The sequence below is a fragment of the Lindgomyces ingoldianus genome (assembly GCF_010093535.1).
Source record: "Lindgomyces ingoldianus strain ATCC 200398 unplaced genomic scaffold BDR25scaffold_69, whole genome shotgun sequence".
NCBI classification, from domain to species: domain Eukaryota; kingdom Fungi; phylum Ascomycota; class Dothideomycetes; order Pleosporales; family Lindgomycetaceae; genus Lindgomyces; species Lindgomyces ingoldianus.
This window is the reverse complement of record NW_022985230.1, coordinates 1-66,198: the sequence shown is the minus strand read 5'-3', so window position 1 is coordinate 66,198 and position 66,198 is coordinate 1. Positions and strand designations below refer to the sequence as shown.

The 66,198-nt window shown below is 39.3% G+C and overlaps 11 protein-coding genes across 11 annotated transcripts; 3 read left to right on the top strand and 8 right to left on the bottom strand.

Moving 5' to 3' along the window:
• Positions 1-30,962: 30,962 nt before the first annotated feature.
• BDR25DRAFT_298891 (MFS general substrate transporter) lies at positions 30,963-32,877 on the bottom strand (the record flags this gene model as incomplete). Its single annotated transcript, XM_033689106.1, has 3 exons — positions 32,361-32,877; positions 31,708-32,302; positions 30,963-31,653 (listed from the first exon to the last, which is right to left on the bottom strand). The coding sequence occupies exons 1-3, from the start codon at positions 32,839-32,841 to the stop codon at positions 30,963-30,965; spliced, it is 1,767 nt and encodes a 588-aa protein (XP_033539716.1). The 5' UTR covers positions 32,842-32,877.
• A 488-nt stretch (positions 32,878-33,365) lies between these two features.
• BDR25DRAFT_298890 (cytochrome P450 monooxygenase) lies at positions 33,366-35,058 on the top strand (the record flags this gene model as incomplete). The annotated part of the gene is made up of 3 exons (XM_033689105.1): positions 33,366-33,666; positions 33,730-34,372; positions 34,440-35,058. The coding sequence occupies 3 exons, from the start codon at positions 33,366-33,368 to the stop codon at positions 35,056-35,058; spliced, it is 1,563 nt and encodes a 520-aa protein (XP_033539715.1).
• A 49-nt stretch (positions 35,059-35,107) lies between these two features.
• BDR25DRAFT_385417 (uncharacterized protein) lies at positions 35,108-35,977 on the bottom strand (the record flags this gene model as incomplete). The annotated part of the gene is made up of 1 exon (XM_033697931.1): positions 35,108-35,977. Exon 1 carries the CDS (start codon positions 35,828-35,830, stop codon positions 35,108-35,110), a length of 723 nt encoding a protein of 240 aa, XP_033539714.1. The 5' UTR covers positions 35,831-35,977.
• Positions 35,978-36,402: 425 nt separating this feature from the next.
• BDR25DRAFT_118150 (uncharacterized protein) lies at positions 36,403-38,613 on the bottom strand. The gene is made up of 3 exons (XM_033683667.1): positions 38,522-38,613; positions 37,918-38,457; positions 36,403-37,867 (listed from the first exon to the last, which is right to left on the bottom strand). The coding sequence occupies exons 1-3, from the start codon at positions 38,579-38,581 to the stop codon at positions 36,647-36,649; spliced, it is 1,821 nt and encodes a 606-aa protein (XP_033539713.1). The 5' UTR covers positions 38,582-38,613; the 3' UTR covers positions 36,403-36,646.
• Positions 38,614-39,149: 536 nt separating this feature from the next.
• Positions 39,150-41,392, bottom strand: BDR25DRAFT_118148 (uncharacterized protein). The gene has a single exon (XM_033683666.1). The coding sequence runs from the start codon at positions 41,354-41,356 to the stop codon at positions 39,419-39,421; it is 1,938 nt and encodes a 645-aa protein (XP_033539712.1). The 5' UTR covers positions 41,357-41,392; the 3' UTR covers positions 39,150-39,418.
• A 366-nt stretch (positions 41,393-41,758) lies between these two features.
• BDR25DRAFT_320419 (uncharacterized protein) lies at positions 41,759-45,330 on the top strand (the record flags this gene model as incomplete). Its single annotated transcript, XM_033691902.1, has 4 exons — positions 41,759-42,915; positions 42,975-43,035; positions 43,088-44,906; positions 44,966-45,330. The coding sequence occupies 4 exons, from the start codon at positions 41,759-41,761 to the stop codon at positions 45,328-45,330; spliced, it is 3,402 nt and encodes a 1,133-aa protein (XP_033539711.1).
• Positions 45,331-46,230: 900 nt separating this feature from the next.
• BDR25DRAFT_320418 (MFS general substrate transporter) lies at positions 46,231-47,916 on the bottom strand (the record flags this gene model as incomplete). Its single annotated transcript, XM_033691901.1, has 4 exons — positions 46,231-47,084; positions 47,133-47,278; positions 47,329-47,705; positions 47,758-47,916. The coding sequence occupies 4 exons, from the start codon at positions 47,914-47,916 to the stop codon at positions 46,231-46,233; spliced, it is 1,536 nt and encodes a 511-aa protein (XP_033539710.1).
• A 1,102-nt stretch (positions 47,917-49,018) lies between these two features.
• BDR25DRAFT_385407 (DNase I-like protein) lies at positions 49,019-51,427 on the bottom strand (the record flags this gene model as incomplete). The annotated part of the gene is made up of 3 exons (XM_033697930.1): positions 49,019-50,299; positions 50,347-50,718; positions 50,764-51,427. The coding sequence occupies 3 exons, from the start codon at positions 51,425-51,427 to the stop codon at positions 49,518-49,520; spliced, it is 1,818 nt and encodes a 605-aa protein (XP_033539709.1). The 3' UTR covers positions 49,019-49,517.
• Positions 51,428-51,524: 97 nt separating this feature from the next.
• BDR25DRAFT_363443 (uncharacterized protein) lies at positions 51,525-52,421 on the top strand (the record flags this gene model as incomplete). Its single annotated transcript, XM_033696738.1, has 6 exons — positions 51,525-51,662; positions 51,695-51,868; positions 51,909-52,028; positions 52,068-52,159; positions 52,207-52,306; positions 52,383-52,421. The coding sequence occupies 6 exons, from the start codon at positions 51,525-51,527 to the stop codon at positions 52,419-52,421; spliced, it is 663 nt and encodes a 220-aa protein (XP_033539708.1).
• Positions 52,422-53,663: 1,242 nt separating this feature from the next.
• On the bottom strand, positions 53,664-54,634 carry BDR25DRAFT_363442 (uncharacterized protein; the record flags this gene model as incomplete). The annotated part of the gene is made up of 7 exons (XM_033696737.1): positions 53,664-53,711; positions 53,832-53,938; positions 53,984-54,110; positions 54,160-54,191; positions 54,262-54,494; positions 54,518-54,571; positions 54,618-54,634. The coding sequence occupies 7 exons, from the start codon at positions 54,632-54,634 to the stop codon at positions 53,664-53,666; spliced, it is 618 nt and encodes a 205-aa protein (XP_033539707.1).
• A 242-nt stretch (positions 54,635-54,876) lies between these two features.
• BDR25DRAFT_363441 (uncharacterized protein) lies at positions 54,877-57,911 on the bottom strand (the record flags this gene model as incomplete). Its single annotated transcript, XM_033696736.1, has 16 exons — positions 54,877-54,937; positions 55,000-55,008; positions 55,052-55,267; positions 55,319-55,431; positions 55,495-56,474; positions 56,518-56,581; positions 56,621-56,642; positions 56,716-56,925; positions 57,025-57,099; positions 57,141-57,170; positions 57,231-57,316; positions 57,355-57,421; positions 57,452-57,603; positions 57,642-57,724; positions 57,775-57,840; positions 57,875-57,911. 16 exons carry the CDS (start codon positions 57,909-57,911, stop codon positions 54,877-54,879), a joined length of 2,271 nt encoding a protein of 756 aa, XP_033539706.1.
• Between the last annotated feature and the right edge of the window lie 8,287 nt (positions 57,912-66,198).

The window sequence follows — 66,198 nt, the reverse complement described above, 5'->3', positions numbered from 1 at the left end:
ATTGATTGTATTGATTTATCGATCCTTTTTCTGCTCTGCTCGTGTTGCTCGGCTTTTGTTTTTCCGGTCCGAGTCCCTCGCGCACTAGCCCTATGCGCGACCAGCTTGCAACATGCTGCAATTTGTTGCAGAATATTGCAAAATGCTGCAACATGCTGCAATTTGCTGCAATTTGCTGCAATTTGTTGCAAAATGTTGCAACATGCTGCAATTTGCAGCAACATACTGTTCGAGCTTATTGCTCGTACTATGTAGCAGCTTTCGTCCAGCGTTCCTCCTGTCTTGACAGTAGGTGCGCATATCTGACAAGCTTACACCTGCTTCTTTGCCTTTTTCCTATCACTACGTGCCCTAAACTTATTTTAAGCTGTTAAGCGCAGGCCTTTCTAAATGTAGCTGCTTTATAAGCTGCTTAAAGCTTAGTAATTTCTTATTACGCTAACACTAGCTTATGTGCAATTATTGCTACCCTTTGTAAGGCTTTTTTTCTAGAGGCATTACCCCCCTAGAACCCTCTCTATACGTAGAGCTACTTGCAACACAACTAATATCTACTAGAGATTGTTGCCTGCTGCTGTAATCTACTGTAGTTTGCTGCAATTTGCTGTAGTTTGCTGTAGTTTGCTGCAATTTGCTGTAGTTTGCTGTAGTTTGCTGCAATTTGCTGCAATTTGCTGTAGTTTACTGTAGTTTGCTGCAATTTGCTGTAGTTTGCTGCAATTTGCTGTAGTTTGCTGCAATTTGCTGTAGTTTGCTGCAATTTGCTATAGTTTGCCGCAATTTGCTATAGTTTGCCGCAATTTGCTGTCGTTTGCTACAATTTGCTATAGTTTGCCGCAATTTGCTGTAGTTTGCTACAATTTGCTGCAATTTACTTTATGTATTTCCTAACACTGCTAGGTAATCTCTTACTAACACCTCTAGGCATTAGCCTATTATATTTAAACAGCAGTTAAAGAAGCTAAACTAGCAGTTGTGTAAGCAAAACAGCTTGTTAAGGTATTACATATACTACATTAATGTTTGCCTTAATAGAGAGGCAGAGGCAGAGGCAGAAGCAGCGCTAGAGCTCCCTAGCACTCTAAGAAATTCCTGTAGAGGCAACAAACTATACAAGCTGCAGCTCTACAACTAGGGCTTTAATGCTAAAACAATTAAATTAAAGATATTAGGTAAAAGTATAAGGCGTAGCGTGGCAGTATTAGGCAGTAAAAGGAACAGGTGCAACGCTAGAGAACGCAAGGTGTAAAGAAGAGGAAGACTATTATTGTAATAAGGTTAGCACTCTGCCTGCTAAGCTAATACTATATAACTTTCCCTACTGTACTAAAAGGTACGCATAAGAATACTTAAGCTAAGTATTCTTGCATAGTATAATATATATATAGGTAATGCTAGGGTAAGCACTAGCACTAGCAGTTGTCTCTAGCCTAGCCTAAACCTCTATAAGTAAGAGAAGGCTATGTAGTTAACTATGCTAACTTTATTACAATTGTAAGAGCAGAAACGCGTTAAAAGCTAGAGCTAGAACATGTTCTCTTAATTACAGCTAATACTTAACTAATTTCTAGATAACTAATCTTAAATTTATATAAACCTTTAGTTTAAAAAAATAAATTTTACTAACTTAATTAAAGCTAAAAATTAGCTAGCTATTATAATAAGTAATTTAGTTATGTATAAGGTTTTTAGCTTAGCGCCTATATACTTTTTTAAAAATATAAAATAACCTATATTATATAGCTATAAAAAGTGTAATAAGTAAAAAAGTATATAAAAAGTAATAATTTTACTAAAAATAAAGTAAATTATTAGTAACACTTACTATACTTAATATATTTAAGTTTATAAAATATAAAGTTAAGTAAACTCTTTCTTTTAAAACACACTAATTAGTTATAATATTTTTAAATAAACTTTAGTAACACTATTTTTTATTACTTTATGTATTTCTTATATTCTTTTTTAAAATAATGTATACTTAATATACATACATTTTTATATTAATTTACATGTAGTTTACTTTAGTATATGTTATATAAAACATATTTAAATTATAGTTAGTTATGTTTATTTTACTTTTTAAGCTATATTAGTGTGTTAGGGATTAGCATTAGCTATATTAGTGTGTTAAGGATTAGCATTAGCTGTAACAATTCTACAAATTGTTCCATCTTAGGTTGCTTAGATCCTATCCGAAGGGTCCCTGTATTGGCCCTGACCATGACTCGACCCAGTCCCCTGCAGTTACCCCTATTCCCTCATGTATTTAGTCGCACCTCGCCCCTGTAGCGAGCTTAGTAGTTTTCTAATATCCTTTTGTACAAGGCCTATAGGTGTTAATGGCATTCCTAGGTTTAGAGTCCCCACGCACTCCCATATGCCTCTGAGTGGATTCCCACCGCATTTGGACCCATTGTCTTGCCTGCGCTGTTACATTAGCTATATTAGTGTGTTAGAGATTAGTATTAGCTACGCTTAGTTACAGGCTGTAATTAGTTACATGCTATAGTTAAATATTGTTATTATATGTCTATTACCTGTCTAATACTAATTTGCTAAGCATTATGCTACAACTATTCTTTAACCTAAATAACCTACCTTAATGTACTAACTATTGCTCTAAGCAAGCTTTGCTTTTACAGATTATTTATAAACTGTTGTAGTATTTTATATACTTTACATAACTAAGGTCTATTAGTTTTTTGTTATACTAAGGGGACTTTTTTTTTCTAGGAATAAACTTTAGTTTTTAAAAAGTTCCTTTTTACTTTTTTTCTCTTTTACGCTTTTTATAGTAATTATTATAAGTTATTACTTATGTAATAAAGCTTTTAAAAGTAGTTAGTTTATTATTATACATAAATTTATTTTTTATTATGTTGCTTAGCCTATTATAGAACATACAGCAGAGAGCTTTTTAGTCTGTCTATCTGCAAATAGCTAATTATTCTTTAAAGTGTGCTGCATAGTTCTAGGTTGTGCTGTTGCCTTGCTTAAGAGTGTCTAGTTTATTAGCTACAATTTTTTATTTACCTATAGTTTTATAAATAGCTGTTAGGGCATTTTTAAAGGCTTTAACACTACTAAATACTTCTTTAGTTTTAGAGGTAAGTGTTATGCTATTAGCTCTAAAGTCTATCTAATTATCTGTGTGTAGCTAGAACTAAATTATAAGAAGGCCTTTTAGGTGTAGTTCTATCTAAGATATTATTTCTGTATTAGTTTAAAATGCCCCTTTATTATATTACATGTAAAGGTAGCATCTAGTAAAGAAAGAGTAGAGGTTCTTTAGCAATTCTCTAAAAGGCTTTAAAGGGGCTAGTCTTAAAGTCTTCTTAGCTGTAATGCTTATTCTCTTAGTTAAGATATTCTAAAGTTTAGCTAGCTCTACCTGTAGTGCGTGTATCTAGTGCGCAGAGCTAGTAGCTTGCTAGAGATTTGTAAGTAATAGATAGTTGTTAAATTCTGCTACTTTCTAGTAAAGGTTTTTAACTTCTTTTTAAAAGTTTACTAGTTTATTTATTTTATTACTAATTTACTAAAGTTTCTTTATGTTGTCTTAGATTATGTTAATCTGTTCTGCTAAGATAGCTTTACTTTAAGTAGGAACTTCTGTAAATCCTAATAAAGCTGCGTAGGCTTTATTAGAATCTAAATTATGTTGTGTAGTTATACTTTTTAGAGAGGGTAGTGTTTAATGTTATAATCCTTGCTTTATAGAAGCACTTAGGTTAATAATATTCATAGGTAGAGGGTAGAACAGATAGCAGGGGCCAACAGCAGGGTGTACAGTCCCACGTAAAGGCTATTAGGCTAGTAGAGGGAGGTAGAGTGACTAGATTGTAGTTTGCCCTGTGTGCAGCAGTATAGTGGCTAGGGTTAAACAGTCCTGTTAGACAGGGTTAGGGGTATATATAGTGTAAGATATATAATTAGTATTACAGCTCTTTAGAAAGCTAAATGCTACTTAGTCTATGTAAAGAAATAAACTAAATGTTAAACACACCTTCTAAAGGTTGTTTAAAGTAGGAACTATATACATGTATAGAGGATGCTAAGACAAGTAGGGCAAGTTTGTACAAGCCTGCTAAGGAGAGCTCTGTGGGCTCTCTTAGACTTGTTAGATTTGTGGCCTGTTCTTCTACTAGACAACACACTCCTCCATTACCGCAGGTAGCAGCGCTGCCTCTGTGTCCTCCAACTGGTTCATAAGCGAGCCCTGTTCCAACCCGACTAGACTATGGAGTACTGCGGGTGGAGTTACACTAGTCCAACCATAGACCGTAACAGAAACCCCTAAAGGCCTAGTCTACAGAGGACTAAACTAAGAGGAACTACTATGTTCCCTTATAATAGTTAAACAAGGATAGAAAAACCTAATAAAAGAATATTATAAGGCCTCTATGTTTAGACACCTAGGGATTAGATTATTATAAAAAAAGATTAAAAAAGCTATACCCTAAGAGGTGCCCTAATTAAAACACCTATGTACTAAAGTTCTGTAAGAATGTAACATCTGCAACAAAAACAACCTACAGTGACACAAACCTTACAGACTACTTTAACTAATCACAGCACTAAGTTAACTATAGACTATAATAACTATAGACTTTATTACTAGGTTACTACTATTATAAGAACCTAGTATAGAAAGACTCTATAACATAATCGCGCAAGTTATTAACAAAACTATAAAATTTATTTACTTATAGCTATTAGAAAAAAGCATTACAGCTAAAAAAATTTATGTTTAAATTAGAAAAGAACGTCTTAGCTACTTATAGTTGCCCTAAGATTATTATCTCTAACTGTAACAAACTATTTACAAGCAAATTCTAGGCAGCTGCAGTTAGGCACCTAGGAATTAACTATAAGCTCTCTACAGTATACCACCTGTAAACAGACAGACAGACAGAAAGAGCAAACGCAGAAGTAGAAAAGAACCTGTGTAAATATATGTTATATAAGCAAAACAATTAGGCAGAATAGCTGCTAATAGCACAACTTACTATTAACACCACAGAATTAGCTATAACTAAAGAAACCCTGTATAAACCTAATTTTAGATACTTCTTACAGTACTAACTTTAAGGCTTGCAGCTAACAGACCCTCTAGAAGCTGTGAATTAAATAACTAAACTTCTAGAACTACATTAGAAATTAACTAGAAAAGCGCAGTTAGCTTAGAAAGCTATAGAAAAAATAGTAAACTAGAAAAGGTAACTAGCACTAGAAATACACCCTAACAACTATGTGTACCTAGAAACAAAGAACCTTAAAACACTAAGACCTTCTAAAAAGCTAGCTAAAAGACGCATAGGACTCTACAGAGTTATATAAACGCGCCCTAGCATCTGCAAACTTAAGCTACTAAAGGAAATGTAAATACACCCTTAGTTCTACGTCTTTAAGCTTAAACTTGCGCCTAAGACTATTCTATTAGCAACTACAAGATAGAAGGAGGAAGAAAAAGAATATAAAGTTAAACAAATCCTAGACTATTAAGGAAATAAGTACCTAGTTAAATAGAAAAGATAGCCTACTAGCAAAAACACTTAGAAACTTATTAAGAGCCTGTTAAACGCCTCTTAGGCCCTTTACAAATATTTAGAGTCCCTTCTAAGTAAAACCACCCTAGAGAAAGCTCCCTAGTCTAGAAAGCATTGCTATTAGTTAAAACTGCAGCAGCATCAGCTAGCTGCGATGTGGAAAGTCTATGTGAAGCTATGTGAGGCACCAAAGACATGAGGAACTGCATTGTATTTTCTTCCTAGAGGAGTCCTTTGTAGGAGTCTATATACATGCGAAATGAGTGGGTGAGTCGTGGCAAGAGACTGTGCTGAGATGCATACGACTATGGTGCCGACGCATGATCATCGTGTGACGACACATCCGACTATCGTGCGACTATGGTGACGACGCATCCGAGTGTCACCAATGCAAACAGTCTACGACCCTTTAACATGGGTTAAGGAGGAGGAAGACCCGCTGCTTTTGCCCTAAGTGCTTTAAGCTTATCTAGGGATAAGAGGTCTCCTTCTAGATACTTCACCCTTTAATCCTCTAACACCTTTAACTGCTTACAAGCCCTCTTTTAGCAAGAAATAATTAACTAAAAACGCCTTAGCAACTCTTCCTTTTTGCGCATCTTATCCTCCTAGACTGCCTCTAATTCAGCTACTAGCTTTTCACGCTCCTGCTCTTAACAGTCCTAGGCCGCGTTAGACACAAAAGCGTTGCAGCGACCACCCTTCTGCACACACTCTACACACTTGTCTAATAATAAGGACATCACGCAAGAGGATCTGCTTAAATAATAAGCACTATAAGGACGCATCTTTGTACAGCAAAGAGGATTAAGACAGGCAACAGTGCGAAGGCGACAAAGAATGGCAGAGGAGCAAGAGGCCTAACAAGGCATAGTTAAGAAAGTTAGACATTAAGCTAGGCTTTAAGGAAGGGCACGCACTAGCTAAAAAGAAAACCTAACGCTCGCAACAGGAAGAACGTAACAGCAAGAACGCCGACTAGGAGGGAAGCCTGCGTGTTACAGCCAACAGACAGACTGTAATGACCCAATTAGCTGTCCCACACAGCCTGAACGACGTCGGATGGAAGACGCTTAGCCCCGCGTTAAACGAATCACGTGACAGGACAGATAAGGAATAGCTCTGGCTTTTAGACAAAAGCCTAGCAGAATGCATCATCTAATAAGCTAGCAAGCTATGCAGGCTTGCAGGCTATGCAGGCTATGCAGGAACAAGCGCGCAAGCATGCAGAGCATGCAAACCCCATGTATATAGTCTTGATCACAACCATAGTTAGAAGGTCGTGATTACCATTTAGTCTTTACCCACTTAATAGACTAAGAGGCATTAAAACTTTTACAAAGAGGACATTGCTACCTTGTATATCTTGCACTATATATACCTCCTTTCCTATCCTTTCAGATCAGGTTTGCCAGCTCCCCATACAGCCGCTGGGCCAAACCACAACCTGCCTTTCTCTACCTCCGCCTCGCCCACATTCTGCTCGACGGACTGTACACCCGATCCAGCTGAGTTCTTCCCCTTCTTTCCCTGACAACAACATAGGCCGTAGTGCTCCTGAAAATACCATTTCACCGGAGCAAGGTGTCAGATATGCGCACCTACTGTCAAGACAGGAGGAACGCTTGACGAAAGCTGCTACATAGTACGAGCAATAAGCTCGAACAGTATGTTGCTGCAAATTGCTGCTTGTTGCAGCAAATTGCAGCATTTTGCAGCATGTTGCAGCATTTTACAGCATTTTGCAGCATTTTGCAGCATTTTGCAGCAATTTGCAGCAAACTGCAGCATGTTGCAAGCTGGTCGCGCATAGGGCAAGTGCGCGAGGGACTCGGATCTATTGTGTGCGTTAATCCGTGCAATGTCTTGGCAACACCTTAAACTTTGCTTTCCGCCACTAAATTTGTATAAGAACTTGAAATTTTGCCTATAAAACCCTACAACTACCTAACATCTCTTAATTTTAGTGAACATTTAGGCGCTGTACGTACTTCCTATTTAGGAAATAATAAGGCTAGGTTTTAATGTTTAAAATAGCTTTCTAGCTATGTTTTAAGCTTATAGAGTCTCTTGTTGCCCACCACTTACTCAGCAACCCCTAGCGCTTACTGTAAGCGCCTGTAGCCTATCTAATTATATGCGTATTAATATATGTTATTTTTTACTACTTAGATAGAGGCTGTAGGCAATTGCTAATTAAAAGGGGTGCAGTAACTACATAGTATATAATGTAATAGATAATCTAAAGACGCACAGCAGCGTAAGAGCACTTATCTAAGGCAGGCTTAGTTATCTACTAGCAATTAGTAAGAAAGACATAAATGCTCTTTTTAGTAAGCTTATCTACTTTAGGTAGATGTACTAGGACAAGATTACACTCTAGTTATAAGTAAAAAAAGGCATTTAAATTAATTACTTAAACATATCTTAGTTTCTTTTTTAATATAGATAAAGTTACTAAACGCTTTAAGCATTTTTTATTAATTAAAATAAGAAACTTTATAACTTATATTATAACTTAATAAAACGCTTTATAGCAGAGGATCTAGTGTTTTTTAATAAGTTAATCTTTAATAAGAAGACTAGCTAGCAGCACTATGTGTATAGCCTAGTTAGCCACGTCTTTTAGTATACCTAGGATATTACTTAAAGTAGTACTTAGTTAATTCTTTTTATGTATATAATTAACAGCTATCTTTTTTATACAGCTGTAAAGGAAGGCTACTTTAATTAAAAGTAGTTTTTTAAGTAAATTAAAGAAAGTCTAATCTCTATACTTTAGGTTATGTACAGTAAGAAGCACCTAGTAATTATTCTAGATAATGTCTTAATTTATATAAATAATAAAGTAATATAGATTATTAAGGCTAGCAGGTATTTAGTAAGGTATCTACTTCTATACTTGCCTAACTATAATTTAATAAAGCTTACCTTTACAGTGCTTAAGGCATAGATTAAAAAAAACTATCTATACATTTAAAAGCGTTTTAGTAGTAACTTTAGTGCCTTTTTAAAGGCAGCTATTTAAGAAAGTAAATGTAACTATTTTACTTAAAAGCACTTTAAGTACATAGCAGAAGGGCTATATATTAAGCAGGAGGAGCTAGAGCGCGTAAGAAGAGAGCTAAGAGAGCTTAAAAGAGTAAGAGAGTTTAAATTTAAATAGATTATTTAGCTATATTGTTTCTACTACTAGTTCTACCTTACTTACTACTACCTATCTTAAGTAGGCTGCTAGCTATATAATATATTAGCTTAAACTAACAGAGATCTTTATAGAGATAGCAAATAAGCTTATTTTTAAGCCTAAACTAAGTAACAGCAATAGTATACAGGTCACCTTTAACTCTGCTTATCTTACAGAGATCTTTTATAGTCTATAGCTCCTTAGTTACTACCTCTTACATGTAAAAGTAAAGATTCTTTTTATTCTCTAGCTATTACTTAACTAACTACTTAAAGAAGTCTTTTACTATCTTCTAAGTATCCTGTTTACTACTTTTTATTATAGGACTTAAAGAACAACCTAAAAATTAAGGCGCTGTTAAGGTAATAACTAGTAAAGCATATAGCTGCTAGTAGTAAGAGAGTAGAGCAGCTTCTATAGAAGGGATACTAGCCTACGCTTAAAGCTGTTAGAGATAGAGCAATTAAAACTTTTATTACTTTACTTAAGCAGCTTTTTTATTACTTATCTTTACTATTTAGTTAAGTAACTACTACTAGCTTATTTACTTTACTAGCTTTTTAAACAACAGCTTATTTAATAATAATAAGTCTAGCCTTTTTTTCTTATCTTTCTGCGTGTAAGGGTTTACTTAAAGCTTGTTACTTTTTTACTACAGCGCCCTAATAATTTTATAACTAAGTACTATAATAGAAGACTCTTTTATAACTATAAACCTTCTTTACGCTTTAAAGTTAACTAGTTTAATAGCATAGTAAGATTAGTCTAGGTAGATATAGCACTACTTTTTATAGTTATTATAAAGCTCTATCTAGCACTCCTATGTACACGCAATTGCTAAGTAGTAGTCTATTACTTTAGATATCTTCTTTACTTACTCTGCTGCTCTAGCTTTACGCAGCAGCTACTAGGTATAATAGCTACTTAGTATTATTAGTGTAGTATCTAGATCTAATAATAGCTTGTTAGCTAATTACCTACATAAAAATACTCTCTATAAAGCTTTAACTTTAATATAAAGCTTTACTTTAAAATCTACTCTATTAATCCTCTTAGTAAAGCGCTTAACATAGTAATTAACTACTTTAAGTAAGTAAGCGCCCTCTATAAAACTAAAGTTAGCTAAGGTAATGTGCTCCTAGGTAAATTTAGGGTGCTTAGCTTAATAGCTTACTAAGTAACTAAGCTAAGTAACTTTTTACTTATTAATTATAAAAGCTGCATTAGTAAGCACTAAGTCTACTTTATTCTTTATAAATAACATAGAGAAGACTAGCTGCTAGCAGTTATTGCTGTTGTTAACTACCTAGTTCCTATTTATGTGTAGAATATACTTTATATCTATCTTATAGTTAGGCTCTTTAGGAGGTGGGGATAATTGCTGCTAAGGCAATAGTTAACACTCTAGCTCTACTACTAATAGTAGTAATAATAGTATCTTAATAGCAGCTATTAAAGCAGCAGCGCGCTGCTTATCTATAAAGGTAACTTTTCTCCTTATCTACTTATTTAATCTACTAGCTTTTTAACCTCTAGAAGGTGCTTTAGAGGCTGCTGCAGCAAGGGCTCTAGCTAACAGTTAACAGGTAGCACTAGTACTTAAACGCGTGGCTGCTCTAGCTATAGCTTTTTAGCTAGAAATTATTTACTAAGGGCTATTTTAAACCTTTAAAATTTAGCTTTATTATTTTTTAATTCAGAAGTACATACAGCTTTAAGATCTAACTAAAATAACAGATATTTAGGCATAGATAGGGGCAAATTGTCGCTTTGTTAAAGTTCTTATAGATTTAGTGAGGCGGAAAAGACGCGACGCGAATGCCAAGACATTGCACGGATTAACGCACACAATAGATCGGCAAAACAAAAAGCCAAGCAACACAAGTAGAGCAGAAAAAGGATTAATAAATTAACACAATTAATCATCATCCTATACATTATATCTAAACCCATTATTTATCTTAGGAAGCCTAGAAACGGTGCTTTAATCTAACAATTAAGAGTCTTAGTGCCTCTATTGATACAAAATGGCCACCCAGCCTCCTTGAGACGCGACAGTCGTTCTTCGAGACCACACCGACTACAGAGCCTGGATGATGCAGCTGCAATCGAGATGTGTAGCGCACGGCATCTGGCCGCAAGTGGATCCTAAGTTGACCATCCAAATGATCTCCAAACCAAGAGCTCCAGAGATGCCGCTAATAGCTAAGTTTTCACCAGCCTCTAACGTTAAAACGCCTATGCACATAAACAAGCTATTAATAAGCAGTGTTAGAGCCTTTAAAAACGCTATTAAATACTACAAGATTAAGGCTAACAAGTATAAGAGTAATAGACATAATTATAAAAGAGAGCAATTAAGCCTCTAACAGATTATTGTCTTTATCTAGTTAATAGTTAGCCTGCATCTGCAGCGTACATGCTGTTCCCTAGATTAACTACTTAGACAGTAGATTACAAACCTTAAAGCTATAGTAGATGTTAATAACTAATTTAAATAAGAACATGCGTGCAACTAATATAATATATTCTTAAAGCTGCTAAGAAACATAAGCATATTGTCACAGTCGGCATGCTCAAGCTACAAGCAAGAGGTGGTGTAACTCAACTAGATTAAACTAAGGAGCAGAGGAGCTGCTCTGCGAGTTTAAATATACATGTGTGCCCCCTGCCAAGGCGCTACTCGTAGCACTAGCGTGCTACTCGTTGCGCAAGCGAGGGAGCTGATGCCGCAGAGCATGTGAGGCGGTACACGCTGTCACACATATAGAACCTGTAGCTAGCAGAGTATAATTACGCTGCTATAGAAGCAGAGACACAAAATGTTCTAGAAACAACGCAGTTTAATGCTATTACAAAGGACTTTCTAACTACTATAAATAAAGTTGCCCCTTATTAGTCTATAACTTTTTAGAAAAGTAGACAGTTTACACTAGACATAAATTAAAAAAAAATAATAAAGCGCTTTTAAGAACATATAATGTTAAATTATTTAATATGTATAAAAAAGCATAAAGCTACCTTTATAATAAATAACTTATTATATCTTACTAAAAGTAAAAAAACTACCTAGGGCATAAATAGAGACGCCTGTAGTGCAGAAGTTGCAATGTTAAGAAAATAAAGTAGACCTTAACATTAATGTTATTAAGAAGATAATAGAAAGTTATTTTTAAGCTAGAAACCTGCTAAAACAGGAGGCACTAAATGTTCTGCATGCAGACACATTTATGCACTAAAGAACTGCTTTTATGTCTATCTAGACAGAGCACTAGACTAGTAGATGCTAAATAAGAGAGTTAAAAAGCTTGTAGCATTAAAGCGCAAGCACAACTTAGAATTTTAAGGCTTACTTAAAGGGCAGTGTAGACATAATTTAAAGATACTAATTCTAAAGAGTTTATATACACTTACACTAGAGATACAAGAAGACTAACTTAAAAGCTAGAAAGTATTAAGAGTTAAGGCAGCTTCATTACTAGCTATAGTTAATTTAAACTAGAACAGATATCTGCTAAAAGAATTATTTATTCTTAACTTAGGCTTAACATACTATATTATAAATAATTTTAATTAGATCTATAACTATTATCTACTAACACTAAAAGACTTTATCTAGTCTAAAAACTTTCACATATAGATTTAAGGCTACAGATTAATTACACTAAGCTTAAAAAGTAAGTATAGAATACATAGTTAAGCATATAATCTTGTACTACATAACGCTGCACTGTGCCTAGACCTGCTGTGCAACCTAGTCTTGTTCTGCCTACTGCAACAGAGAGGAATCTAGTAGGACACATAAGTAGAGCTAACTGCTTTAAAGGCTCTAGACAGGATAATAATTAGAGATCTTATAAAGATCCATAGCTAATAGGTGTTAGAGTACTATCTACTATAAAAGAGCTTATATTATACACACATAATTAACATAAGAACTAAATGTAGTCTATAAAAGGCATTTATAGAGCAATAGCATAAGTGTCTTAGACACTCTAGACTAGCTACACTTTAACACTTTATATAGTAAGCTAAGGGGGTGCAAATTAAAGAAATTATAATAGTCTAATGTAACTTATGTAGCAGAGCTAAGATATAATAATAAATTAGCTACACACTATAAATTAGCAACAGTAGACCTAGTAAAAGACTATTAATTGATTTCTATGCATATAAAGCATAGAGCATTATAAAAGAGCAAAGTTAAATGCTAATTACTAACAAGTATTCTAGCCTTTAGTAGGACCTCTACTTTAAAGATAATAGGCTTACTAAATTAATTATTAAAGCTTTTATAATCTTTATTCTTTTTTAAAGAACTATTATAATATTACTATAAAAGTTATTAAAGCTAACAACAAGATTATAATAGTAAAACTAGAGATAGAACGCTAGCTAGTATTGCATAAAATAACTGTTAAGCCTTTAGCACTAAATACACAAGCCTAGAACAGCAGAGCTAAACGCTTAGGGGGTGTAAATAAGAAGAAGTTATAGGCTATACAACTAGATGCTAACTTACTATAGAACATATAGCTATACATTACTAGAGCTAGCGTATACTTATATAATTAGACACTAAACTATGCTAATAACTAGAAGACACTATACAAGATCTTCTTTACATAAGCAGCTTTAAATAATAAAGTTATTATGTTAATTTAAAAGCTAAGCTTTACACATTTAAAGGCTTATAGCTGTAAAGTATTTATAATAACTAATAACACACATTAAAATAAATCTAAGCTACAGAGGCTAGACTTAAAGGCGTAGATTAAATATCTAGTTAGGTACTAATTATTAAACATCTACTGCGTATAGATACTACTGCTAGCAAAAGTAATTTATACATATAATGTTATTTTTAATAAACACTTAATTTTTAGCAGTAAGCCTAAAGACCTAGTAGATAACCTTATGTATAACATAGTAAAAGAAAGTACTATATATATTAAAATAATTAAGCTTCTAACACCTAGTTATTAGCTAGAGATAGAGTTGTTTTATAAAGACAACACTATAAATAATACATTAAATGTTAATAAAGTAAACCTACTAGGCTACTATTAAGAAAGAAAGATTAGAGATAACTATCTATCTCCTCTAAATACTCTGCTACCTGCAGCATTGCTTATGCAGTTAATAGCTAAAGCTGCACTAAAGCTAAGCTAAATAAGGTCTTTAAAGACTGTACTATAGGCTGTTGCCTTTATAGCTAGTATAAGATCTAAAAGGGTAGAAAAGCATAGCAGCAAGACGCTAGATAAAGCATCATTAATAAGAATGCTATTTAAAAGAAAAACACCTTATAGAAGCTAGCTGCTACCTCTACTATTAAGCTAAAAGTAACTAGAGAAGCACCTTCTACATAAGATGTTTAAGGCAGTAGAAAGAACGCACCTAGACAGTTATTAGATAATAAAATTCTAGACAGCAGATTCTAGATTGCATGTAGGTGTACACTTATAAGCTTAACAAGCACTATAGATTATAAAGATGTAAGGCGTAACTAGTAGTTTATAGCAATTAATAAAGAAACATTAACGTACTTCATAGGCGAGTTGCTCACACACCCGAGTCGCTTACTTTTGCCAAGACCCCACCCCAACAAACTCTATTATAGCCCATAACAACCCGCTCTGGCACTATATAGTACAGTACAGCCTAGAATATTATTTAGATACTACTTCTGCTTCTTGCTTACACGTTTGCGCGTTATGCCTAGTCTAATTGCACTATCTGCAGCGCCTTTAGGATAGCTTACCTACTTTAGCTTGCACCTGCTTCTTTGCCTTCTTTCTATTACTGCGCGCTTTAAACTCCTTTAGAGCTATTAAGCGTAGGCCTTTCTAAATTATTAAGGTCTTTTCTGCTTTAATTTACTTTCTTTTATGCAATTTATGTTGCGTAGTAGCTATATTAGCTGCTTAAAGCTTAGTAATTTTTTGTTACACTAACACTAGCTTATGCGCAATTATTACTACCCCTTTTAAAACTTTTTTAAACGCCTTAACTATAAAAGTTAGTAAACTATTTATATGCTTCTAAATTTTTATCTTTATAAGCATTAATTATAACTTAAGTTCTAGAGTATTGCTTAGGGTTTGTAACTGCTAGGGCTTGTTATATATAAGTAGTAGTAGTAATAGAGTGCGCAACTTTACATTAAGGCCTATTATAACTTATTATAAGTTAAAAGGAACTAATCTAGCGCCTTAGAACCCTTTTTAGATATTACTAAAAGTAATTATAGCATTATAAGCTGCTTTAAAGCTTAGCAGGAACTTTATTTTTATAATATAGGTAATTTAGTTGCGCATAAAGTTTTTAGCTTAGCGCCTATACACCTTCTTTAAAAGAGCAAAACAACCTACATTAAGTAGCTATAAAAGGTGTAATAAGTAAAAAAGTATGTAGATAGTAATAATCTTATTATTCTTATAGTATTACTAAAAATAAAGTAAGTTATAGCTCTTATAGCTGTTAATAACTAGCAGACAGTAGCTGCTAATAGTACGCTTTTTTATATGCGCATTAAAGTGCTTTAACTAGTCTAGACTAAGCTAATTAGTAGTCTAGCTGCGCTTAGAGATTATAATAACTTAATTCTAAAGTAGATTTTCTTTTTTATACTAGTTTAAAAAGTAGTTGCTACCCTAAAAAATAATAAAAAGCAAAATAGCCTACCTTTTAGCATTAATGCTTTAGATAGCTGTTGTCCACTTCTAGTTACCTAGCTAGACTACTTTTAGCTGTCCTTGTCTCTCTAAACTTATAACAACTACTCTAGTAGATATTTAGCCTATTATAAACTCTGTCTTATTAAAGTTGTATGTGTTATTATTCTAGATGCTATACTTAGCTTTAATATTCTTTATAAGGTTAAACTAGCCTTAAATTACTGCAGGATTCTTATAAAAAGCTTTTTTATAGTTATACTTATGCTTAAACTTTACTTTAAGCTTTAAGTAACGCTTAACAAACATATTAAGCTAGTTTATGCTAATATAGCTTATATTACGCTTAGCGCGTAAAGAATTAGCTATATTAGCTATAGCTGCTAGCTAGGGGGGAAATTCTCACGCATCTAGCTTAAGTATGTGCTAAATAATTACCTACTTCTTGTTATTATCTAGCTTCTATAAGTTAGCTATATAATTAGCTTAGAAAGGTTGTCTAGCGTGTTAGTTACTTATTATTTTTTAAAGGGCCTTATAGATAGCTGCAGCGCGTTGCTTAAAAAGTGTTGCGTCTTATTTAAAAGCCTAGAGTGTAAGCTGCATTTAATGTTTCTTTAACATGTCTAAGTAGTGTTGTTAGGAATGCATTAGTGTAGGAAAAGTAGTGTAGTGGGGTCTTAGCAAAAGTAAGCGACTTAGGTGTGTAAGCAACTCGCCTATGAAGTACGTTACTACATAAGATACCTACGCTGCCACTCTAGCAAGACGCTTATTTTAAATGCTAATAGTAATATCTGCACGCTTTAACCTAGAGCTTAAATAATACAACATAACTAACACATTTATACATACAGCAATTAACTACAATATCTACATGCAGATGCTAAGAGGCTATTAGAAACTAGGTATAATACTAAAGCTTTAAAAGGCACTATATAGCCTATAAATTTCTTCTCTACTCTAGCAACACTATTTTATAATAACTCTTAAAAGCCTTAGGTTCTTAGCTGTCCTACATAAACCCTACTGCATAACTAAAGCTAGAATATTTGTCTTTTTCTACGTAGACAACCTTATTATTGTGTATAAAAAAGGCTCTAAAGTAGATGCACAGCGTGTAGTAGACTAGTTACAAGAGAAGTATACCCTAATAAAAGGTAAGAACCTATAATAGTTTCTAGGAGTTAAGATTATTAGAGATTAATAGTAATAAATAATTTAGCTATTATAAGCCTTATATATTAACAAGATAGCTAGGCTAGCTAACAGAAAGGACCTGCAGCACGCTACACCTATAAGTAGGATTAAACTTATGCTGCAATCTAGTTTTGCAACCCTATTAAAAGTAAATTAATATTAGCAGAAGATTAGATCTCTACTCTTTGCAGCAGTTACTATAAGACTAGACATTGCTTTTGCTACATCACGCCTTGCACAGTTTCTTACAAATCCTGCATCTAACTATTAGGATGCAGCTAATTAAGTTATCCTGTACCTACATGCGACACAGACGTACGCACTCTAATTAGGAGGAGAAGACTACTTTATAGTAGCAAGTAATGCGTTATTTGCAGATAATACACTAAATAGAAAGAGCTTTTAGAGCTACATTATTTAAATATTTAGTAGATAGATTGCATAGTAAGTAAATAAATAAAATATAGTCACAACATTAATAACAGAAGCAGAGTTACTTACACTGTTCTAAGTTGCTAAGAAAGCTATGTTTACAAGAATGCTTCTTAATAAACTGCAGGTTAAGCTGCCTAATTTAACTATTATAATCTAGTGTAACAACAAGCAGACAATCTAACTAGTAAATAAAGAGATATTTTAACTTTAAACTAAGCTCTAACATGTTAACATCTATAACTACTAGCTCTAACAGGAAGTCTCTTAACAAATAATTAAGGTTGTCTATGTCCCCTCTAGCAAGATGCTTGCAGACAGACTTACTAAAGCGCTTCTAGCTAGCAAATGGCCAAGCTTTCTTTAGCAAATTTGGCTAGTTAACGTTAGGGAGAGGATAGTTAGTTAGGAAGCGGATATAGAAGAGATTAAAGCAAGAATGGAAGCCCTAGAAGCATACTAAGGTTGCGTAATTAGGAACCAGCTTAAAGCATGTCTAAGCTGAGGGGGTGTGTCAGATATGCGCACCTACTGTCAAGACAGGAGGAACGCTTGACGAAAGCTGCTACATAGTACAAGCAATAAGCTCAAACAGTATGTTGCTGCAAATTGCTGCATGTTGCAGCAAATTGCAGCAAACTGCAGCATGTTGCAAGCTAGTCGCGCATAGGGCAAGTGCGCGAGGGACTCAGATCAGCAAAACAAAAAGCCGAGCAACACAAGTAGAGCAGAAAAAGGATCGATAAATCAACACAATTAATCATCATCCTATACATCATATCTAAACCCATCATTCATCTCAGGAAGCCTAGAAACAGTGCTTTAATCTAACACAAGGATTGTAACAGATAACATGGAACACAAGCGAGTCGGTAACATAAGCGAGTCAGTAGCCTCACTAACTTTGCGCAACGCGTTAACCATCAACTACTATAGCTTAACCAACTACTTCTTAATTACGTTTAAATAAAGTAGGTATTGTCCTTGCTATCTAAGCCCTTAATTGCGCGTAAATTAAAAGTGTAAATTGTGCTGCAGCCACGTTTAACGTGCCCTAATTAACCCTAAATAACTAACGCGCTGGTTAACCCGCACAACGCAATTGCTAGCCTAACTTAAAGAAGCTTACTAAGCTAGAGAAGGAGTTAATTATTAGACATATACTTAACCTTAATTTATAAGAATTCTTGCCTAGCCTAAACGCTGTGCGAGTTATAGCTAACAATCTGCTTACTGCACGCGGTGCTTAGCTAGTAGGAAAAAACTAGCTGCTAAACTTTATTAAGCGTACAGATAGCCTTACTACGTGTTTTAATTAACTGTACAACTAGCAGCGAGCTCTATGCAAGGATCCTAGGATAATACAGACCTGGTTTGAGCTTGTACAGCGTACGCAGGCTACCTATGGGATCTTAGATAAGGATACCTTTAACTTTAACAAAGCTAGCTTTATAATAGGCTAGATAACGTCTTAAATAGTTGTTACTAGCTTAGAGAGATGTTGTTAGCCTAAGGCAGTACAACTAAGTAATTATAAGTAGGTTACAGTTATTTAAGGAATTAATGCTACAGGGTGGGCTATCCTACTATACATTATCTTTAAGGCCTAGTACCACCTATCTGCCTAGTATAAGGATTAGGATATCCTAGGCAACTAGAAGATTAGTGTGAGTGAGAATAGATAGACTAACAACAATCTTAGAGTTGCCTAGCTAAGGCACTTTATTAAGTATACTAAGAATAGGATAGTAGGCGCGCGCTAACTTCTAGTCCTAGATAGTTATGCAAGCTATTACTTAGCTGTGTTTAAAGACCTCTGCAGAGAGAACAATATCTACACGCTCTATATGCCTCTACATTTATTACATCTTCTCTAGCTGCTTAATGTTAGCTGCTTCTTACTATTAAAGCGTGTGTACAGGGATAAGATTAACAGCTTAGTCTACTGCTACATAAAGCATATTACTAAGCTTAAATTCCTGCCTTCCTTTAGGGCAGCTTTTAAGAAGGCCTTTACACTAAAGAATATTCACGCAAGTTTTAAAGGTGTAGGGCTAGTCCTGCTTGCGCTAAAAGCAGTACTATTAAAGCTTAATGTAGTTGTTTGTACGCCTTTACTACTACTACTACCTTAACTAGAGGCTCTCTAGGTGTTGTAAACACTAAGTAACGCACGTAAACTTAAGGCGCAGTTAACTTTACTTTATATAAGAATTTAACAGCATTAAAACTTATCCCCTACATAGATGCTTTAGTTACTAGATTATCTTACTAAAGGCGCTAAAATAGTAATGCATTTAGCTCTGCTGCTGCGTGATTAGGTCTCTGCCCTTTAAAAAGCTAATAAGGCTGCAACAAAGCAAAGGGCGCGTAAAAAAAGGCAGATCTAAAGGCATAGAGATATAATAATTAAAGAAGGTGCAGATATAGTTGCTTAAAGAGACGCGCAGCAGCTGGCAGAGCAGAGTAGGCAGCAGGATGCATTAGCATTAGGGCAAAGTTAACAGGCTCTTGCGCGCTGTAGTTGCTGCAGGGAGCCTAGTTATAATTCTTACACATGTAAAAAGGATACTGTAGACGCTACTTTATCTTAGATACCTACATTTTTATAGTATTTTAATGCGTTGTTAAGTTGCGTTGTTTTAAAGGTAAAGAAAGTTAGTAAGGCTACTAACTTGCTTATGTTACTGACTCGCTTGTGTTCTATGTTATCTATATGTTTTATGCTTTTAGAAGTTATTCTTATTACATGTGTTATATTCTTTAAGTACCTTTATGCATAGTTGTTTAATTTTAGATATATATTAAAAAATAGCAGCTTTTAGCTTTTTTTAAAAGGTGCTAATTCCTAAGTGTCTAAACATTAGAGATTTATAGTATTTATTAATTAGGTTCTTTTATCCTTGTTTAATTACTATAAGTGCATAGAATTCCTTTATAAGCCTAGGTCTATTATATATTAGTCTTTTTTCTATTTTTTTTAAAAAAAAGTAAACTTCTTAGTTTCTTTTTTTTCTTTATTAAAATAGTTAGGTTTTTAGCTAAGAGTATTAGCTTATTAGTTTTATGCTTCTAGAACATACTTAATAATGTAGTTAAACTAGGCAAGTTTTATTGCCTATTATACATGCATTAGTAATAGCTTCTTTGTAGTTAGAAACATAACTAAATTTACATAGTCTGTTATAATATTAAAGCGTTTTCCTATTCTGTGTAGTTCTATTGCCTATATTTATACTATATTTAGTATTACCTTTAATTTCTTATTAAGTATGCTATAGTCTACTTTAGCTCTTAAAAACTTAGCTAAGTAGTATGCTACTAGGTGCTATTTCTTGTCTTTTTATTTTTAATAAAGTGCTGCACTACTTACTCTTAGTAACACATTTATGTAAATCTTTATGTCTAATCTTAGATTATATATTTATAGTACTAGTTTAATAGTTATAGCTTACTGTAAAGCTTTAAAGGCGTTATTTATTTATAAGGTCTAGATAAATTTTATAACTACTTATTCCTTTATAGTTGCGTTAGTTAATAGTAGGGTAATTTTAAAGTAATCTTTAATTATTTGTCTAACATATCTAAATAGTTTAAGAAGTTTTTTAACTTTCTTAACTATAGCAGGTTCTAGCTATTCTAAGTCCTTTTGTATTTTAGCTAGGTTAATTTTTATTTTGTTGCTGTTAATTATAAATCCTAAATACTTTATCTTAGTAACATAAAATTTGCATTTAAAGAGCTATAGATAAAGTCTATATTTTTATAGCATTTTTAGGACTTTTTATACCTTTTGTACATAGTCCTCTAGGCTATGTTTTGTGTAGATAAGAACATTATCTAAGTATACTAACACAAAGACGTTAAAGTATAGGTTTAGAGCTATATTAATAATTCTTTAGAATGTTACTAGAGTGTTTATTAGGCTAAACAGCATTACTAGTAACTTATATAGTTTTTATAAGGTTCTAAAGGCTGTAAGTTATTTATCTTTCTTTTTTATTTATATTTTATTAAATCTATTCTGTATATTAAACTTTATAAAGTATAAGGTTCCTTTTAATTAGTTTATAATGTCTTATATAATTAGAAAAAAGAAACTAATTTTAAATTATATTATTATTTAGAGTTTAATAGTCCTAATAGACTTAGATCTTCTCTTCTTTCTTTTTTACAAAGACTACTGCTAAGGCAACTAGGCTATAGCTTTCTTAAATATAGCTTTATACTAACATTTAATTAATGTATTTCTGCAAAGCTTTTTTCTGTACTTTTGTTAAAGGGTAAAGCTGATAGGTCTTTAAGTTAGAATCCTTTACTAGGTTTATAGTGTAGTTCTAAGGTTAGTGCAGGGGTAATTCTTTTAGATTCTTAGGTGTCTTAAACATGTCTCTGTAATCCTTATATTTAGTAGGAATAGCGTGTTTTTTTAGATCTTATAGATACTAATTTATTCTACATTTTTATGAGCTTTAATTTTTTTAAAAAAGACTTTTTACTTCTTTTTTTATTACTTTTAGTTATTACTTTAGCTTTTAGCTTTTAGTAAGGGAATTTTTAGAATTTTTATTTCTTAGAGTAGTAACTGCTACCCTGCTTTGCCTATTTATAGATTAGGTATAAGTTATTATAGCATGCTAACTAGGTTATGCGTGTGTAGTTCTTAGGACCTTCAATAGTTATTATTCCCTAGTTAATTATAAAGTTATGTTTTCTAAGCTAGTTATAGCCTAAGATTACATTATATTTATTTTTTAGTAAAAGTATGCTTATAGATCTCTAGTTTTTAGTGTTTAAGGTTATAAAGTTTTCTTTATATATTTTTAGGTTAATTTATTTTTTACTATATTCTAATAAGAAAGCATTAGTAAAGGTTACCTTAAATAAGTCTTTCTTAATTTAGAATAAAATGCTTTGTTTATATACTTAGTCTTTATCTACTATAGTAAAGGTGCATTTACTATTAATAAAAGCTAGTCCTAATTATTCTTTAAACATAAAGGTTATAGTTAGACTGTGTTCTGTCCCTTGCTCTATAGTAACTAGAGCTAATATGTTATAAAAAACCTTTTTATTCTCTAAAAAGTAGAGATCTATATTTTAAAAATCTTTAAACTTATTTTTTTTTATACAAGTAATGTTCTTTATTACAGTAGTTAGCTACTTTACATTTATAGTCTTCTACTAAGTAGTGTAACATTAGGTAATCTTCTTTTTATGCAGCTTTTTATTAAAAGTAGTAGAATGTACAGTTGCTTCTATTATTATAGTCTAGCTATTTTTCTTTTTTATAAGGCAAGGCTGTTTAATAAGTGTAGCAGTTTATAGTTTTACAGGCTAAGGCTGTTCCTTACTATAGGCATCTATTGTAGTTTCTTTTCTATGTAGGCTACTAGCCTACTTAGTGTTTATTGTTCTAGTGTCTTGTACAATACTGTTGCGTACACTAGTACTAAGGGTATAGACAGTTATTAGGTCTATAAAGGGTGTTAAGAGGACTTTTTTAAGTCTACTAAGAGTATTCTTATGTTTGTACTACTTGTACAGAGTGCTTCTTTTATTAGCAATTATTAGTGTTATAGAAGGCGTTTCTGCAGAGTATATATTAACTGTAATTTTGTTGTATAACCAAGGCTTTTCTACTAATTGCTAAGCCTAGAAGCAGTGTTTTAGGTTTTCTAAAGTCTAGTTCTAGAACTTTAAACCTAGCAGGTCTACGTAGTCCTTTTAATTTTTAATTATAGATCCTAGTAAAAAACTGCTATTTTTTTTATAATGTTATGTTTAACTTTAGCTATTTATTATATTATATTAAACATAGCATAATTATTGCTAATACCTATTTAATAAAGCGTAACTATGCATTTATTAGAGTAGTTATGTTATTAACTGCACTTCTAGCATAGGCATTTCTAGAACCTTTTAGAAAGTTCTCTTACTAAGGTGCTAGAGGTCTAGTTATAGAGGGGAAACTGTTTCTTTTCTTTTCTAACATTTATAATATATTCTTAGATTTAAGTGTTTTCTCTATATTCTTTAAAACTTATAAGGTCCTGTAACACTTAATTAAGGCTACTAAAATTTTTAATAACTACTTTCTAATACACTTTAAAGCAGTTTCTTAAAGAATAGTTTTCTTTACATTACTAGTAAAGTCTGTTATTTAATCTTTCTAATATTTTTTATTTATAAGGCTGTATTTAGCAGTAATAGCTTTTATTATTATAGTAGTATTTTTATTCTCCTCTTTCTAGAAGTCTAGGTAATTTGAGCAGAAATGTCTTACTTTTCTATAGTTTAGGTAGGCCTTATTTTTTAGCTATTTTTATTACTTTTTAGTTAAGGGCAGCCTCTTATGTCTAGAGGCTTAGCTTTTTTTTTAAAGGGGGGCTTTATGTATATTTTGCGTAACTAAGGTTTATTAGTTTTTTATTATAATAAAAGGCTTTTTTTTCTTAAGAATAAACTTAGGTTTTTAAAAAGCTTCTCTACGCTATTTCTCTCTTTTACGTTCTTTATACCTGTTATTATAAAGTGTTACTTTTATAATAAAGTCTTTAACAGTAGTTAGTTTTTTATTATGTTTTTTAAACTATTATAAAATATTTAGTAAAGGGCTTTTTAGTCTGTCTATCTACAGATAGCTAGTTGCTCTCTAAATTATGCGGCGTAGTACTAGGCTGTTTTTTTCCTTGTTTTAGAGTGTCTAGCTTATTAGCTGCAATTTTTTATTTATTTATAGTTTTATAAATAGCTGTTAGAGCTTTTTTAAAAGCTTTTACACTACTAAATATTTCCTTAGTCTTAGGACTTAGTGTAGTGCTATTTACTCTAAAATCTATCTAATTATCTGCGTGTAGTTAGAACTAAATTATAAAAAGTTCTTTTAAATGTAGTCCTATCTAGGATATTATTTCTGCATTAGTTTAAAATGCTTCTCTATTATATTGCATATAGAGGTGGCATCTAGTAAAAAAGAGATAGAGGTTCTTAGGTAATTCTCTAAAAGGCTTTAGAAAAGCTAGTTGCAAAGTCTTTCTAGCTGCAATGCTTACTTTCTTAGTTAAGATATTTTAAAGTTTTACTAGCTTTACTTGTAACATGTGTATTTAGTTTATAAAGCTTATAGCTAACTAGAGGTTTATAGGTGTAAGTTAGTTATTAAATTTAGCTACTTTTTAGCATAAATTTTTTACTTCTTTATAAAGACTAACTAGTTTATTAATTTTATTACTAATCTATTAGAGTTTCTTAATGTTATTTTAGATGCTGTTAATTTGTTCTGCTAGAACTTTTTTATTAAACATTAGAACTTCTAATAATTCTAATAAGGCTATGTAAACTATGTTAGAATTAAAGTTATATTAAGTAGTTATACTTTTTAAAAAGTGCAGTGTTTAATGTTACAATCCTTACTTTATAAAAGCACTTAGTTTAATGTTATTGCTAGTAAGGCAGAATAGAAGGTAGAGGCTAACAGTAGGGTGTACAGTCCTATGTAATAGCTATTAGGCTAATAGAGGTAGGGTAGAGTAACTAGATTATAGTTTATCCCTATAGTAGTAGTATAGTAGCTAGGTTAAACAGTCCTGTTAGACAGAATTAGAGGTATATATATTATAAGATATATAAATAGTATTATAGCTCTTTAGAAAGCTAGAATGCTACTTAGTCTATATAAAAAATAAACTAAACATTAAACACACCTTTTTAAAAGTTATTTAAGGTTTAAACTATATACATGTCTAACAGCGCTAAGTGCGAGTTAGGTAAGTTTATGTAAGCTTGCTAAGTGCAACTTTATAAACTTTCTTAGACTTATTCTATTCTTATAGCTTGCTTTCTTATTAGATAACGCATTCTTTTAATATTACAGGGAGCTGTTCTGCCTCTGTATCTTCTAATTAGTTTGTAAGCAAGCCCTGCCCCAACCTAGCTAGATTGTGGAGCATCTCTAGTGGAGTTACGTCGGTCCAACCATAGACTGTAACATTGTCAGATATGCGCACCTACTGTCAAGACAGGAGGAACGTTTGACGAAAGCTGCTACATAGTACGAGCAATAAGCTCGAACAGTATGTTGCTGCAAATTGCTGCATTTTGCAGCATTTTGCAGCATGTTGCAGCAAATTGCAGCACTTTGCAGCATGTTGCAGCAAATTGCAGCATGTTGCAAGCTGGTCGCGCATAGGGCTAGTGCGCGAGGGACTCGGATCGGCAGAACAAAAAGCCGAGCAACACGAGTAGAGCAGAAAAAAGGATCGATAAATAAACACAATCAATACAATCAATCAATCATCCCATACATCATATCCAAACCCATCATTCATCTCAGGAAGCCTAGAAACAGTGCTTCAATCTGACAAACATATACTTACTTTATAATTATTATTTCTATAATTATTATGCTTTTAACTAGAGCCTATAGAGCTTTTAAGCCTAGGTGTTTTACATACATGTGCTAAAGCTTTTTTAAGTCTAAGCATAAAAATATAGTTTATAAGTAATAGTATTTTAAGAGAACACTTTACACTAGTAGGTAGAAGGAGATAGCTTTATATTTAATAGACATAAAGTTATGTTTTTAGTAAAGTGTTATAAGTACTTTATTCTTTTCTAGTGTGCTTATGTGTAGTGTATAGTTAAGTTTTAAATACTATAGTTCTTTTTTTTAAATAGGCTTTTAAAATAATATTAATATAAAATTCTTTTACTATAACAACTTTTTATAGTGTAAGATCTTCTATACGCCTTTTTTATGCTTTTTTCAACACTTTTATAAGCTTTTTAGTATTTATGTTTTACATTATAAATAAATAAGTGCTTACTTTTACTATATATAAACCTTAAGCTATTTTAAATAACCTAAGTAAAAATAGCTTTATACTATTTACTAAGTGCATAACACTCTTGTTGTCTAAAATTATACTTATAAAAAGTAGGTTAGTGTTAAAATTTATAGTTATATACATCTCTAGTTTTATTAAAATTTTTACCTTTTTAAAGTCTATTATTTTTAATTAGAGCTTTTAATTTACTTTAAAGTTTATAAATAAACTTTACTAACTTATAAAAATTAAGTAGAAGCTTTTTACACCCTACTACTTATAAATAAATAGTAATATAAAGGTGCTAAACTAGTATTTTAACTAGCGCTTACGCTCTTTTATAAACTACTACTAAGATAACTAGTTAGACCTACTGCTATGCATAGATTAAGCACAAGCTACACTGCTTTATAAAATAACTAGACTATTACTATTTAAAATTAAATTTAGTTACTAACTAACTTACTAATAAAACTAAAAAGAACAGACTAAGTAATTAATCTTTATATATAAGTAAATGTTATGTAAAGAGGCTTAAATCTATACTAAAACTTAGCGTAACACAGTGCAGCTTACTATAGAGATAGCCTAAAAAGGCATTACATAAGCCTAGTAGTAATAAGTAACTAGGGTAAATAAAAAAAACATAGTCTAAATTTTATAGTAAGTAATAAAGTGTATATAATACTTAAAAAATTTACTTTAGGTTACTTTAGTTAAAAGCTTAACTACTAAATATATAGACTATACTTTATTATACGTATAAATAGCTACTTGTACTGCTTAAAGTTACTACTATACATGCACATGCACAATGTCTTCTATATAGACTGCCTATAAAAGGAATTACTAATAGCGCTGCTAGGCTAGCTTAAACTTAAAAAAAAGCTTATTAATGTTAATAGTTACTTTAAATAGCTTATATAAAAAATTATTAATAGCTATCTCTACTACTACTATCTGCAGTATAAGGTCTTCTAGGTAGCCTATAACTTTAACTTTACCTAGTATAACACTTAAAAGTTTATAAAAGCTCTGCATAAAGTAAGAGACTTTTATAATGTATATCTAAATAAACTAGGCCCTCTAGCGCAGTTAGAAGCCTAGCTATAAGTGTATAAGGCAGAAGAAGACCTAGAGGCAACAAGGAAGAATAACTAGCCTAGAGAACTTGCTAGTAGAGGGGACTATAATAGAGGCTAGAGAACGCGCTATACATGTTATTATTATACGTAACTATAGACTTAGGAACAAGCCTGCCTTAGAGGGGGGTAATGTGACAGTGCTGCTTGTTAAGCTCTACTGCTAGTTACATAATCTTGCTAAGGGTTAAGCAAGCGCCTTAGCGCTGCGCAAGCTTTTCTCTTGCAAAAACCCTCTGCCTCCTTTACTCCCTATCCTAGTTTAGCTGAAATAGAGCTAACCTACTCTGCTATACTTCCCTAGCTCTATACAGTAGTAGAGACAGTGCTTGTTATCACACTTTTTTTTTATATTATAAGCTATTAAGTAGGCTACTATAATCTTAAAAACAATTTTTTAAGTATATTAAAAACCTAAGTTTAGTACTTTTAAGCGAAGTAGTATTTATTTTTATAAGTAGAAAATCTATTCTACTTTTAATATAAACTTTTTAATAGTAGTACTAATAAAAAAATCTTTAAAAGCTAAAAACACTTTTTTTACTTATTTTTAAAGTTTAAAAAAAGTATTACACTTTTACTTTTTATTACTAGTAATAAAGTAAGTTTATAAAAGCTTAATTATTTTTTTTATATTTATAAATTAAAAGTTATCTAACTTAGCTAGGTATCTAGGCTCTAGGTATTTCTTTGTAATACTAGCAGTGTGTCTCTATACTAACACTATGCGTGTGCGCTTACTTTAATAGTAATTTAAATTAATATCAAGTCTATTTATAATAAAAGCATAGTATTATTTAAATATAAGTTTTTTACTATTTATAAAGTTTTTAATTTTAGGCATGCATTTAGTAAAATAGCTTTAAAAATGCTTAAAAGTGCCTAAAAGTTTTTTACTATTAGTGTAGTAAACATAATTTAAAGTATTATTAAAAGTAATTTAGTAGTTAGTAAAAGTTAATTAAGACTAATAGTTTTTAATCTAGTTAAGTACTTAATTTCTACTTTTAATTAAGTAATATAGTTTTTAAAAGCTATATTACTATAGTTTAACTTTAAATTTAGTAAGTTTTTAACTTTAAGTTTTATAAAAAAAAGTTTAGCTATTAAAGTTAGTTGTTATTTAGCTTTAGTAGTAAGTATTTTACTTTAGCTATAGCTAAAGTATGTTACAAACTTTATACTAAAGTCTAAGAGTAGTTAAAAGTTTAGCACTAGTAGTTATTTTTAATTTTTATAAGTTATTAGTAGTCTTTAAGTTTCTACTTTAGCGCACTTTTTATAAGATTTTTAATAGTAATTTTAATTACAAAAAATAAAAAGTGTTAAAATTTTTATTCATAACATTAAAAACTAAATAATTTAATCTAATAGTGTATAAACATTATAACTTAAACTATAAAGATAGAATAGTAGGTAGCATAGATAGCACTAGAAGCAAGGTTTTAAAGAAACATAGGAGTGTATTGTAAGAGAGACGAATCGCTGCCAAGCCTCGCTTGTTAGGATTCATGCTTATATACAAGGCACAGGTCATGTGACCTCCAAACAGGTTAGGGGAGGCTATACTAGCCTGTTCTAGGACATCCGGCCTTACATAAACTAAATTAAACACATCTTAGAATTAAACATAGTTAAATACATAAATAATATAATATCATTAATAAAGCTATTACTAGCAAAAGTAAGTTTTTTAATATAATATAACAGCATAGGTAAGATAATAAATCTAAATATAGTAAGAATCTACTTAGAGGTATATGTAACGGTGTGGAGGATCGCGACCTAAACTGAATCGGACGCGTCTCAGGGCTTGGACGTAGTCAAACAGACAATCGATGCGATATTATTACAAGGCTGTCACCGGCGAAAGCGAGTTTTCTAATATCCTTTATACAAGGCCTATAGGTGTCAATGGCATTCCTAGGTTCTGAGTCCCCACGCACTCCCATATGCCTCTAAGTGGATTCCTACCGCATTTAGACCCATTGTCTTTCCTGTGCTGTTACATTATATTAGAAAACTTGCTTTTGCTAGTAACAGCCTTATAATAATATTATATTAATTGTCTATTTAACTATGTCTAAGCTCTAAGACGCGTCTAATATAGTTTAAGTTATAATCCTCTACACTATTACATTAAATTACTTAGTTATATAGACTAGATTCTATTAACCTCTAGTTAACTAAAGCCTTTAGGTTTAGAACTTCCTATCCTCTATAATTAAGATTGCCTTTAGAAAAGTTGTAAAGAGGCGCTAAGGTAGAGACTTAGAGACTACTAATAACTTATTAGAATTAAAGGCAACTGCTAATGTCTAACTAACTACCCTCTAATTCTAGAATTAAAATACGCTCTAGCTAAGGCAAGCCCTCTAGAGTTAATTAACAATCTATGTTAACAGCTAAACCCGCTCCTGCAGCACCTAAAGCTATATTCCTACCTAATTTAGAGTTAACCTCTAGCAGTATATCTATTAATAATTAGATTGCTTAATTATAAGCATAACTTAAGCAGCTAATTTAGCTAAGAGCTGCTAGTTAACCCCTACTAACTACTAAATTACCCCTAATAACGCCCTATACTACTCTTACTACACTAAGTGCAAGAGACCTTTTAGGCACCTCTTAGACCTATAGAATTCACCTTACTAAATGCACACCTAAGATTAAGATTCTTACAGATAGCAAAAAACCTATGTTTAAATAATAGCAAGCCTTTATTACAGATAGACTTAACATTAATTTAGATTACTATTAGAGTAAGTGCACACGCATAGCGTTTTAGTTTAGAGGACACTGCTAGCAGTGCAAAGGAATAATTTGGAGCAAGGACACTTAGCTAAATTAGACTAGTTTTAGTTTAAGAAGGCAGAGGACATAACAGTAATACTTTAACCTACTAATAGGGACTATTAGTCTACAGAGGGGGGGGTAGTGTAACAATCCTTATGAATCGTTCCATCTCAGGTCGCCCAGAACCTCCGGAAGGCCCTCGTATCGGCCCCGACCTCGACCTGGCCCCGACTCTGCCCGGCCCCCTGTTGTTACCTCTATTCCCTTATGTATTTAGTTGCACCTCTCCCCTGTAGCTAGCTTAGTAGTTTTCTAATATCCTTTGTACAAGGCCTATAGGTGTTAATAGCATTCCCAGGTTCTGAGTCCCCACACACTCCTATATGCCTCTGAGTGGATTCCCATCGCATTCAAACCTATTGTCTTGCCTGTGCCGTTACAGTATATAAAAGTACGTAGAGACTTAATAACCTAGGAATATTATTAACATCTATAGGCTGAATATAAATGAATATTAGAAAACTACTAAACTAGCTAAAAGAAGAGGTGCAACTAAATACTTAAAAGAATAGAGGTAATAGTAGGGGGTAGAGCTAAGTTAGGGTTGGGGCTAATATAGAGACCCTTTAGATAGGTTCTAGGCAACCCGAGATGGAACAATTCCTGAGAATTGTTACACTGATACAACTGAAAGGTGCGAATAATCAACCAACAGTAGATCCTGTAAACAGAATAGTATATATGCTTTACAATTATATTATATACTCTACTATATATATAATTCTTCTTCTTTTTTTCACATATAGTATATAAACACTGTATTACGTGAGCTATTTAAAGGGGTGTGTTGCATTTCTCACATAGAAATCTTCTTTCCTTAAGCTATAACCGCTTTTACCGCTTTTACTATAGCCTCTACTACTTTTACTATAGCCTCTACTGCTATTGCTATTGCTCTTGCTGCCTCTCCTGTTATAGATGTAAATAAATATTTTGCAGCAGAGCACTTAGACTAGAACAATTCACTTCACTTCACAAGCTTCTAACATAGCTGCATGATCACGCAACCTCTATATGCATCAAAACTCAGGCACGCGCGAACAGTGAGATGTCGCTAATAAAATCTGCTGATTTTTCCATATAATAGTTCACCTCGCCTCTTTCTCATCCTTCTCTTTAATTTTCGCCCCAAATCTTTCCTCCAAGTGAACCTCGACATGGTTCGTAAAATATCTTGACGGATCCTTGACCATAATCGCGCACAAGGTAGCTACAATGCCAAACGGGATGGACGCCAGCCAGGTAATCCGAAAGCCATACGCATATCCGTACCTGGCTGCCCTAAGGCAGGCGCTAAACGCAGAAGCAGAAACATCCGGGAACTTTGCTGCCAGTCCTGGGACGCCGAGGAGTGTCAGTTTGACCGATGCAGCGAGCTCACCAACCGTATCGGATGAGATTCCATTGCTGATAGCTGTTTCCGCAACCCGTCGCGCAACCTGTTTCTCGGCTGTCTGAGAGAAGATTGAGGAGAATATTACAGACCCAATGGCGCCACCAATGGAGCGGAATGTACCGATCAGTCCAATTGCGACGCCAAGGTCGCGCTGCGGCACATTCAGCGATGCGGTTGTATAGCAGAGCAATGTTATCCATCCGAAAGGCAGCATGGCCAGGAACTGCACTGCCATGAGCCAGTTGATATTTGTTGGGGTGATAAGTGCCGCCAAGCCGAAGAAGAGCGTTTGCATGAAGTTTGCAAAGAAGAGCTGGTACTGGACGAATTTGATGTAGTGAACAAGGGCCGGGATGAGAACGCTGCCGACAAGCTGGCCCGCGCTGGAAATTATTAGCCTTCGAAGTAACATGATCTGCAATTCTTGGAATACTTACCCCGACGGAATGGAGTATATACCTATTTTGATAGGGTCGCTGGTATGAAGATATAGAATTGTTTGCGCGTTTAGGGCAGAAGCAGCAAAGAACACCATGCCAGCCACGAATACAAGCACAATGAGCGCCGAGAACTCACGGAAGTTCTTGAATAGATACCAGGGAAAGAGTGGGTCCTGCGGGACCATAAAGTCGTACACGAAAGCTCCGAGGAAAACAATTGCTCCAAGAATTAGTGGTGCCAGGGTTCCAGCATTCTCCCAGGGATATGTATTACCACCAGCATTAAGCCCAAAGAGGAACACGGCGAGCCCAGCTACAAACATAGCAGCCCCAATGAAGTCGAGCTCCTTAAACTCTTCCCATTTTGTCTTGCCATCGGGACGAGGATGGCTCGGCGGGAAGTAGACGAAGAAGGTGCCAATGAGGGAGAAGGCTCCATAACCGATGGCGATATAGAACATGATGCGCCAACTAGCGTTCGAGATCATTGCATTGGCGAGAAGAGTGCCTGGAATAGCCCAGCTAGCGAGGTTGAGCTCAGTCCACGCCAACCCGATGCCACGATATTTGTTAGGCAATATCTCAGATAGCCCTGTAGATGTAGAGGTCAACGATGAAATCATGAAGAATATAGTGTCGAGCAAACCCACCCGCATAGGCAACAGAGACAGTCCCAATTGATGCGCCCAGGATGACCTCTCCAGCTATTAGCTGGTTCATCGAATTGGCAGTGCCAGCAATGATACCACCGACGACGGTGAGAAATTGGCCAAAGAGGATAACATATCTGCGTCCAAAAATATCCGAGATGCGGCCGGCGATCGAAAAGCCCACAGCAGCGGCGGCACCCCATCCTGAAGGAATCCAGAAATCAATGGTTTCGCCACCTATTTTCTCCGAGAGCTGGACGAGAATTGGAGTTACAAAAATAAAGCCGAAAATGATTGGCCCGGTGAATGAGGTGCCCAGGAATAGTGCAGACAGAATAACAGGCAGTGTTAGCTTTTCAGGGTCATCCGGATTGTCTTCGAGAGCGGCCCTGTGCGGATCCTCGTAGCCTAACGGCAGGTCAACCTTCTCCCGGTGTGCGATTTCCGCTTCAGCCTCAATGTCAGGGGCTGTTCCCTTCATTTTTTCAATGCCAATACTTGTGGTACAGAAACCGGGTTGTTGGTGAATGGGGGCAAATGGAGGGAAATTGTGCGCTTTTACCTGGGACGGCTTCGCGGGAGGTGTGGAGACATGTGGGGTAGCAGGGATGAGACGGGCACGTGCAGACTGCTATTCCCGCCGTATCAAGTGTCAGGAGTCAGGACTCGAGAAATAATTTTTAATCGAATACTACACGCATCACGAACCGTTCTGCGGCACTTGGAGATGTTGAATAAGCATCATTAAACGCCTGTGGATGTGGGGCTTCGACGCTTATTTAGCTTCGCGGGCTTCCACAATTCAAGTACTGATGGATGGAGACGGAGCTGCCCCGCGTCCTGCCCGCCTTCTGCTGACTCGAAGAAGACCTCACTGATGATCCAAATACGACATGTGCTGGAATCACATTTTGAGTTGTGGGGCATCTGTGCCACGGTTAAGCGTCTTGAACACAACAGAGGATGCCTTTGTGGTCTTTTCAGCTTCAATAACTCACTCCCAATATGGCGATTGTGCAATCATTCTCCTTAACTCAAACGAGCCTTTTCAAGGGTATCGCGGTGTTCGCCGTCGCATACCCAATCTGTCTCATCATCTACCGTCTCCTATTCTCCCCGTTAGCAAAACTCCCAGGGCCGTGGTCGACGCGAATAAGCAGCATCTTGGAATCCAATGCTCTGAAAGAGCAACGAAGGACACAATGGGTAAGTAGCCTGTTTGAGCAGAATCCCGGAGCAGCAGTTGTTCGCACCGGTCCAACCTCGGTATCATTCAACCATCCGGATGCCATAAAGGCCATCTATGGTATGTTACGAGCTCCAGATTTCTGCGCTGTGTATATCCGCGCTCATTCTTGATGAAACCTAGGCCACGGAAAAGCTAGTGAAGGCTTTGGCAAATCCAGCTGGTATGACGCATTCTCGACGACTGGAGAATCGCTTTTCTCCACTCGCTCGAAGAAGCGACATGCCATGAAGCGACGAATGGTAGCCCACAGCTTTAGCGCACAATCACTGCTCTCGTTCGAGCCGTTCATTGATCTCACGTTGAACAAGTTTGTAAAGAGGATGGATGAGTTTGCGAGCACCCAGGAGCCTTGTGAGATTTACTTCTGGTTCGAACTCTTCACCATGGACTTGATGGGTGAGCTAGCTCTGGGCAACAACTTCGGGGTTCTCGATGCAGCAAAGCCGGCCAGGTACTCCACGCTTGTGGAGCAATCGCAGCGGTTTGCTAATCATAGCGGCTTGCTTCCCTTTGGGAAACTCAATGTAAAGGTATTGAGTTGGTTCCCGCTGCCAAATATCCAGCGTCTGTACAGGGCGCGGTTGGAATACCTGGAGTATGCCAGAGTTGCGCTAGAGAAACGGTTTCACGACGAGAGGAAGAAGCTGCTACCGAGTGGAAGGCCGCGCCAGGATATTATGCAGCGCTTTATTGAAGCAAGAGATCCAGAGACGGGTCGGCAGATGGATTTCGACGAACTCCGGGCTGAGACTTCGTCGTTAATGTAAGTTGTGCTCAATCCTTAGAGTTGAAGTTGTTTGATGCCAAGCTTGATACTAATCATTGGGAAGGGTCGCCGGTGCAAGTACAGGCAGTGTTACGATGAATTGGATGATATACTACCTCTCCAAGAATCCAGACGTTAGAGATCTCATTATCAGCGAACTCGAAGGCATGTTTCCGGAGAACAAGGATGGAGCAAGGCCACTTCCTTTTACAACACTAAATAAGCTCAGCCTACTCGAACACGCTGAGCTTGAATGCCTCCGTCTTCACCCACCTATTGGATACGCCATGCCCCGCGACACTCCATCCCAGGGTGCTGTGATCGCTGGGGTTTACATCCCAGGTGGTGTTGCCGTTGGAGTGCCTGCGGCGATCATCGGCCGCAATGCGACGGTATTCAAGAACCCAGATAAGTGGGATCCAAATCGGTGGTCTACGGACTCAGGAAACGATCTAGCCATGATGAAGACGTGCTTTTTGGGATTTGGGTATGGGAGTCGACAATGCATTGGGCGGAATGTCGCAACAAGCTTTATCATGAAGATGATTGCGCAACTATTTCTGAGGTATGATATTAAGCTAGAGAACGAAGGGCTGATACTCGGGACCAAAGAATTTACCATCTTGAAGCCCGATCAGAAGTATAAGGTCATTTTAGCACCAAGGAAACCTACAGCCAGATAGCCAGAGCATATGACGAAGGTGGAAACAGGGTAATATATTCATTGATGATCTACAATTGCTTTACAGAGTGCTGCTCCGTGTCTGACGGCCATACTGCAGGGCCGGGAACTGTATAATTCGTAGGAGTCGGCCAGTATAAGTTGATGAGAATGCCAGGCTCACTCCCAGTGTACGCGCCAGGGAACTTCACAGACTGGTTAAGACTTCCACTACCACTACCGGTAACCTTCAGCTGCGCGCATCCAATATAAAACTGCGCTCCGCCCTTGGTGCTTGCGCCGTGCAAAGCGAGACCTTCAGCCCGAAGTAAATACTCGCCCGGCGGAGTCGAAGATGGAAGCGTGAACCTGAAGCTTTTGATACCGTCGCTTGCCCACTTGATTCCATCTGAAGCAATACTACTCGTCGTAAGGGAGTAAATTTTTACCCACGATCCAGACCCGTCGTAGGTTGCCGCGGTGCTCGGAGCCTTCGAAAGGTAGACCTGCTGCGGGCCGGGATGGCCAAAGACATCGGCGATGCCAAAGCCAACTTCATCGCCTGCTTTCACCGTGTAAGTTTGGGTGGAGCTTCCGGAACCGCCACCTTGGTTGCAGCGCATGTTGGTTGATCCCACATCTGTGATCGGGGAATTAGAGTTGGTTGTAGGGCGAATGTACTGGTATGGAGATCCGACCACTTTGCCGTTGACAATGAGATTGTTGTAGTTCCAATGTGCGAGTGCGGTGGAAATTAGCCCTGAGACAAAGATAAGTGTAGAAAAGACCTTCATATTTGAGAATAGTGTGGACGTCGCAGAAGGAGTGCAATCGTAGCGAGAGTGTCAAGGCGCTGTTAACGAATCGGTGCAAGTAGATAGTAGAATCTCGGGTTTAACTGTATAATTCTATTCTAAAGAGTGACGAAAGCGAAGTTGACATTAAGGCCCGCGGATATTAATCAGAACCGATGGTTGTTTGGAACACACGTTTCCGACAGGGGTGTTACCCGGCGTTGCGAAATCTCCGCGAATGGGCAAGCAAATCGTTGATCGAAATCCTAGAAGCGAGGATAGTGTTTCGAGGAATCATGTACACAATTCCATTTCATACTCTCTAGATCCATCAATCATGGCCTCACGGTGCCAGGATTGTGACCATGCCAAGAATATGTCATATGGACATTCGCGTGGGCGGGGTGTGCTTCGTGGAGAAATTCTCGAAACTGTTGTTACTGTCCAAATGCCTGTAAACACGGATTGCGAACATTGAATCCATTTACCCATTAAAGGATGAAGATTTGGACATGAAAACGGAGCACTTGAAATATGCAAGGGCCACTTTCCACACCTTAGCGTTCGGATTTCTGCCGCACATCGATCGTTGTCCTCTCATTGGCGACGGTAGTTTTTGGTTTAGGCAGGACTCTGAACTGAAGTACAGGTAGCAACGGATGATGGCGTGAGTTTCAGAGAAAGCCATGTAGTTGGGCTATGTCATGCAAAGGCCAAACAAAAAGACTAGGTGGAAGTAACAAGACTTATGGGTATGTCCGATAGAAATCTAAACCTTTTCCATTGCAAAATCCCGGCTTCGTAGACATGCAGCTATCACAATACCGATTGAAGGTTATGAACTTGCTCCGCGTTCAACGCTGGTTCAATGGCAGCCTCTGACCACAGACCCTCGGGGGAGTCGATGCTGCTAGCAACTGGTAATAGTTGATCGTCTAGTGAACCGATATTTAGATCGCTTGTCGCCGCGGAAGCAATCTCGCCTGCCATTCCAATTCCAATTATTTCGCTAATGTACCTCAGGCGTCTGGCGATTAACGCCCTGTCTTCTGGGGATGTCTCTTTAGCATCCAAGGATACCTGCAAAGGCCACAACATTAAGTACGCTCGGAAGGCTCGCCCAGAGACTGGGGATTTTAGTCGACGTCCTTGTTTGTCACGTTCGCCAAGAACGTAAGGTATGTCATTACAGATGGCACGTGCAAGGTGGGCGATCGTTGTGGTCCAGTCAGCGTGCAGGCTGGCAAAGTCGAATTCAGCGTTTGGGTAGTTTCCTACAAGGGTGATGGCGGATGGTAGGGCACTGAGAAGCGTTTGAAGAAGGTGAATCTGCATCGCCCGATATACGTTCAGAGTGACTGCTCTCGAGATCCCGACATAGACCGACACGTCTTCTACTAGCATACCATCTTGCGGTAATATTTCATCCAGGTCTGCCGGTCTATCCTTCCCTGTTGTGTGACTGGTAACCTCGCTATCATCAGGCCAGCCAGGTTGAACGTGGAGATCGAGGTTTCCAAGGGCTTCGTTAACCACAATGCCTTTTCGTAGTAAAGGGAGGAGGGTATCGGCTTTCTCATACATATCCAAAACAAAATCGGTTGCCTCTGTGTCTTCCAATGGCCAGTCGTTGTGGATTCCTTCGAGATAAGCATTATGGTCAAAGTCGTCAACACTTTGGTAGACTGAGACGCGTTTCCGAATCTGTGCCATCTGGGTTGTGGCCTTTGTTTGCGATCTTGAAAGTACTTTCTTTAAGCAAGAAAGAAGGCAACTGATCTCATGCATTAATAGCTTCATGGATTTCATGGGTGAGGGTGGATAAGAGCGGTGCATCCAAGCTGGAAATTCGTCCATGAGTTCTCCATTACCGAGAAAGGTCGAGATGAGCTGATCATGATAGAGTAAAGTGAAGAGATTACGACCTGTTATCGTTTCAAGTTGCTCGGGGCCTCTGAGTCGGAGGAGAGCGAGACGCCCGGGTCCATGGGTGTGGTACGGCGAAGGAAGCCCGTGAAGGCGATCCGTCGTGATGAACTAGAGGCTGTTAACGGGGAATAGAAAATGAAGTTCGGGGGTTTGAATACTTCGTAGAGACCAAGAAGGAAGACTGTGAGGAGAGTCGCGTCGTGCTTCGCCATGGAGGTATCCGGCAAGCTGTTATTCAGCGACCTCACAGCATTCCCGTAATGCCGGTGCGCTTCTAGCATCATATCGTGTCGATTAAGCTGCTTAGCTGAGCTAGCTAGTGCTACTGCAGGCAAGGCACTATGCAGATAACCTGGAGTCTGCTCAAGGGTGTATAAGGGCGCCACGAGATGCAGGAAGGGAAAGGTCCCCTCCGTAAACGCATAATCGGAATAAAAGCGGTTGATAGCATAAACCTCTGGGCCAATCTGGCACTGCTTCGACATGCTGAGGGCATGGGCTGCAACATATGAGGATAAGTCAGGCTTGCGATGCACGTGGCGCTGGTTCCGTTTCATCTGGACTTTCTCGACACGCTTTGCTACCTTGCACTCTGCCCATTTCTCTTGGTGGCGCACCATCGACGTCCACTCGTCCTTCCACCCACATTCCAACTTGAGCCTCGAGCATCTTTTACAAGTCGGTCTAGTCTCATCACACTAGGAGCTCAAATATCAGCGAGGTGAGTCTTGTAGTCAGTTAGTCGAGGGGTTTCGAGCTCACCTTAATTCGCTTTTGCCTGCAAGAAAGACAAGCACGGGATGGTCTACCTATGTTCACCATGATGAAAATTAGACCGCGAAAGCAACGAAAAGTGGTGGGTCATGCGAAGTTGGCAAAGAGGGTGCGGCAAACGCTGACAGGTCGCAAACTCGACCCGAAATAGTTTAGCTCGCGCCGGATGAGGCTGTGGGTGCACAGCCACCGCATGGACGAGGGTGTTGCTCGGGGAGATTGGCTGACTGCATCGGTAAATCAGCCATGATAGGACACTTAGCTGTATCGTAGAAAGGAGGCTTTGATACAGAGCCACATTGGGAATGGCTGGGACATGTCCAATCGATAAAATGCCTGACATCCGCAGTCTCCGCCGAATTATGACGCGAGTTTGCACTATGAGCGAACCGATTTCCTTCGTGATACCCCATATTCTCCTCTAATTTTAGCACTGTAGAGTTGAGCTGACATCTCTGACTTGGTGCACAGAAGGATGTCACATGCGACGCTACAATACTTGCCATGCCAGTGACTTATTAGGACTAATTAGTGCTTTCCTTATTGGGGGCAGAGATTCTTTATAAGCTTCCTATTCACCTCGGGGCCTCTCGAGCTCCTCGAAACCCACGCTATTGCTCAATCTACCTGGTTTAGCTCTCGCCACCTAATTGACCCCTCGCCTCTATCCTCTATCCTATAACTATCTGCCTGATATCATGATAGAGAATACACCTACTTCCGTTGTAGCGTCGTCACGAAGCCGCCGGCACATCCTTTCATAAGCTAACACAATGACCAAGTACTGTTGATGTGGCAAAGATCGGGACTTTGGGACAATCTTTGGGTCCTCACTTTGCCTCTATTCTAAATCTTTCCTCCCAGGACCTTGATACTAGGATCTATTTACCGCTCCCCTACTTCGCACTGGCAGCCATGTATTTCTGCTACAATAAAGTGGTAGAAGTAACCAAGTTGACGAATGCGTGTCATACTCTGATCTGAAGTAGCAGGATCCACGAGATCTTCTGCGTCTTCAATCTGCTCTTCTGTCTCCCCTAGCGAAAATGTTTCTGACTTCTGCAGATATTCACCAGACAGACACGACTGCACAGCGTCCCTAAAGCGGTTACCCATCCAGAGCCCGAGATCCCTAGCAACATAGCCTTGAATCCGTGTGCGAAAGTCCAAAGGACTCAAGTTTGCCTTCGTATAGGATTCGAGTGGCATCCACATGCCGATCTCGAAGAGGACGAGACCCAGGCTGTATACGTCATGAGCATGTGAGGAGGATGGCTTCGTAATATCCGAGGATGGTTTGAGTTCTCGAATCTCTGGATGACGGTAGAGGTCGAATTTTGACACTCGTGTGGAGAGAGACACCTCCCTTGGAGTATCGGGTCGGGCAAAGTCGAAGCCTGAGATGAATGGTTTGTCGTAGCAAACCTTGCCTTTCGAATCAGAGAATAGGAGCACGTTATGGCTACCGAATCCTTTATGTATCCACCCGACGGTGTGAAGTTCGAGGAAACCGACCGCTAAAGCAGCCGCGAGCTTAAAGCGTTGTCCAAGAGATGGAAGTCGCTCATGGGTCGGTGTTTGCTTTGCGGTAAGCAGCTCGTGCAGGGTAACGGGCTGGCTCGTCTGGCTCACGCAGTCAGAGTTGTCCGGAACTTTATAAAGAAGAGCTCTGTCACGTTTGCTGGGATGTTGAATCCATCCAACGCAATCAAGGACATGGAGATTCACGGGCTTTTCAGAGGCAGAAAATCGATGTGCGAGGCGTTCAACTCTATCATCAGCCAGTTTCGCCTGGTCATCGTTCCACCTGGAGTCGTAGTAGTACCATTCAGTGATGACTCTTTGCGTGGCCGTTCGTATTGATGAAGGAGACCCTGAATTGCCTACAATTTTAAAATTAGCGGGACTCCTCGGGGTGACTTGTGTCCTCGCTCCAGACATACCCTCAGGATAAAATTCTGTAAGAAAACGACGACTCCTTGCGATCTTGGTGTCAATCTTGACATCTGCATAGTTCTTTTTTAAACCTGGGTCTCTAAACGCTTCACCCATCTTCATTTTTAGGCCGGCGCTCCTAGAAACCGACTTATAGCTGCTCTCGGCAGCAGCTTCTCGAACACTCTCTAGCTGCGCGGATGATCTGGCAGAGACAACCAACTGGCTTGCCATTCTCAGTTCCTGTAGGTTCGGTTTTTCAGGTGGCGCGATTTGGTGGATGCTGTCGTTCCAGTATTTAAAGCGCTCTACAAGATCCTTTAAAGTCTCCTTATCGGCATCATTCCATGTTTGGATGCCGTACTTGGCTCTGCGGGCAAACGAAGTCTTCAACTGCAGAGACTCCTTTAGCCTACTATACTTTTGAGCGGCATTCTGCATCTCGTCTTGCAGTAATCCCGGGCCAACGACAATAGATTCAACCCCAAGGTTTATCGGGTCATTGGATTCCTCTCGGGCCTCAAAAGCTCGGTTATACTTGGTCAGCAGCTTATCTACAGACCGGAGAACCTCGATGATCTGTGTGACAGCATCGCAGAGTGCTTCGCGGAACGTGGCAACTGGTGAAATGGGCTGGGTGGCGTGGGTAAGGCCAATCATTTGTGTCTGTCGACGAGAGGTATCTTCATTAGATGAGTCTTGAAATATGGCTGTGATGTTCTTATTCTCTCGAGCCCATTCCTGGTAGCGAAATGCCTCGAATCGCAGCATCATTACTGAGTGTGCTGCATCGGATCCAAAATTCTTGGCTGCAGCGATTACGCGATAAAACGCCAGTGATTTTTCGAGGAGTGTGATGATCCCTGTGGCGATGCCAATTTGAGCCATCGTGCTGAAGGGGGAAATGTTATAGGTGAAAAGCAGTAACCCAAAGCGATAAATGTGAGGATGGCGGATCTCGCCCACTATTTGAATGGTACTGCAGTATAGCTTCCACAAGCAACCGAGGGAACGTGGCAAAACAACAAACTGTTAACTAAGATTGAGTTGTACCAACTTGCAGCAGGCTGAGAAGCCACCACTTTTCTAATTGGCGGCTTATCTTTTGAGCCCCCACGAATGTAACCCAGCGCAGCAAGGCTGAGACAGACACCAGAAGTCGCGCAAGGCCTGGAGCAGGCTGCGATATTTCGTAGTTCTTCATCAATACATCTATATTCGCAGCACTGGCTCTTGAAACCTTCGTGGATTCATATCCCATACTCAGCGCATTAAAACAATAAGTCTACTATGTGGGGACTTACTCCTATCCGAAGGCGTATTACGACAACACGGAACACCTCATCCCATTCCGTCTCTGGGCCAGCCGAATTCATCAAGCTGGCGAGGGACCATCTGGACCTTCCATATATCTACTTCAAGCGGGCGTTACTCCAGGCTGTAGCAACTGGGGCCTCGTTCGACGTCCGCTTTTTTGACATTGACCCTGGAAACATAGGACCGGATATCAAGCAAAGAGTCGGAACTAGCTCGCAGTTGAAGAAAGGGCAATGGCTTGTCGCTAAGCACATTGCACCTGTGATACCGGAAGACCTCGAGCTAATAGCGGTGAAAGATACGAACAGCGACGGAGTGAGATTGGGATCTATGGTGCAAGAAATGAGGATTCTCGCTCACAAGCCCTTCCTGTCTCATCCCAATATTGTCAATCTCTTAGGATTCAGCTGGGAAAGAAACAAGGACGAGCTTGGTAGGCGATGGCCAGTCCTCATCATGGAGGCAGCAGATGGTGGATCCTTGAAAGACTTTCTCGAGTTGGCTGATTCATCGATAAAGTCACCTGCTTTTGCACTGTCGATAGCTTTAGACATCGCGTCTGGGTTGGAGGCTCTGCATAGCTGCGGGGTCATTCATGGAGACTTGAAGCCAGATAATATTCTAGTGTTTCAAGTGTCGAAGGATACTTTTCGAGCCAAAATATCAGATTTTGGGTTTGCTTGTCTCACCGAAGACTTGAAATCCGAGGCCCCTGACGACCTGGCACAGCATGTCTCACTGCCTGGTTTCTCTCCTCCCTGGGAAGCGCCCGAGGCAGGGGGAGACATCTTGCTTACCAATCTTTCTAAAGTAGACGTGTATGGATTCGGACTCTTGGCTTGCTATTTGGCTGCTTCTGGTGAAGATATATTCGCCGATTTGCGTCTCGATACCTCAGATAGGACATTTGATTTCGACAGGATAACTTCGTTAAAGAACGACACGCAAGCAATGACTCAGCAGGCCAAACAATTTGTAACCTCCTGGCTTGATATCCAAAGCATGGAATGGAATTGCTTCGCACGGATCATCGACTTGACTCTTAATAGCTCACCTAAGGATAGGGCAGACATATCTAAAATTAGGATACTATTAAGCACCACAGGCGACGACGCTGAAAGGACTCTTGCGTAAGTTTAGGTTCTGGTTGGACGTTATAGCAAATTGAAAGGCTGATACTTGCTCCTAGACACTATGCGCCTGTCCCTCTGCTTCCCTTAGACGACCCATCTTCAGATGAGCACGTTCAGGTTAGTACCCTCTATCAAGCTCCCATACGCACTGTAACCGACCAACTATCAGTACCAATATCTAGCAAGCTGGAATCGAGACTTAATGATGGCTGCCTCTGATGATATCGTCTCGAATTGGAGTACCAGATCTATATCTGAAATTAACAGCGCAGACTGTATTGCGGTAGAGCGGGGCGCGCAGAGACTCTTTTGGCTCTCCAGAGCACTTATCTCAGGACTCCTTGGTCCGGACTCAAAGTCCATAGCATTAGATTGGCTATTCCAATCGGCCAATGCGGGTTCCACGGAAGCGAAAGCATCGGTGCATCGTCTGTTTTCGGCCCTCAAAGAACCCATCCCCATCGATTCGCTGTATAACTGGCTAGTTGATGCTTGCTATGGGGGTGAAGAACTGGCGGAGTACAGCCTAAAAGAGCTTTATCCAAAGATGTATCCCGGGGTCCTCGAAATCCTAAAGACAACCTACTGTGGCTACGGCCAGGATTGCTTCGGTGAGCAGTGGAGGAATGAATATCCACTCGGCTATCTCGATGACATCGTAGAAGATTCTTTGGAAGAAGGGCAGAATATTGACAAACTGCACGACTATCCGGGACTTGTTTGTGGCATGACTTGGTTACACTACGCCGCCAGTAATGGCCGCTTCGATACGGTTCAACTGTTAATCAACAAGGGCGCGGATCCGAACGTCACCAATGAGTATGGAGAGACGCCACTGTTCATGGCATGTCAGGCTGGCCACTTTGAAGTTGCCGTCCTCCTATTCCCGGTAACCCAGAACAGGCCAGAGAGTTGGGACGACTTTGCAGCAAACGAACTTCACCACCTAGTCCGATTTGATCAGGATAGAATAGGAGAGGCTGCAAAAATGCTCTTAGAATGGGGAGCAAATATCAACCAGCAGAACGGCGACAGACAACAAACACCGCTTGCTTTTATCCTGAACCAACATGGACTTAACTGTGTGGAGGCAGCCAAGAAACTGTTGAGTTTGGGCGCCGATCCACTCATTAAAGACTACCATGGACTCGATTGCCTCGCGCACGCTTCATGCCAACTCTCTTCTGATCTAGTCGAGCTTGTTCTCCACTACGTTCCGCCGGAGATGCTTGTTCAGCGAAAGACAGACGCATTATGGTTCGTCTTAGAAATGGACAACTACGAGGTCCTAGTGAATGGAGGAGAACATTACGTCGACAAATTAGAGAAGACGGTTAAGCTCCTCATTGACAAGGAGACTAGCTGTTCTTTTCAGGATATCACCGGCCACTCCGTACTAACGTTTGCCTGTGCCAAAGCTTCCTTAGCTGTAGTGCAATGCTTAGCCAAGCTTATTCCGAATTATCAGTTCACCGAATGGCGCCCGTCCACAGAAGAATGGTATACACCGTTAATGGCGGCAGTTGTGCGGAACCGGACTGAGATTGTCGAGTATTTGCTCGAGCTTGGAGTCGATCCTTGCGTATCCCACCAAAACAACCAGTGGACGCCACTGTTCTACGCAGTATCCGGTTCTCCACAAATTGTTCGCGCGTTAGTTCAATTCGTTGAGCGAACATGTTCCCTCGATGCAGCTACCGAATACGTTAATAAGAGAGACGAGACTGAGTCCACCGCTTTTGACATCGCTGTCGCTGGGGAGTTTTTCGATGCGGCGAACGTCCTCGCAGCCTATCAGCCTGATTTTCTAGTTTACCGATTCCCTTATTCTCTAGACAGCACCTGTTTATTCAATTCACTTGGGTTGGCTGTAGAAAAGCGCTATCAGCTTTTCTATCTCCTGGATCTGATGGGACCTGTCGATGAGCCCCCCAAGGTAGATAATGAAGGAGTAACAGTTTTACACTGTGTTTGCGGAGTGCCTATAGGTATGTTATATCCTTCGCTCGTCTAGTTAGTGACGCACCCTAATGCATGTATTAATCAGAGCGGGCTCCTGAAGACGAAGCACGTGGAATTGTCGACACGGTCCTCGCTAGGTTTTGCAACCCAGCGTGGGCTAATTGCCTCACTGCGGCGGGGGAATCTCCGCTCCACTTTGCTGCTCGGTTTGGTAATATTTATGCTATCCAGAAACTAGAAATGATATACGCTGGCCATTTAGAATGGTTTCTTATCAACAACAAGGGCTGGAATGCGCTTGATGAAGCTGAATCACGCCAATTTCAGGACGTCTCAGAGCTGGGATATATGGCGCGAGCTCAGTTTCGGAAGAGAACAGACAAGGTTGTTGCATATCTTGTTAAGAAAGGCGTGAGGAGAAATCGGAAATACGGTGATTTTGGGGAATGAAAGAGGATAATACCCCAGGAAGTATTGCAAACCAACTAGTGTTAGATTGGGCCGAAACTACGAACCGGATATGAATAATCAAAATACTCCCAGAATGACTCCTGTGAGCCATGAAAGGAGGCAAGATCATGCAGCCCACCTGAGATGCCCATAAAATCCCTCGCCATCATCATTTCTTTTCGTTCTCTTCAGCACCATGCTCGCCCTCACCTCATTTCCCTGCAGAGGCCTTACTATTTCCCAAGGGCAACACTTCATCCGATTGCACACCTTGCAGCACCTGGTACACCCTGTCGCCTCCCTTAGGTGAATCCTAGGGCTGCCTTATACCGAATCATCCTCTACCTCCCAAGTACCAGTTCCGAGCCAGAAGAAACTAAGCTCACTTTAGGAAACATTAGCGCCTCCATTGTGCTTTTTACGCCTAGCTTGCAATCAGCCTTGAAATTACCGAATTACTATTTCTAGTTTAATTATTTATCTGGAAGACTTGCTTTTGTGCAATAGTAGGCCACTTAAAGCCTAGAACACCTTTGGTTGTAACTACACAGTAGGAATACACGGATCTCACCTGTTTTGTGATCAGGCTCATGAACCCCTGTCATCATCGCTCAATTGGGAAGGAGACCGTCGATCCGGACATGTGGAAAGGCCAAGTTGACGAATGGCGATCGATCCATCCCGAGGTCATGCCAGAATCATCAACAGGGCGCGCCAAATTTGAGTTCCGCAGAATTCCATCGTCTAATTCCCGAGGGGTTATGCACAGAGGATATTCTATCGCTTCTATCCGACAGCAGCCGCCGATTACGAGCCATGCGCACCGAAATCATTAAAACCCATGTCTATTTCCGTCATCATCACTCCACGGTCATTCCAACCTCTCCATCCGGCCGGTTCCTACAATGTGTATATAAAGTCGGGCCGAACGTCGCCCATCATGCGTATCTCTTCCTCTGTCTTGCCCTCAAGCCAGTGGTCCCTCTTTCCACTCTTCCTTAGCTTATTCTCGCGTCGCAACATGAGGTGCATGAAGATGGACCCCCCAAGCAGACATGCGATCATATATGCAAGAACTGTCGCATGACCGGTTGTGTACTTGGGCTTTTCCTTGGGCATGTAAATGTTCGAGGAAACGACACCGTTCATGTTGCCCCAGCCCACTATGATGCCGACCACGACGCCACGTTTGTACACACCCTCGACGTTGTTGGATGCCCAGGTCAGTGTGTTAGACACGGTTGGATAGATCCCCATCGCCCCGAGGAATGTGCCGGCATATTGGACATGGACATTGGTAGTACCGAGCAACATGGCAAAGCCAACACAGCCAGTAAAAGAGACGGCCATATTGCAGTATCCCCGCCACCTGGTGCGGTCGGCGAGCCAGCCAATGAACACGGTCATTACGGCAGCAACCGCATAAGGTGGGACCGACATGAGCTGGGCTTTTGTACCTTGATAGCCCATACCGAGCAGGATGGTTGGAAGGAAGAGTGAGAAAGAGTACAATGGGCAGAGACATCCCATGTAGCACACGGCGTATCCCCACGTCTTCCAGTCCCGACAAGCGGCCCAAACGTATTTACGGCTGAACTTCTCGGTTTCGGCACGAGCCTGGTTGTCGGCTTGTAATCGGCGAAGCGTGCGAAGTTTTTCCTCTGGAGTAAGGAAGCGAGCAGTATCGGGGAAGTCGTTAACCATCCACCAGCAGAAGATACCGACAAAGACGGTGATGAGACCTTCGAGGATGACTAGCGATTGTTAGCGAGAGTCGACGTATTCCAGTGCGAACGACTTACAGATCCATCGCCAGCCCTCATATCCGCCAACGCCGTCCATCTGGGTAATGGCTGCAGCCAAAAGACCGCCGAAAGAACCAGCCAGAGCTGCGGCGGAGAAGAAAAGCGCAGCACGGAAACCAAGCTCAGAACGTTTATACCAGCAACTGCGGTCATTAGACTCTAGCACACAGCCGAGGATGTTTTTGTAACTTACGAAAGGTAGTAATTGACGCCTGGGAAGAGACCAGCTTCAGCCAGACCAAGGAACCAACGGCAAGCCAAGAGGCCAGCTTGATTGTTGATGCAACCCATGACGGTCATGATGGCGCCCCAAGCGAAAATGATGGTTGTGAAGAAGACTCGAGGGGTGTATCGCTTTAGGAGAAGGTTGGTGATCGGCTCGGCTCCCGCGTATGAGATGAAGAAGATAGTCAACGCATTATTATAATCGCGACCAACCATGCCGATATTTTTCTCCATGTGGGCAACCCGTGCATTGCCAATATTCGTTCGGTCCAAGAAGGACAGAAGATACAAAAGAGATAGCCACGGGATCAACCACATATCAATTTTCCAGACAAGGGCTTTGTCCTAGAAGACATTAGTTCACACTTGAGATGGATTAAAACACTACCGTACTTACCAACTTTGCCCTCTCCTCGTCTGACATACCCGCGTCCGGATCAGGAAGGTCATCATAGTCTTTCGGCGTACTGACCCCTCGGGAGCTTTCAACATCGCTCAACTGGTTGATGTTGCTTTTCTCGAAGACCTCGAGACCGGAATTTTTGTCGTCGGCCATGGTGCTGGTGGTGAGCAAGTAGATATCTAAAGCAAGGACTTCTGGGGGGGTGCAACACAGGGTATCTATACTTGCGCTCCGTTCCAATTTGCAAGCCATGCTTGCCAACACTGATATTGCAAGGTTCACTAGCGCCTATCGGGACCCCGTGGGGACGGTTGGATGGGACGAGCATTGGATCAACCTTGGCCATTGCCCCGTCTTGTCCGAGCGTGGCTGACTATTGCCATCCAGAAAGGGAAAAGAATGTCAGCGTGTGTCTCTACCACACTTCGCACTATGGAACGCCGTACCACGTCGCCGTCACGGTTCTGACAATATGCTGTGCCACAAGGCAGCGGACAGAATCCTGCACCTTTCTCAGAATCACCGTTCCGGCCCAATACAAATGCGCAGGTCCAGATTGACTTTTGCCCTCTCGATCCTTCAGGATCTCGGAACACACATCGCAAAGTGAAAGTGTTCTGCCCTGTGAGAGTCAGATTTAGGCACCGAGTGCATCGGGCCAAGAAGAAGATTGAGGAAAGTCGTGTTCCAGAACGCACGGGGCGGCGTAGAAGTTCTCAGAAGATTGCTGGGCGTTATCTTGAGGACCATCCAAAAGCGCCACCCAAGACCTTGGCACAACGCCCACGAACACAGGTAGACAGATAAGGTGCAGGAAGATCGGGGCCACCGCGTGCGACGGAGCAAAGAAGCTTTGCCAAAAAGCCCCTCAAAAATCTGGAAGGAACTGCGGTTTCTACAGCGCAAGGAGAAATTGTCACGATGAATTTTTTGGTGTTGAGGGTTACAGAAGTGGAGACATCCAGCGGCGGCCCCCCGCATTCCTGGCTCGCGGAGCGGAGCAATCTGGACGGCTTGGCACCCTAAGATCTCTCCACTTGCCAATGTCCATCTCAACTCCCTGGACCACTTCCCGCTCAGGCTCTCTGAGCGAGATTAGCAGGATTTGCCGCCGCAGACGTGCGCCGAGGTGCGCATATCGGGTAAATGGAAGCCGCGCAGACGGCAATTCGACAGGAAATGCTCGGGTGGCGCTGGGCAGGCGGAGCGTGAGAGAGCCGATCCGAACACTTTCCTGTAACCCGTTTTGTGGACCTTTCTGTTGCTGGTTATCGGAGAGCAAAGTGTTGAGGCGACCGAGGCAATGGGAACCCCAGCGACCAGTCTACACGTTGACCGATGATGGCCAGGATGATGCTGACTCGCTTTTGGAAACGGTCGGATGAAGACCACCCCCTGAGCTCAAGCAATCCTCAGCTGATAATTATCCAAGCGATGTACTTCCTCCCAGGAGTGTGGAAGACTAATTATCGAACTGGTCCTGCGCGGTCATCACAGAGGGCAGGGCTTAGAGGGAAGAAGCAGAGATATGAGTTGGATGGCGGGGGCCAATCACCACGAGAGGGCTCATCTCATCTCAGCAACCTTCCGATGGCTTTTCACCCTGTTTTATTTTAGGCTCCGAATGGAGGACGGTTCACTGCGCCGCAATATCGAATTGATGGTAAAACGTCGAGACGCAGGGGATGCAAGGAGACTGACTGCATTCGTATTCACATTCGTTCAACTTGTTAGTCATTTGCTTTCGCACTCACTCAGACGCACACATCCAACCTCGCCACCGACGGATCATGGTCACTTATCTGTGCCGCACTATCGACCCAGGTGTTGATGTGGATATGTTCGTACCTGGCCTTCTTCGTGAGTGTGTTACTCACAAACATGTGGTCAAGCTGCTGGGCGTTCATGTCGAATAGATACGTGTAACGTTCCGTCTCTTTAATCCCTATCACCTCATCTAGATCTTTTAGGCTTGAGATCTGTGCAAACTGTTTCAACGGCTCAACAAACGTAAATTCGTTGAAGTCACCTGCAGTTATGATCCGAGCGTTTCGATCTTCGTCAAGGATAGCCTTGATGAAGTTTGCTGTGAGCTGAGCCTGTGCCAGACGGTCGGCGACGCCTCCATTCACAGGCGGCCTTGCATCACCCTGGATGCTGCTGCTCCCTCCCTTGGATCCGAAGTGCACATTAACAGTGAAGAATTTAGAGTTCCTTCCTTTGTCAATGACTTCCCACTGGGCGACGAGGGGTTTGCGACTCGCAGTCCAGGCCTTATTTGCTGGGTCGATGCGGCCTGGGTTGTATTTCAGTGTCGGGCCTTGTAGGACTTCGTTTGCATCAGTGCTAGTGCCGGGATTCCCCTGATACAAACGGAGATGTGTCGGTTTATACAGATAGGCTACCCGGATGTTCCCGCCCGGCTGGCCGCCGTCCTGATCATCAACGGGGTCAATGTCAGCAAAGGCGTATGATGGGCCTCCCGCCGCAGCGATCTCTTTAGTAAGGGAGCTCAAGGTTAAATTTGCCGACACGACTATATTTTTTAGAAAGCGAATCTCTGAGGGTTTTTGCACGCCTTACCTGCGTCGTTTGTGGGTCCGTTGTCATCCTGGATCTCTTGTAGGAAGACAAGATCGGGGGATGCTAGATACGAAACGATGTGCGTGGCAATCGTTGACAAGTGAGTTGAGTTTGGTGCGAGATTCTCCACATTGTAGTCACCGATGGTAATTCCATCACACTTCCCGGATGAGAGGAGCTTCGTCGAAGGTGGAAGGTCTGGTTTCATAGAAAGAGTGACTTTGATGGCGGTAGTGGGGAGGATACGGTAGAAACCAAAGGCGTAAGTGATGATGCCGGTAATTTCTTCAAGGTCATCTCCCAGCTTCGTCGTCCGTGGGTTTGAAGAGCCGTCAAGGGGGGAGCCGATGATAATGGCTTCCGGGTTGGCATCTGGACGTTGTCAGTTAGGCCTCCAAGACACGAAGATAGACTTACCACCATCGGACAGTGTCAACCCTCCTCGCTGATTCCGACCTGATACTTTCCAATCCCCGATCACCCATGTATCACCAAAGTTGTTAGGTTTTGCGATGGCCTTTGGCTTCCGCACAGTAACCAACTCGCCCGACAGGCTCTCCCAGAAATCAAGCCCGTACTTCTTAGGATCGAGGACTGGGTTTGCAACCGATACCAGGCTGACATTGTTCGGAACTGCGAAGACGTCGCCTCCATCGAGCGCAGTATACTGCTCTGTGGGAGGGTCGGCAGTGTCCTTGCCGATGACTAAAGCCTTCACCGTGTTACCAGATGAAACCTTCTTCTCGAGCTTCGGCGAGCTAATCTCCGTGAGATAGATGTAGTCTTTGTTCGAGCGAAACTCCTGGACCTTTCCACCGAGCACAATCGAATCACCCACAGTCAAATTCGCACCAAACGCTCTCCCAAAGACATAAATCGACTCGGAAGTCCTCAGATCGCGATCTGGTGTTAGAGAACGAATCCACAGTCCATCTGGCCCTTTCGCAGTTATAATCCCGGACACATTAGATACAGCCTGGCCATTATACGGCGAAAGGAACTTGTTCCCATTGATATCACCAATTGTCAGCGCAGATATGGCCGAAGCCGTGAGGACGAAATGGCGCAGGAGAGAAGACATAACGAGCGACGATGTAGCTCTCCCTGACTGCAGAGGCCCTCCATCCTCATATACGGTGATTGTACGGCTTATAGCTCGTAACTGACACCAGAATCTAATGTCTGATCAGGAAAGATGTTTTGCTAAAGCTGGTTCCTATCCGCCAAGCCCAACGCGCAGCCCCAAGGCTGAACGCGTGTCGCGCGTGGTTGGCTCAGAAACGAGCGTGGTCACTCGCACTAGGCGCATTGGGAAGGTGGCAAGATTTCGGAGATGAGGCGGTGGCAGACGGGGATGAGAACGACATTCCCGCCGGTGATGGTTGGGCTTTCTTTCGAATTGCGAATTTTTTGGCAGAAGCCGTTCTCTGGTCTTTCTGCAGGATTTCAGCAACTCGTTTGGAGTAGTCTTCCTGCCCTATCCATGTTCCTGATTTCCAACTTCTCTGATCGCTGTGTGAAAGTTTCCTGGCCCTTTTCCCTTCCTTACTACCCCCCATCAGTATCTCATGTATTCTCGGCGTCTTCTCATTAAGCTACCGTGTCCATATCCATGCTTCCTAGCCTTCTACGGCACCCCCGGGTTTCCCTTTCAGCTCGAGGCAATTGCAGCAAGCGGAATTGTTCTCACTTAGAAGTTCCCACCCGCTCGTGCAACCGAGTGGCTCGTGCAACGGAAATCTCCGTACTATCGATCACCTAAAAATGAAGCTGCAGAGCTCTATATAAATCGTATCTCAGTCAATTTTCGAGTGTAACGATCGTCGTGAGTAGGGCTATAAATCCTCATATATCTCAAAGTCTTTCAAGTAAGCTGGCTGACGCCGTTGCCTCCGAGGCCGAGATAGCCCTGCAACACCTTCCTCATCATCTACCACCTCATAGTACTCAACTATCTCCTGTCGCGTAGTAGTTTTCTTGATAGTACGCTTCTTTTGGGTCTTCTTAGTAAACTAAGTATTGTTTTGGAGCTGTAGCTTGAGCTGTTGAGCTACCTTTTCTTCCTTGCGGAGTAGAGCTTTGGCAGCTGCTTTAGCGTCCTTTATGCGCTTGTTATTCTCACAAATCTTCTTCTTTAATTGCTTTGCAGCCTCTTTGCTATCCTTCTTCTGCTGTTGCTTAAGCTTTTTAGCTACTTTGTGATTAATCTTAGCTTATTTTTTATCCTCTTTTTGTTGTTAAAGCTCCTTGGCCTGTGCTACCTTAGCTGGGCTAAAGAATAGTTAATTGTGTTCATCCTTAGCACGTAGGAGCTCTGTAAGGTTTTTGCCACGCTTCCCCTTCTTCTTTTTTAATACTATTGTTGCGCAGAGATCAGCTACCTTATCTCTTAAAAGGATAGCTGTATCTAGAAGGTGGAGAACTGTGTTGCTAAGCAGTTGGCCATTAGTAGTAGTAGTACTAACTTCTAAGCAAAGAAGTTGCTGAATTCTTTTCTTATCTTTTACTAAGAGATTTGAGCAGGCAGAGCTGCTACTCTGAGGCCTAGATGGTTGTTTTAGAGGCCTTGTTTTAAAGCTGCTAAGTATAATGCTCTTATTAAGAAGATAGATGCCACACTGCTTAAATCTTAATAGAATGTTCTTTTCTGTAAAGGCTTTAACCTATGCAGTGTAGAATAGCTTAAAGAAGTCGCGTTTAGTGAGTGCTAAGAGGCCCTGTGTACAGTGCATATGGTTGTTTAGCTCTGTAGAATAGTAGCTCTGCAGTGGGCTAAAAAGGGTCCAATCTAAAGGTTGTGTTTAATAAGTAGTATGCGGAGGGAGTACGTCAACAAGAATCCTACGCTTTGTGCAGTACTCTAGGAAGCCTAGGGTAACGTGCGAGCCATGGCTATTAAGGATTAGGAGCCTCTAATCCCTGCTGTAGCAAGCCTTAGCCTTAGTCTCTTAATTAAAGACTTTCTCTACCTACTTAATTGCTACTTAATTGTTTGTCTAGCTAGTTTCTGTACTAGTAAAGTAGCACTAATGCCTTTTAGGGTTAAAATCTTGAACCTATGAGTCTATTAAGGCCTTATTTTTGGCCGGGTAGATAAGCGCTGGGGGTAGGTAGGAGCCGTTAGAACAAATACACGCTAGCACTGTTATCCACTCGCGATTGCTGTTAGTGCTAGAACCCTTTAAGTAGCTGTTCTCCTATAGCTCTTTAGAGAAGATTTGCTCCTGCATTAAAAGGATACCTAGCAGAAAGCCTTTCTTATCTATGTTGTACGTATTGTGCTGCTGTACGTCATACTGCTTAATCTTCTCACCCAATTAGTTGTAGAAAGGTGCTATCCATGCAGGGCTATCAGCTCGTGTACGCTTAATGTCAAACGGCCTGAGATAGGCTAACATTAATTAATGAGAGTTGCGCTTAAGAAACTTCTAAATATAGTTCTTGCCTAGCGGCCTATTAGAGAGCTCTCTAATGAAGTTTTGAACTATGGCTTTAGTAGGTGGTAGCCCTTGAAGCGTTAGACGATTTATATGCTCTATGAGAGTCTTGGTGTCCTGCGCCTTGAGCAAACGTTGCTTTTTGTAGCCATCTGCTTGGGAGGTTGTAATTCCTTTTTCGCGACGCTACACAGTTGAACAATGAGGTTTCAGCTTAAATAGGGCCTCCTTTGATGCGCCTGAGTCTGCTGAATTGATTGAATTAATTATCTCCTTGAGATCTATCATGGTTGTTGAGTTATTGATTTTTGAAGTTGGTGTGTGGTTCTAGTTTTGGTGTTGCATAAGCGAGTCGGTTGCGTAAGCAGGTGGGAACCTCTATCGTTTTTAGAGTGCTCCTTGAAAAAGCTAAACTACTTGCATCTGCTCTAAGCTTAGGTCTTTTCCATGCCCCCTAGGATAGAAGTGCCTATCCCACAGATCCCGAGGCAATCGTAGTATGTAGCACTCATCTCCTTTCCCTTCCAATCATCTCCCAAGTAGTCTCCGAATAGCATTCGTAACCTGGAAGGCTGCCCAATCAACTCAAGGCTTGGCTCCTCTCGCTTGTTTCTACCTCTTGGTCCCTCAGCCTTATCATCCATCAATACATTACCTCTCTCATAACTCATACCGTGTCCTAGGCTAATTGTTTCCTTTCTCCTGCCATACCTTATTCCTCGCATGGATTGCACCGTAACTTGAATTCTTGTGGAGGCCTATCAGAGGCGATGTAAGGAACATTCACTCTGGCCGACATGTTTGCAGTTACAGAGATCTTTGATCTCTAGTCACATGAAGACATATTTCATCCCTTGATACACTACTATTATATTAGTTACCTATTTTACCTCCTCTTTAGTCTCTTGCTGCCTATCCCACTCCCTTGCATATATATAGACCCTTTGGTACACTCCTTTAGCAATCAATCCAGTTCCTCATGCCTCTGGGGCTCCCAAAACCTTAACACTACGGATGTGTATTACAGTCTAAGGAAGTATCTTTTTACCACTCCCACCAACCCTAACATGCAATATTACCAAGTCTCTCGCCCCTATAGATTTCTTTCATTGCCCGCAAGTATGCTGAGGGTGTCGGCGATGGCAGCTCTGGAACTAAGACAGAAAGCCCCTAGTAGGGGCATTTCAAGGCCTGAAAAAGCATCCTCTTGGCAGACATTTGACGTCTAAAGAGGATTCCAGCGAGTATCTCTTGTCCCGGTATAATACGAGTATTCGCGCAAGTGTGCCGTGGATGTTGGCGGTGTGGGATCTGACCCAGAGACGGCAAGCGACCAGAGTTGCATTTCAAGGACTGCAAGGCATCCCGTTGGGTGGCTTTGAAATGCTAGCAAGAAGTCGATTTCCTGTTTCTTTAGCTCATTGGCGGTAAACGGCGGGCGATGATATGCTGTGGTTATTGGCGACGTCGTGCCTGGGTCACCCCTAGGAGCCTGAAGGTGAGCTATTAGTATGCACTATTTTAGAGAAAGAAACCATAACAGAAAAGAGCCTGAAGATGGGTTTGGTGAGATCCCATCCTCCACCTCAGCCTTCCCCCATCCCCTCACCTCACAGCGAGGCGGACCCTCTTGGTCCTGTTCTTCTCTCTAAATCCGTGTCAGCGGGAAACACCATCACTTCGCAAGCGTACTTTAAAATACATACTCGACCTGCTTCTTCCCTGCTCCCTGTTTGGCCTGGGAGTGCCGACTTGGGAAGATGTTTTTCTCCATGGCTTGGAGGTCTTCATACCTTCTGGCCAAGGTCGGCGTCTTCAAAATCCTATGCAGCGTGTTTGGCGGCACGTTATCCGTAATTAAGACATCCTTTTTCATTTCCTCCCCCTCCAACATCAAATTGATGTCCGTCATCAACGTCCTCTCCAGCGTACCCAGAACCAAGGCGAGAACTTGATCATCATGCTTCTCTGCCACAATCTTCTTATTCGCCTCTTCGATTGTGGTAAGGTGCTCTATCTCAATAAGGGCGAGGTCAAAGTCGTCTTCTAGCATCTTGCCGGTGCGAATGAGCTGAAGGCGGTGGTTAATGACGCGGTTGACGCGTCCTTCGAGCTCATAGTAGCGGTCTAGCAGCTCCGGGAACTCGGACAGCCAAACCAAGTGCTCGAGTGAAAGAGGTTTGAGATAATCATATCGCTTTCCGCACTCGCGCAAGGCGTCAGCGGATTCGGTGAATGCTAAGCGACTGTCGATAAGAGCGGTGAGGAATTGAAATTCTTGATCGCGACGCACTTTATCTAGGCTTTTCTCAGGTGTGCTGTGGATAGGGGAAAAGAGGGAATGCAGGGAATTGAGGAAGCGGTGAGCCGGCCTGGTGGGGATGGGGTTGCAGGCTTGCTGCGAGCGGAATTCGGCGATGCGGCGGTCGAACTCGATGCGCTCTGTGGACCGTGGTGTCAGCAGTGGAGATGGAGCACGTTGCTGGATGAGGCGGAGCTCGCCATCAATGAACAGCCAGTCTCTGTAGGTGTTGGAGTCGGCCATGTCTGTTTGTTGTGGCGGTGGTGCGAGGTAGTGCTTTGTTTCGAGTTGCGGAACTGGAGACGCAAGACGAGGCGGGTGAATTTTGGCCCAGGTGACGGCATTTGTCATGTAACAATTTGCGGGAGGGGGTTCAGCGAGCAGGGTTGCTCGGAAACAGGTTGGGGAATGAAAGGAAACCGCTCACGTGACCGAGATATCCGAGGGCTCTGGGCGGTTGGGTTACAGCGTCAAAGGTTAAGTTGTCGATGGGCTGCTGACACTTACAACGCTTCTAATATCTTCCCCACTCCACAAATATGCAGCTCCGATCGATTCTACCGTCTACAGCACGAATATATATACCGCACACAGCTAATGTAAGACCGAGTTCTTCACGCCTACTCTTACTCTCCGGCATTCCCTCTCTCTTGCATTGCAACGGCACATTTCCTAGACCCGAAATTGTAATCAGTGGAATCATGATGCCGGTTTAACCTCCTGGCCCCGGTGAAATGATGGTACAATTTGCCCACAGAAGTCGTGCCTTGGATACCGTGTAACATCAATCGTAAATAGGGAGATGAGATGGAAACCGAAACATTCATATTAGGATCTCGTCTTCAATTCTATCATCCTACGTTGGGGATGCTACACGAAAAGCCACAATAGACTTAAGTTCTATTACCTTGGATACTTGTAATCTCTATTATGCACGACATCTCGATTAGACGCCTTCGCAATGGGTAGACTATATCAGTAAAGAGATTATGCTTGAACAGTAGAGTGTGACGACTAGGGGGGAGTATGAATTAAGAGGCGATATTTCTCCTCACCCCTCTTGTGCGGTACTTTTCAGGGTGATGCTAAAAATGGAGAAAGGAAGGTTCAAGTGGCATAACTATATTCCATTCATAGTAGAAAACCCATCCAACCGCTCCCTGGAAGTCCTTTTAGTGAAAAGGTTGAACTGTAGGATGGTATCACTAAACAAACGATCGAAGCAACGGGGCTGCGGTGGAAGGATTCGCGATAGCAGCTCTCTTTCACAACGTTCTCTCTAACCAAAAATGGAATGATCCGCCAATTATAACTATGATAGCATTTCATTACTGTACTCTCCCGGTCGTAAATGTGCTAACGATACTGTATAGATCGAGTGTGTTTCAGTGCCGCGTTAACGACCTTGTCGAGCATAGCTCGCCCTTTACTCCTTACTTTGGTAATGGTAAAGAGGGATAGTTGAAACCGGTTAAATATAACAATTGAAAGAATGAAATTCCCATATTTGATCACATTCTACCACGAACGTTTAAACAACATATTTTCTAACTTACCAGCATGATATCCATATCTCTATGGATATCCCGTTCTCTTGAGAGTCGCTTTCTCCCTCGTTGCGGGCGCTGTTCCCACCGTTCTTACCAACGGAATAGCCCCAAGAGACTTTATCTAGAACGCTACACTTACTCGCCGTGTGACTCACAACTGCGAATTCGCTCAATATCAGGGGGTCGACGTAAACTGCTACGATGACTTTGGAAAGTTTCACTCATCCTTTAAGCGGGACTGGGTTGAAGCCGGGATGCTAAATACTGTTGAACCATCAGGTAAAGATGAAAATTTCGTTAATCATGCCATTTAGGTCCAGCGTCTTGCATGAGCTGAGAAGGGATCATAGGGTAAGCGAGTCGACCACGTATTGAGATCTAAACAAGGTGAATTGTACTAGTGTATTATAAGGTTTAAGGAGCTTGAGAGAGCTCTAGGCCAACTATATACTGTACAAGAAAGGAGCTAGTTCTAATAAGTAAATAGTGCAGAACATAGGTATAGTATCGCGTGAGACACGTGCAACACACACCCCTAGCTTTAACAAAGTAAATACTAAAGGAAAGCTATATAAAAATAACTAATAGACTATAGGTGCACAGTAGTACACTTAAAAATGTAAAATAGTAAAAAGAAGTTAGTAAGCTTAGGCTTTAAAGCTAATATTAGTAAAGTAAGCTTTTAAAGTGTTACTTAAGTAAATAAAGCCTAGTTATTTAATAATGTAACGGCGCAGGCAAGACAATGGGTCCGAATGCGGTATGAATCCACTCAGAGGCATATGGGAGTGCGTGGGGACTCGGAGACCTGGGAATACCAATGACACCTATAGGCCTTGTACGTAGGATATCAGAAAACTACCGAGCTAGCTACGGGGGCGAGGTGCGACTAAATACATGAGGGAATAGGGGCAACTGCGGGGGACTGGGTCGAGTCATGGTCGGGGCCGATACGGGGACCCTTCAGATAGGATCCGAGCGACCCGAGATGGAACGATTCGTAGAATCGTTACAAATAAGAGCTAAATATTTTTAATATAGTAAAAACTTAGTAAGGCTGTTAGCTAGCATATTAGTAGTAAAGATTTAGTGTATATAAATTCTTCTTTTCTATACCTCCTAGCAAAGCTAGTAGTTATAAATGTTAACATGCTTAAGCTTAGTGTTAAGCTTAAAGTTTTTTACTATAGCTTATATAGTTAATTAATTATTATATAGTAAAGTAAGCTTTTTTCTTAGTGTTAAAGTTTATATTAGTAAAGAATTACTTCTACTACTATAAGTAGCTAATAGTGTAAGAAAGAGCTAAAAGCTTTACTTTAGTTATTAATTTAGTAACTAAGCGCTGCTATTAATATTTAAGGCTTGCTATTTGTTACAACCCACAATTGGATCGTAAGCTACCACCTAGAGATGCCCCACCTTTCGAACGAACAAGGCTGGAGTCCCCTTGTCACCCCAACTGTCAGATCGCGGGACCTGACAGACAACAAATAGACAAGCTTATTAGACCAGTGCACAGCCAAGTGCAACGTCTAATAAGGAAAGGACAATTAAGCGCTAATGCGCGCTAATGCGCGCTGCAGTAGCCTAGCACTTATAACGCGCAACAACGCGCAATAACAATTAACCTCTAGAACTTTATGTATATAGTTAAGTTATAACTATTATTAGGAAAGTTATAATTAAAGTTTAGTTTATCCTAGTTTATTACTACATAGACTAAGTAGCATTGCTACTTTATAATAAAAGTAATACTAATTATATATCTTACACTATATATACCTTTATCTTGTTCCTCTAGAACTATTTAACCTAAGCACTTTATACTACTGTTAAAGGGTAAACTATAGTTAGCCTACCTCTTTTATCCCTAAAGTAAAAGCTACATAGACTGTACATCTGTTAACAGCCTAGTCTCTTCTACTCTAAGAAAAACACTATTTCTCTTCTCTAGCCTAGTGTACTTTAGAAACTATTTCTTTAAAGTAAAAATTATAACATTAATTACTACCCCTAATAAAGTATAAATTTTATTCCTCTTATCTTTAAAAATATGTTTATAACAGAAGCTACCTTATTAGAATTAACTGTAAACCTAACAGTCTCTTAAGCAGAACTTATAAAGTAGGTAGTAAACCTATAAGTTAAACTCTTTGCCTTTTATTATTAGCTTAATAAGTAGATAAACACGTTAGCTAAAAAGTCTCTATACTTAGCACTTTTAAAACTTTTTACTAGTAACTTTAGAAACTTAAGACTTTTTTTTACTTATTACTAGCTTTATATAAGCTACAATCTAGAAGCCTTTTAAATAAATAAAGAAATAGTTAAGTAGATAAGCCTCTATTTAAAAGAAACTCTAGCTATATAGTTCTAGCCCTACGTAAATAACTAGGACTAGTATAAGAGAACTAAAATCTAACTACACAGCTAGACTTAATAAATCTTTAAAAATGTTAAGAAGTTTAAAAAGGCCCTAAAAACTATATATAAGTAAGTAAATAAAGAAAAAATAGCTGTAAATAAAATAGACATTCTTTAGCAAGGAAAAGAAATAGTATAGTAGTATACTATAAAATTCTGCAAATAATAAGCTATATATAGATAGACTAACTAATAAGCCCTTTACTATATGTTCTATAAGAGACTTTAAGACTAAATTAAAGACAAATATAAGCACATTAGTAAGCTAAAGGAATTAGAAGAGTTTATTAAATTAGCAACTATCTATAACAATAGATACTAAGAACAAGATCTTAAATTAAAAAAAAAGACACTTACTAAAAACTAACTTAGACCTCTAAAAAAAAAAATTACTTTATAAAAAAACTTATAAATCTTAGCAAAGTAAAAGCTATAAAAAAAAAAGCTTTAAAAATAAAAAAAGAGAACTAACCTCTCTTAACACAGAAATAAAAGAATAGGCTTAAGAAAAAAGCTTACCTAAACTATAAAAAAGTAGAACACTTTTATTAAAAATGCCTAGACTTTAGAACCCTAGAGAATAAAAATTTAGAACTAGTAATAAAACCTATAAGCATAGAAAAAAGCTTAACAGTAAACAAAATCTATAATAGGCTTAATAAAAGACTTTATTAGAAGTGTAGAATAAACTATAAACTAATAGATTACTTTATAAGCTATTAAGAAGTAGAAGTCTAGAATAACTATAACATTAATTTAGCGCTAGAAGAAGCTGCAGCTTATAAGAGGCTATGCTGTTCAACATAGGTTACAAACTACATATAAAATATATAAAAAAGAGAAGAAAGGTTTCCTCTTAAATAACCTATGTTAGAAACACTAGTAGAAAAGCTTACCTAATAATTCTAGAACAGTTAGTGCTAGAAGTGCACAGCAGATTATAAACACTAGTACTATAATATACTATCTTAGAAGGTACCTATTAACAATAATGTAAAAACATATAACGTACCTAACAGGTTGGCCGGCCACACAGGTTGGCCGGCCACTTTTGCCAAGCCCCTACTAAAACCACCCTATTCTCTTGCAAAACAGCCTACTTTAGCCTTATATAAAGTAATACAACATAAGATATTATTTAGAGTCTACTTCTGCTACTTGCTTACATGTACATAAGTTATGCCTAGTCTAATTGCACTGCCTATATTACCTTTAACTTAGCTTACCTTCTTTAGCGCGCACCTGCGTCTTTAGCTTCTTCCTATTACTACGCGCTCTAAACTCCTTTAGAGCAGTTAGACAAGCCCTATCCTTAACTATTAAGGTCTTTTTTGCCTAAATCTGCTTCCTTTTATGTAATCTATGTTATGTAGTAGCTTTATTTACTGCTTAAAGCTTTGTAATCTTATAGCCTACTTTATTATGTTAATGCCCTAGATAACTGTTGTCTACTTTTTATTACTTTGCTATATTACCTTTAGCTGTCTTTATCTCTCTAAAGCTGTAACAACTGCTCTAGTTAATATCTAGCCTATTATAAAGCCTAACTTATTAAAGTTATACTTGTTTTTATTCTAGATACTATACTTAGCTTTTATGTTAGCTACTAGGCAAAACTAGCCTTAGATAACCTCTAGATCCTTATAAAGCGCTCTCTTATAATTATACTTATAATTAAACTTTATTGTAAACTTAGGGCAGTGCTTAACCTACATACTAGTCTAGTTTAAGCTAACCTAGCCTAGATTACGCTCTGCGGGCAAGGAATTAGCTATATTAGCTACAGCTACAAGCCTAGGGGGAAATTTGCGCGTAATAAGCTTAAGTATGTACTTAATAACTACCTCTTTCTTAAGCTTAGTTAGATTCCTTAATTTAGGCTAGCATTCTGCTTGTAAAGGCTGTCTAGCGCGTTAATTGCTTAGTGTTGTGTAAGAGACATTATAGATAGCTGCAGCGCGTTCTAAGGAGAGTTTTAAGTCTTATTTAAGAGCCTAAAGAGCAAGCTGTATCTAATGTTCTTTAGAAGATTTAATCTAGTGTTGTTGTTAAGGCATTATGTAGATAGGTAGAGTTTGGTGGGGGCTTGGCAAAAGTGGCCGGCCAACCCGTGTGGCCGGCCAACCCGTTAGGTACGTTAAGGTATTATTAAATATTATAAGAGTACATTATAGCATTTTAAATAAGAAGGGTTAATAGAATTTCTTTTAAAACATCTTTTAAAAAGGTAAATTGTTTGCAGTATTCACACGATAGTCGGATGCGTCGTCACCATGATCTGTTGCCAAGACTTACCCACTCATTTCGCATGTATATAGACTCCTACAAGGGACTCCTCTAGCAATACATTCAATGCAGTTCCTCATGCCTCTGGTGCCTCACATAGCTTTACATAAAGGCTCTAAGTAGCTACCTACAGCATTACAAACACCTAACCCCTGCTAGGAAAGGCCTAAGACTCTGCCCTTAGCACTAGTAGTAACTAAAAAAGAGCTAGAAACAAGGCAGCTTAACTAGTACTACATCTTATATAGAAGTAAGTAGCATAAAGAATCTTACTACTGCTATAAAAAGCATCTGCTTTAGATTATAAAAATAAAAGAATACCTATAATAGACACAGGTGCAACTAGTACCTGTCTACATAAATCTAAAAGATTGCCTGTTCCTATAGTACTTATGCACTAATAAGTACTGCGTAAAACATTAGCTTACTAAGCATTAGGCTAAATAGTAGCTAAAACAAACATAGATAAGCAAAACAGAAGACAACGTTCTAATAGAAGAACCTATAGAATGTGAAATGCTAAACTGCCTACACTGTAGCTCTAACTAGACTATAAAAACCTTCTATAGACTACATGTAAAAAAATGCAGAAACTACATTTTTTATTACTTTTAGTAGAAGGCATACTAAGTAAACAACTAGCTACTTTAACACTATTAGATAGAGAACTAACAGTGCTTAGTAAAGAGCTATATAATTAAAGGCTACTAAAAGCACAGGCTATAGATAGATTAGATAGAAGCATAGAAAAAAGCCATAAATAACATTATAAAAGATAAGACTTTAGAATATAACATTATATACTATAACACAAAAGCACTAGTAGCAGTTAGATAAGGAATTAGACAAAGCCTTATAACAGAATTTACGCTAGAAGGATAAAAAGAGACAGCTTTAGTTAACAGCAGATGCATGTTTACCACTGTTAACTTCTAATAGGTGGATCTCTAAGACATACTATATAGAATAAAAGATAAACTCTTTAAGGTTACCTTTATAAACGCGTCTTTAATTAAGTTTAGCAGAAAGTACATTCGTCTCAAAACAACTAAGCTTGTCTTTAAAACAAAAGATACTTATAATTAGAGGTTAATAAGTATACTACCTCTTAAAAGTAAATACAAAGCTATATTAGGCTATAACTATATAAATATATATGTTAGTAAAAAGGCTGCCTAATTTAAAGAGATTGCTCTCTAATTTTCAAGGCACTTCTAATCTTGTAGAAATGTTGCAGAATGTGACCGATCTTAGTAGTGATTTACAAGGGGCTCTCTGTTACGATCCATGAGTGGACTAGCTAGAACCTGGGCGATAACCTCTACTATCTAGACAAGCAAGCTTAGAACCCCTTTATGCTTAAATAGGAGAAGCTAGGAAACGCCACAGTACCAACTAACTCTGTTCCCTTAGAACACAGAATAGACAAATGCGTTGTCTAATAGGAAAACACCTACAAAACTACAGGGCTTAGCAAAGCTAAGCACAACAGTTATGCAGCACAGCTGTAAGGCTTAGCAAAGGCTAAGTACAACAGCTAGACAAGACAATAGTAGCACCTGTAAGCTAGGTAAGGCTAAGGGCTACAGAAATAACAGGCGTAGCTATGTATATTAGACTATGTTTAATTAACTTTTAAAAAGTGTAATTAAAGTTTAGTTTATTTTTCCATAGACTAATTAGCATTTTAGCTTTCTAAAAAGCTACAATACTAGTTGTATATCTTATACTATATATACCTCTACTTCTATTCTTAGAACTGTTTAGCCTAGCGCCTATACTACTATCTAAGAGTAAACTATAATTTAGCTAATTACTTCTTCTCCCTTCCTAATGCTATACTAAGGACTGTACACCTAAGGCAGGTTTCTGTTACAATCCTTGCTCCGTTGAAATAGTATTTTTAGGAGCACTACAGCCTATAAGTGGGTTAGGAGGGAAGGGGAAGGACTTAGCGAGTTCGGGTGTACAGTCCGACTAGCAGAGTATAGGTAAGACAGAATAGAGAAGGCAGATTGTAGTTTAACCTAGCAGCTGTATAGAGAGCTAGTAAACTAATCCTAGAGGATAGAATAAAAGGTATATATAGTGTAAGATATACAAAGTAGCAATTGTTCTCTTTAAAAAGGTATTAATGCCTCTTAGTCTATTATGTAGAAAGACTAAACAGTAATCACAGCCCTCTAACTATAGTTGTGATTAAGACTATATACATAAAGTTTACAGGTTGTTGCAGGTTCCTGCAGGCTTATACAAAGGTTTTTTAGTGCGCATTTGTCTGCATGCTTCTGCATGCAACTGCTTGCTTGTTATTAGATAATGCATTCCTTTATGCATCTGTCTAATAGCTAGAGCTATTCCTTATCTGTCCTGTTACATAACCTGTCTAGGATAGGGTTAAGAACTCTCTATCCTTAATTATTTAAGCTATAGGGCACTACTAATTAGTTGCTTACAGTCTAATTATAGGTTATAACACGCAGTGTCCCCTCCTAGTTAGCGTCCTTACTGTTATGCTTATACTGCTCTAGGTGTTAGAATTTCTTTTTAATTAGTATATACTCTTTTGCATTAGTTCTGCTAGTCCTTATCTGTTCTAACTATGCCTTGTTAGGCTTTCTGTCCCTCTGCTGTTGCCTATTGTCTCTGCACTATTGCCTGTCTTAACCCTCTCTACTGTATAAAGATGTGTCCTTATAGACTTTACTATTTAAGTAGCTCTTCTTATGTAATAACTTTATTATTAAAAAAGTGTGTAGAGTGCTTAAGAAAGAGGAGTTATTATAACACATTTATTTTAGACGCAGCCTTAGATTATCTAGAGCAAGAGCATAAAAGACTTTTAAAGGAAATAAGGAACATTTGTTAGAAAGAATAAAAAAAGTGTAAAAGTTTCTTAAATAAATAAGCTTATTACACTGCTTACTAGGCTTTCTAGGTGTTAAAACTACAGTTTTTAGATGCTTGTTAAGATTAGGCGCAGAAGCAGCTTAATTTTTTAGTAGATTAAAGAGTGAAGTGTCTAGAAAGTAACCTCTTAACACTAGATAAGCTTAAAGCGCTTAAGGCAGAGGCTGCAGGTCTTTCTCCTCTGCAACCCTTATTAAAGGGTTGTAGGCCTTTTACATTGTAGCTAGACAATGCTGCTGTAGTTTTAACTAATATTAATGTTTTCTAGTCTAGGGAACTTTTGCCTAGATAGTTTTATTTAGAAGGGACTCTAAGTACTTATAGAGAATTAGAGGGGCGTTTAATAGGCTTCTCATAGGCTTTTAGGTACTTTTACTAGTAGGCTATCTTTTCTATTTAACTAAGTACTTGTTTCCTTAGTAGGTTAGAATTTTTTTAACTTTATATTCTTTTTCTTCTTCTTTTTATTTTGTAGTTGCTAGCAGTATGTTCTTAGGCATAAGTTTAAGCTTAAAGATGTAAAACTATAAGTGTATTTTTATTTTTTTTAGTAGCTTAAGTTTACATATGCTAGGGCGCGTTTGTATAACTTAGTAAGGTCTTATACATTTTTTAGTAAGCTTTTTAGATAGTCTAGGCGTTTTAAAGTTCTTTGTGTCTAAGTAGACATAATTATTTAGGTGTATTGTTTGCAGTTACGGAGCTCTCCATGCGCTAGCCACCAACACTCCTTTGGCGTACTGCTGCCTAGCAATGCCACCTGCTGCAGCCTAGAGCTATTGGTGGCCTTAAGTCACATGATGGGTTCATCTAGTACTATATAAACCCGTAGTTGCCCTCCTTTAGCAATACAATCCAGTTCCTCATGTCTTTGGTGCCTCACATAGCTTCACAGTTATGAGCCCGGCAATCGCTTGCTAGTCAATCGAGCTGTTTTCAA

Excerpts from the sequence above, each read along its gene's own strand:
- BDR25DRAFT_118150 (XM_033683667.1), bottom strand. The coding sequence starts at position 38,581 with ATGGTGAACATAGGTAGACCATCCCGTGCTTGTCTTTCTTGCAGGCAA. Across the intron at positions 38,458-38,521 it reads GCAGGCAAAAGCGAATTAAG|TGTGATGAGACTAGACCGAC; the intron begins GTGAGCTCGAAA and ends TTGAGCTCCTAG. Across the intron at positions 37,868-37,917 it reads TCCTTCTTGGTCTCTACGAA|TTCATCACGACGGATCGCCT; the intron begins GTATTCAAACCC and ends AACAGCCTCTAG.
- BDR25DRAFT_118148 (XM_033683666.1), bottom strand. The coding sequence starts at position 41,356 with ATGGCTCAAATTGGCATCGCCACAGGGATCATCACACTCCTCGAAAAA.